The 72,089-nt window shown below is 34.6% G+C and overlaps 2 protein-coding genes across 3 annotated transcripts; one reads left to right on the top strand and one right to left on the bottom strand.

Annotated features, from left to right (window-relative positions):
• The first annotated feature begins 19,856 nt into the window (after positions 1–19,856).
• Positions 19,857–39,303, top strand: LOC120070618 (myosin-17-like). Its single transcript, XM_039022432.2, has 39 exons — positions 19,857–20,409; positions 22,776–22,904; positions 23,194–23,337; positions 23,439–23,584; positions 24,545–24,701; positions 24,830–24,888; positions 25,335–25,494; positions 25,606–25,755; positions 25,832–25,968; positions 26,053–26,199; positions 26,418–26,519; positions 26,593–26,650; positions 26,731–26,832; positions 27,028–27,065; positions 27,173–27,299; positions 27,391–27,561; positions 27,676–27,807; positions 27,938–28,047; positions 28,187–28,247; positions 28,781–28,958; positions 30,047–30,252; positions 30,419–30,538; positions 30,657–30,755; positions 30,874–31,095; positions 31,575–31,714; positions 32,137–32,254; positions 32,343–32,393; positions 32,481–32,561; positions 32,690–32,860; positions 32,995–33,150; positions 33,239–33,445; positions 33,633–33,770; positions 33,855–33,925; positions 34,042–34,141; positions 34,217–34,273; positions 34,353–34,409; positions 34,510–34,590; positions 34,708–34,787; positions 38,589–39,303. Exons 1-39 carry the CDS (start codon positions 20,407–20,409, stop codon positions 38,710–38,712), a joined length of 4,590 nt encoding a protein of 1,529 aa, XP_038878360.2. The 5' UTR covers positions 19,857–20,406; the 3' UTR covers positions 38,713–39,303.
• Positions 39,304–41,653: 2,350 nt separating this feature from the next.
• LOC120072258 (glycerophosphocholine acyltransferase 1) lies at positions 41,654–45,324 on the bottom strand. 2 transcript variants are annotated; one of them, XM_039024685.2, is made up of 9 exons: positions 45,244–45,324; positions 44,786–44,874; positions 44,571–44,690; positions 44,353–44,410; positions 44,163–44,263; positions 43,480–43,575; positions 43,306–43,399; positions 42,428–42,665; positions 41,654–42,331 (listed from the first exon to the last, which is right to left on the bottom strand). In XM_039024685.2, the coding sequence occupies exons 2-9, from the start codon at positions 44,867–44,869 to the stop codon at positions 41,968–41,970; spliced, it is 1,155 nt and encodes a 384-aa protein (XP_038880613.1). In that variant the 5' UTR covers positions 44,870–44,874; positions 45,244–45,324; the 3' UTR covers positions 41,654–41,967. The 2 variants fall into 2 exon arrangements, with proteins under 2 accessions (XP_038880613.1, XP_038880612.1); XM_039024684.2 differs by having other exon boundaries at positions 44,786–45,244.
• Positions 45,325–72,089: the final 26,765 nt, after the last annotated feature.

Genomic DNA, 72,089 nt, shown 5'->3' with positions numbered 1-72,089 from the left:
AAAGTTCTCTCTCGAGCTCAAGTTTTTCCGCTCCTTGATCGGCGATGGTGGTCGTTCTCTTCCATCTTGTGGGATTTTTTCTACTTATAGGCGTCGATCTTCTCTAACTTGATGATGGGCAGTATTAAATTCCATACCCTGGTCAGCCGCTATCACTCAGATGCTTTTCAAATGTCGTCCGCTGTAGATGCCCATGCTTGCAAGTGGTGATTTAACATAAACAGCCTCAATCAATGAATCTTCCCTGCATTGAATCCCTCCGACGCATGCCCCATGCATTAGACTTTGCCTACGACACTTAGAATATTTGTTGAGATCCTGCAATGTCATGTGTTAGTGCTATAGTATCTTAGCAATAAATATTCTTTTGCATGAGTTTGATAATGTTCAAGTAATTCCATGCGTTTTCTCTAAAACTGATGAGATTTTATCAATAAAGACCCTAATTGTTCCAACTTTTGAGCCACAATAACTTGTATTTCTACAAGTTATCACCAACCCTAGCAGAAACCAATTTCCAGCAACTAAAAAATGAAGAACTTTTTATCAACTCACTACATGTAAGCATTGATGGACCTTCTGAATGCTGGCACTAAAGTTGATTATTCGAGTGGATAGGTGGTATGATTAGGAGGAAACAACTTCTCCAAAGTGATTTTGTGGGAAAATCCCACTAGACCATTCATTTCCAATGTTGTTTTTTCAAAATCAAAATTTAATCAATTCCAAAATTAACTAAAATTTAATTTGATTAATTCACAATTAATATTTAAAACAACAAAATTCAATTTCTCAAATTGAAATGAAATTGAAAATTAATTTGATTTTTAATTAATTAAACATATTTAATTAATTAAATAACAATTTAATATCAAATATTAAATTAATCACACACCTAATTTTAAACATGAATCCTATTCATGTAATTAATATTTAAATCAATGTTTAAATATTAAAAACTCTCCAATTTCGTTTAATTTCAATAAATTCAACATTAATTAATTATATCGAATATAATTGTACAAATCCTAATTTGAATTTTGAACTATTCAAATTCAAATCCTAATTTTAATTTTAACATTTTCAAACTGAAATTCAATTTGAACAATTCAAATTGATATCATTCCAAATTCACTCAATTTATTAATTCAAGGTGTTCATGTTTTACGAGCTAGTAGATGGAACTTATGGACCTACAAATCAGTTAGGAACTTTCTGAGCCATACTTCTTCTTTTGTTGCTTCACTTGTAAGCACATACTCAGTTTCCATTGTGGAGTCATCAATACAACTTTGCTTGATACTCCTCCATACTATTGCTCTTCCATTCAGAGTGAATACTAACCCCAAAGTTGATTTTCTTAAATCAATATCGGTCTGAAAGTCAAAATCAGTGTATTCAGTAAGGATCAAATCCTTAGCACCATACACGAGCATATAATTCCTCGTTCTCCGAAGATACTTGAGGATGTTCTTAATGACAATCCAATGATTATATCCTAGATTGGACTAAAATTTGCTGACTATTTCAACTGCATAGCATATGTCGGGGCGAGTACACAACATGGCATACATTAAGCTCCCTACTGCTAATGCATATAGAATTCGATTCATTATCTCATCATTTTGAGGTGTCTTGGGACTTTGTTCTTTAGACAGATGAATTCCATGTCTGAAAGGCAACATTCCTTTCTTGGAATTTTACATTTGATATCTAGACAACATTTTGTCTATATAAGATGTATGAGATAATGTTAAAGTTCTATTTTTTCGGTTCCGAACTATTTGGATCCCAAGAACATACTACGTTTCACCCAAATATTTCATTTGGAATTGCGTAGTAAGCCATCTCTTGACGTCAACTCGAAATTCTACTTCATTTTCTATTAGTAGACTATCATCAACATATGGAACCAGAAAAGTGATAGTTTTGTTTACGATTTTCTTGTAAACACAAGGTTCGTCAACATTTTGTTCAAAGCCATAAGATTTGATCACAGTATCAAATCTCATATTCCAGGATCGAGACACTTGTTTCAATCTATGGATCGATTAAGCTTGCAAACTTTTTGCTCCTGATCCTGTTTTATAAACCCTTTTGGTTGAGACATGTAGATACTCTCTTCAAGATAGTCATTTAGGAAGGTTATCTTGACATCCATTTGCCATATTTCATAATCATAAAATGCAGTTATGGACAAGAATATTCTAATTGACTTTATCGTGGCAACCAGAAAGAAGGTTTCTTCATAGTCCACCCTTTCTCTTTGGGTAAATCCTTTTGCCAAAAGCCTAGCTTTGTAGGTCTATACCTTTCCAGATTGGTCTCGTTTTCTCTAGTACATCCACGTATAACCAATGGGTTTTATCCCTTCTAGTTGATCTATAAGGTCCCAGACTGAATTGAAGTACATTAACTTCATTTCAAGATCCATGCCTTTAACCCACTATTCTTTGTCCACATCATCCATTGCTTGTTTGAAAGTTAATGGATCCTTTGAGTCATCATCAAGTATGATGACTTGAGTTTCAATTAGACCCATGTACCGGTTAGGCTTTTGCACAACCCTTCCACTATTAGGATTGGTGTCCTAATTCTCCCGGAGTCTCGTTATTTTGTAAAGATACACATTGTTTGATTAATAAAATAAGTGTTATTTAATTCTGGCATTTACTCATATCTAATAAACAAAGGTCCTTGGTTATCTTATGTGAACTTAAGCATATATATGTGATATACAAATGGATCATGCCTTAAGTAATAACCTAAATAGGTCTGTAGTATAAGGACTAAGGTGGGATACCTGATCCTGGTGACACTACGGATACGACCCGCTTTGTAGAGATTTGCAAGTGTTATAAACTACTAAGATGGTAGATCTTAACCATTCATGTGAAGACGTGCGAGCGGGGGTGTCCTATTCAAAGAGTTTATATAAGACCTGGACCATGAAATGACGAGACTCTATATATAACGCCATTGATACTAGAGACTTGCATCTCACATAAACGACCATAGGTGACACGACCTCAATCTTGAGTGTTTTTGGAACTCCTGCCTTTCAGGGCGGTCCTTTGATTAGTATGAGTGAGAGTGGTCATATTGCTAACTCAACATGCCTACCTTTTTGGGGACTTGTCTGATCTGGGAGCTGGGAACTCAATCCACAAGATGGAATTCACTCATTTTCCGAAGCAGGGATAAGTAGAGAGATTGCTCCCTTAAAGACTGATTCTGAGGCTTGAACATAGTGGCCACAACTTCTCATGTTCATTAAAGGGATCAGTGGTACTTAAGAAGTTAGATGTAACTATAGAGGCATAACGGTTATTGGCCTAGCTGTACTTACGAGCGATCTGTGAAGGGTTGTCGCTCTTCTGATTGGTTAAGATGGACACATAATATATCTGTGATAAGGAGAGTTCAACTGTCGATCTTTAGTGGAGTGCCGATAGTTAATGAATGGTGGATCCCGTGACTAAAGAGTTTAGTCAGTTATTCACGTACCCTTGGAGCTTCGAGCTACAGGTCCATAAGGTCCCCTTGGTAGCTCAATGGATTCAGTTGAGGATCAGTTCTTGGTGTTGATTTGAAGTGTTCAAATTGACAAGAGGTATTTTGATTATATATGATATAATCGGTATGATGTATGAGATACATCTAGTAGAGGATTAATGTAAATGAAATTTACATTAAGTACCATGAAAGAGAAAAAGAACTATGGTTTATATGTTTCATGAGATTAAATATTAAAACTATAGGTTATAAATATAGTATGATAAGTTGGTTATCATTTATATTTATAATAATATTAATTATTGGATAATTAATTGTTTTTCTCTAACAACCAATTTAGTGGGAAGTTATTGGTTGTTCATGGTAACCATGAGATAAAAGGAAAATTGAAAAAAGTTGTCAAATTGCTTTGATATTTTCTCTCTCGCAAAAAGAAACTCACGGAACGGAAGCTTGTCAAGTAAATATAGATTTACTAAACGACAGCTTGAGTGAGGTAAACGATCGTGTAGTGTTTTATAGGCAACAGACACTGAGCTAAACGATCAGTTAGCTTTTGCTAGACGATCGCTTAGCTTCAGCTAAATGATTGGGCATCGACCTATGCGATAGGTTTATGTCTTCTCCCACTTGCCCAATCGTGTACACAATTGTTCATTCCTCCTTCATATTCCTCATTCCATATCCGAACAGAGCCCACCCTTTGGATTCTCACACCGAGAATACCAAGGTAACCTTCTTCGTGGTGTCTTACTCAACTCAACACCATCGAGGTTCTATAGAGGTCGTTCGTGTTGCTAGGGAGTTTGTGACCAAAGCGATCGCAGAGTTCGAGTGTGAAGTGTCATGCAGTGTTGCAGTCGTGTTGTTCGAGCGTTCGATGTTGCTGTGTTCGAGCGTTCGTGATCAAGGAGCGTGGAGACGAGTAGACAAAAGTTCGTAGTTGTTCTCCTTGTTTATTTTATTGTTCATGCTATAATTTTTGTATTGATTGCATAATTGTATGTTTTGTATACGACCGTAATTTGTAATGTTCATTCATGATTGTAATTTGGAATGATCTATTTTCCGTTGCTCATGGAAATCTCGAATTTGATTTCCTTCAATTGGTTTCACCCACTGCATCGAGACACTCTCAACTCTTGAGAAGGACGTGGAGTATCAATTTCATCAACAACTCTTATTGATGGACCTACGCAATCTGTTTCTCTTGTCATTTCATCTATTACTAGCCTACTGCAAGGTTGGTGATTCTTGATGTGGTCTTCCTCTAAGAAAGTTACATTTATCGAAACAAATACTTTATCTTCCCGAGGATCATAAAAATAACCACCTTTTGTCTCTTTAGGGTAGCCTATAAATAGGTATACTTTTGAACGACGTTCTAGATTTTTAGGATTTTGCACCAACACGTGTGCTGGGCATCCCCATATCCTGAAGTGATGTAAACTACCTTTATATCCTCTCCAAAGCTCGTAAGGTGTTTCAGAAACACTTTTCGAGGGAACCATGTTCAAAATATACACTGTAGTCTCAACTGTGTGTCCCCAAAAAGAATTTGGCAACTGAGCATAACTCATCATAGAACGAACCATGTCTAACAAGATTCTATTTCTCCTTTCTGCCATATCATTTTGTTGAGGTGTGGCAGGGGCTGTGAGTTGGGACTGAATTCCATGCTCTATCAAATAATCTTAGAATTCCAAGTCCATATACTCACCACCTCTATTTGATCAAAGTGTTTTAAGTTTTTTACCTAACTGGTTTTCAACCTTTGCCTTATATTCCTTGAACTTTTCAAGTGTATCGAACTTATGATGAGGTAAATATGCCCATATCTAGAATAATCATCAATAAAACTGATGAAATATTCATAACTTCCTCTAGCTTTAATATTCATTGGACCACAGAGGTCTGTATGTACCAGCGTTAAGGGTTCTTTGGCTCTTAGACCTTTTCCAGAAAAGGATCTTTTAGTCATTTTACCCTCAAGACAAGATTCACACGGTAGTATTGAACTGTCTTCTAACTGATTTAGATAACCATTCTTCACCAATCTCTCAATCCTTTTGAGATTTATGTGACCAAGTCTCAAGTGCCAAAGATAGGCATTTGGACAACTTTCCTTTTCTTATTTTGAGTTTGACTTGTTTTAAACATATCTATGTTCAAAACAAATTTTACCTCGGTCAGTTTTAATATGTACAAGTTATTTTCTAATTTTGCAAAACGAATATTATTATCTTTTGAAGTAATGAACACTTCATTATTTTCAAAAGAAACTTTGTAATTTCGTTCTAGCAAACACGAGACAAATATTAAATTCCTTTTCATAGAAGGAATATAATAAAAATTTTCAAGTAAAATGTATCTATCTCCTATAAATAACTTCACATCTCCCACTACTTTAGCTGAAACAACCTCCCCGGTCCCTACTTTAAGGGTTGTTTCATCTTCTGTAAGTTGTCTCCAGGAACTAGTTTCCTGAGAGAAAATACAGATATGTATGATTAGTAGCACCTGAATTTATTATCCAGGTCTTTTTTTATTGTTTTCCACTAAGCATATTTCGATGACTAGTAAATCATTTTTACTCTGTCGTTTGGAAACCTTAGATGAGTTGGGACATAGGAAAATCCTTTGTTAAAACTTGTTTTGAATCATCATCTGCTAGTAATTTGCATGTTGATTTGTTATTACCGTTAACTAAAGCGGAAGTGAGTATTTTAGAAGAATTTAACATGCTGAAATTTTAAATATATTCTTATTAGTAAATTGCAACTAAATCCAAATCAAATTTTGGCCCAAAAAAAAATAATAATGTACCCATAATCACTATTTAGTTGCATCGATACTATAGTGAGTCAGAATAAATGCTACCGAGGGGCAGTCAAACATTCATTCATTAAAGCAAGACAATCTTGACGAAATACGATATCCAGAATGACTTATATTCCGACAGCCATTTAGCTACCATTTTTTGTTAGAACTTACTAACACTTTAGTAATTTTGTAAGTGTAACCTTTCATTTCCAGACCTCAGAGGTCGGCCCCAACGATGCTATCGAATTGGAAAGTCAAGGTTGGAAAACGACCTAAGAAATCCTATCCCTTTCTGGAGTTTGAATTGTTCAGAATCCTATATTACAACCCTTCGAGGGAATAGCCATCGTTAAACGACTAGCAAGACCGACTTAAAGACGACAAGCAGGTGCAACACAGAAATTTCATGGTCTAAACAAATGAAAGAGACTGTGTGACATGTTGACACATATCCTTCACCACTTACTTGAAAGAACTCTTAACGAAGAGCATCCATGAACGCGTTCGGGTCTTTTCGATTTCATTGTGACCAGAATTACCACATGCACATTCTATCAAACAATTATTCAATTCACACTAATTGATGCCATGATTTGATAAATAAAATACAAGAGATTAAGTTCACATACTAGTTAAAGACTCTCTTCAATTTCAAACTCAACGCAATGGAAACAACCTCTACGTTCTCTATCGCCCAGTAAAGCAGTCAGGTACGGAAGCACGATCGTTTACACGAATGATAACAACACGAACAAGCATGAGCAAGCAGGAGCGAGGACGACACCACCACTTAGATCCCTTGGTATGCTTGGAGTGAAAATCCAAAGCGTGGTCTTTGTTGAATTTGGTACAGGTCAGAGAAACCGGCTGATCGTGTAGACGATAAGCAAGTGGGAGAGAAGCTATCGTATAACGGATGCTTATCGTTTGGAGAAAGCTACACGATTGTGTAGGTTTTACTAAACGACCATCTAGTAATAGGTAAACGATTGTTTATAAAACATGTCACGCTAGGCAATCGTTTAGTCAAGCCAAGCGATCATTTAGAGAAAAGCGCGTAATCATTAAGACGTGGGTGTGCGATCGTTAAGCGATGAAGCTCTATCGTATAGGCTCTTAGCTAAGCGATCAAGACGTTTTCACACTATTTGCGAATTTTACGAACTCTTTGCAAAATGAAACAAATTTTCATTTTATTCTTCAGTTACAATAACCGAATACTGAATTTCCTACTAACGCATGATCGAGGAGAATATTTCGACCAATTATTACATGATTAACCAATTTAATTAATAAATGAATATAATCATATTATATTCTTATCCTATAGTTTGATATCACATATCTACTACAGTAATTTCTCCTCCACTTGATATAAATCATATTTATATCGAATTTCCTCCAAAATAATGTATCTCATACATTTACCCGATTGTATCATATATAATTAACCAATTCATTACCTCTTGTCAATTTGAACATTTCAAACTGACCCAAAAACTTATTATCGACTTTATCCAAGCTACTTAGAGGATCTTATGGACCTGTGGCTCAAAGCTCCAATGGTACGTGAATAGCTGACTAAACTCTTTAGCCACGAGATCCATCATCTGTTAACTGTCAGGCATTCCACTAAAGACCAACAGCTGAACTCTTCTTACTACAGATATATTTGTGTGTCCATCGAATATAACCAATCATGAGTACGATGAGCTTTCAAAGATATTGTAAGTACAGTTGAGCCAATTTACTGTTTTACCCCTGTAGTTACATCTCACTCCTTAAGTACCACTGATTTCTCTAATGAACAATACAACATAGTCCAACTATATGTGAACATCTCTCGGGCCAAGAGAAGGTGTGTGGTGCCACATCGTTCAGGCCCTAGAATCAGCCCTTAAATGAGCTATCTATCTACTTGCCCTTATTTCAGGGAATAAGTGAATTCCATCTTGTGTATCTGAGTTCCCAGCTCCCAAATCAGACGAATCCCTAAAATGGTAGGTTTAAATCGGCGACCTGGCCACTTACACCCATACAAATCAAAGGACCGCCCTTAATGGCAGGAGTTCCCAACTCATTCAGGATTGAGGTCATGTTACCTATGGTCATCCTAGTGAAGTGAAGTCTCTGTCATGAACGGTGTTATATAACAAGACGTTAACACTTCGTGGTCAGGTCTTATACAAACTCTTTGTATAAGATGCCCCCACTCGCATGTCTCCTACACGAATGATTAGAATCAGACCATCTGTAACAAGTCACAACACTTGTGACCATTCCACAAAGCGGGCCGCATCTGTAGCGTTACCAGGATAAGGTTTCCCTCCAATATCTATATACTACAAACCATTTTGGTTATCACTTAAGACATGATCCACTTGTATGTCACCACATACATGCTTAAGTTACATACTGATAACTAGGGATTTTATGTTTATTGGTTTATGGTAAAGCAAATAAAACATACAACTGAGCAAAACCAAGATGTGAAGTAAATATCATATATTATACAACACAAGTGTTCGTACAAACTGTTTACAAACTATAGGACACGAGACTTTAGGGAATCAACCCCAACATTACTATGAATTACTTCCCTTATTCACCTTGATCTTGACCCATACAAACACTTCCTGAATGAAGGTCACTCCCAGGGTGACACAAAACGTCATATGAATCTCATGATGTGAACTTCCTAGGGATGTGAGTGTTGAATTCATTATATCATAAATTTGATTTTACATTGAACGACTTTCCCCCATTCACCTTGATCCTGACTCATGTAAAGATTTTCTGAATGGAGGTCACTCCCAGGGTGACATGAAGCGTCATATGAATCTCACGGTGTGAACTTCCTAGGGACGTGAGTGTTGAAATCAATATATCTTATATTTGATTTTACATTGAACGACTTCCCCTCATTCACCTTGATCTTGACTTATGCAAACACTTTCCGAATGGAGGTCACTTCCAGGGTGATAGAAGCATCATATGAATCTTGATCGTGAACTCTTAGGGACATGAGAGCTAAAAATAACATATCATATATGTTATTAATCTCCCACTAAAGCATTCTTAAATTCTCACTGAAGCGTTCTAATAACATATCATATATGTTATTAAACTCCCACTTAAGTATCCTATTGTTTATTTGGGTATATTTTTACTCAGGTTTGTTTCGACTAATTCAAACAACCCAAGTTTAGGTGTTTATCCAAGTATAACATTTATATTTGGATTTAACCTACGATGTCGAGGTAATAAACTAGTTTTAAAACCTTACATCTCTCACGTATTGCTCATAAAATTGGTTAACAATGCTTAATTATTCAGTCATAATAACCAGATAGGAGGTGTTTCATAGACTATCAACTTAAGTACCCCTGGTCTTAGACAGGATTATATATCGGTTGAGTTTGTAACCAAATTTTACAAGATGTCGATCTATTTTAACTATTAAAACAAGTGGTTAACCTATGTGAGCTTGCAACTTATCTTTGTTATGGATTTTAAATGTCTAATCTAATTTTATAACAACTTACAAAATTTTAGTCAAACTAAGCATCTACAACATACATCAAAGGTATTCAATATTCAATATAACATTTATTTAAAACATTTGAAACCTTATACGTGCATACTATATATTATAACACTTTATAACATACTTTCAATGCATGTAACATGCTTTCTATGGTGTGATTTTAAATCCACATGTCATACTTTATGCACATACAAGATTTATTTAATTATAACATACATAATTAAACATAGACTAATATGGTTTTAGTTTTGCATCATCAAGCAAACAAAGGCCTAATTATTACAAAATTCAACAAAGATCAGCTTCAAAAAGCTTCTGGATTGCTCGAACCGCCTTGAACCGGACCCGAACCTCTCAAATCGGACCTCCATTGCTCAAAATGGGCAAAACGGGGCAAAAATCATCAAGTACCATCAAGCATTGAGTATGCCCTCAAGCATCAAGTATTTCACTAAATACCATCGAGTTGCTCATCAAGTACCATTGAGTATGGTATCATGCCTCGAGTATTTCACAAAATACCATCGAGTTGCATCGAGTATTTCATAAAATACCATCGAGTATGGCATCGTGCATTGAGTTATTTCATGAAATATCATTGAGTTGGCCATCGATATTCCATCGAGCATCAAGTATAAGGCAATGGTTGCAAAATCCAATTCATGTTGTTCAACCTTCTTCACTTCTTTCTTCAATTACATCCTAATTGCAACTCTAATGACTCCAATCGAATTACAGACACTTAAATGCACGTCAAGGCCCATCAAACAAGAACCAATTACAAGAATTACAACATAATTGAAGAGCAAAATAATGCCAAAACTCAGAAAAGCCATATCAGTTCATCATTTTCATACAATTTATGAAGAACACCCACCAAAACTCAAATTAACGCTAATTGAGTGCTTAAATCACGCTCTAATACCAATTGATAGGATATATTAGCCTGCAACAGAAGCAACTCTAATTACATTTAATTTGAGTTCTAAAAGCATGCTTAAATAGAAACTTCAGAAGAGGGTTTATAAACTACATACCTTTGATGAATTCTTCCAAATCCAAGCTGCTTTTCACGTGATTTTAGCTCCAATTCAACAGTGAACCACCAAGAGCTCTTCTCTACTATTCTCAACCTTGAATTTGAGTGGTAGAACTCAAATTGGAGTGAATTTGTGAAGAGAAGTGGATGAGTTTTCAGGTGAAGATGATAGTTGCAGCAAAAACCAATTTCCAGCAACTAAAAATTGGAGAGCATTTTATCAACTCACTACATGTAAGCATCGATGGACCTTCTGAATGCCAACACTAAAGTTGATTCTACAAGTGGATAGGTAGTGTGATTAGGAGGAAACAACTTCTCCAAAGTGATTTTGTGGGAAAATCCCACTAAACCATTCATTTTCAATGTTGTTTCTTCAAAATCAAATTTTAATAAATTTCAAAATTAACTAAAATTTAATTTAATTAATTCACAATTAATATTTAAAACAACAAAATTCAATTTCTTAAATTGAACTGAAATTGAAAATTAATTTGATTTTTAATTAATTAAATAACAATTTAATATCAAATATTAAATTAATCACACATTTAATTTTAAACATGAATCTTATTTATGTAATTAATATTTAAATCAATATTTAAATATTATAAACTCTCTAATTTTGTTTTATTTCAATAGTTTAAACATTAATTAATTATATCAAATATAATTGTACAAACCCTAATTTGAATTTTGAACTATTCAAATTCAAACCCTAATTTCAATTCAAATTGATATAATTCCAAATTCACTCAATTTATTAATTCAAGGTGTTCATGTTTTACAAGCTAATAGAGGGACCCTATGGACCTACAGATCGTGAGCTCCAACGATTTAAGATTAATTGGCTAAAACTCTTTAGACCAAATTAATCAGTATTCGTTAACTATCAAGGCACACCATTATAGTTTGATAATTGCACTCTCCTCACTGTAGATATATTTGTATCCACCTGATTTAACCATAATCAGTAAGTCGATCCTTCACAGATTGTTCGTAATAACGGTTGGGTCTATTTGTTGTTTTACCCCCGTTATTATATCTTGTTCTTTAAGTTCTATTGATCCTCTAATGAATAATTGGTTTGTGATTCAATCACTAAACTAGATCCCTCTCAAACCAATGAAAGGGTGGGGTCCCTTGTTCAAGACCTAGATTCAGTACTTAAGATAATAACCTTTCTTCTATCCCTAAATCGGGTAGACGTGAATTCCTTATTGTACTCTATGTCCCCAGCTATCTACCCGGTCTTACCCCTAAAATTGGAGACTTATTGAGCCGACGCTATTGAGCTAGCTCTCACCTATGCAAATCTAAGGATAATCCCGAATAAATAGGAGTTCATTGTCAGCTCAGGATTAAGATCAAATTACTTAGGTCATCTAAGCGAAATAGTCAGTCTTAGACAGTAAACAACGTTATAAAGTAAGAGTGACTTATTTCTTGGTCCGATCTTATGTAAACTCATTGCATAGGACGCCCCCACTCCTAATGTCAATAGATGAACGAATCAGGATTACTTCGTTTGTAGAACCTTTTTAACAACTTGTAACAACTACAGAGTGGGTCACATTGGATAGATTACCAGAATAAGGCACCCAACCTTATTCGTATACTATATACCATTTTGACCATTTACTCGAACTTGAGCCACTTTTATGTCTCCACATAAAGTTCAAGTATTCATATAATAGCCATGGATCTTAGTTTATTAGATTTATACTTTATAAGTGCAATTTATGAATTCAATAACAACTTTATTGAAGTAATGTCAAATAACATCTTTGTTGATAATAATATATGTTTAACTTTAAAACTGCGAGTTTTAGGACATATAACCTAACAATGTGCTTATTATTAAGTCAAAATATTGAATTTGCAAGATTACTTGCTTAAATAATTAAGTTAAGAGCACAATTTCCTGATCATACAATTAATTCGTCTTGATAATACTGGTAAATTTACATCCAAGCTTTTGATAATTATTGCACGTTAATTGGGATAAGTGTTGAACATCCTGTAGCTCATGTTCATACACAAAATGGTTTAGCAGAGTCATTTATAAAACATTTGCAATTAATTGCAAGACCGTTACTTATGAGAGCTAAGCTTCCTTCATCCATATGGGGACATGCTATTTTGCATGCAACGTCACTTGTATACATTGGGCCAGTAGCTTATCATAAGTACTCGTCATTACAATTAGCTCATGGTCATGAGCCAAATATTTTCCTTTTGAAAATTTTTGGATGTGCAGTACACGTTCCAATTGCTCCACCACACCACATTAAGATGAGTCCTAAAAGGAGGTTAGGGATATATATTGAATATGTTTCCCCATCAATGATCAAATATCTTGAACCCCTGACGGGTGATGTATTTACTGCACGATTTGTTGATTGTCATTTTAATGAGACAAATTTTCCAACATTAGGGGGAGGAATTAAAAAGTTGGATAAAAAAATTACATAGAATAGATCGTTATTGTCTCATTTAGATCCCCATATAGATCAATGTGAACTTGAAGCTCCAAAAATAATTCGTTTACAAAATATAGCCAATCAATTATCAAATGCATTTATAGATGCACAGAAAGTAACTAAGTCACATATACCAGTTGCAAATGATCCATAAAAAATGATATCCCAATAGAACAAATTGTCACTGATGAGTCTAGAACACGCCAGAAGCATGGTAGACCAATGGGTTTCAAAGATAAAAAACCTCGAAAAAGAAAAACAATAAATGGTCAATAAGACTTGGTTGATGATGTAAATACCCATGAAAAAGTCCTCGCCATGACTAGTGAGAAAGAAGAAATACCTAAAGATAATAATGAGATTTCAATAAACTATGTCGTGACAGAAAAAAGATGGAATCGAGCTAATGTAGTTATTGACAACACATTTGCATATAATGTTGCTCTTAATATTATATCTGAAAATAAGGATTCTGAACCAAAATCTGTTGAAGAATGTTGACAGAGAAAAAATTGGCTTCAGCGGAAAGAAACAATCGTGGCAAAATTAAACTCACTTTCAAAACGTTAGAATTTTTTTACCAGAATTCCGAACATCAAAAGGTGTCAAACCTATGGGATAAAAATGGGTATTTGTGAGAAAAATAAATAAAAATAATGTGGACACAAGATATAAAGCAAGACTAGTTGCATAAGGTTTTTCACAAATACCTGGTATTGATTATGAGAAGACATATTCTCCGGTGGTGAACACAATTATATTAAGATATTTAATTGGTTTGATTATGTATGAAAATCTAGAAATGCATCTCATGAATGTAGTCACAACATATTTATATGGATCTCTTGATGATGATATTTATACGAGAATCCCAGAAAGATTTAAGATACCTGAAACATATAAATCAAATTCACATGAATTGTATTCAATAAAGTTATAGAAATCATTATATGGATTGAAATAATCAGGACGAATGTGGTACAATCGGCTGAATGGATATTTGTTGAAAAAAAGGATATCAAAATAATCTAATATGTCTATGTGTTTTTATAAAGGAATTACGTTTCGGATTTGCTATTATAACTGTATATGTTGATGATTTAAATACAATTGGAACACCTGAAGAGGTTCCAAAGACAATAGATTATCTCGAGAAATAATTTGAGATGAAAGATCTCAAGAAAATAAAATTTTGTCTTGGCTTGCAAATTGAGAATTTAGCAGATGAGATATTTGTTCATCAGTCAACTCATACAAAAAAATTTTTTGAAAAGATTTTATTTGGAAAAAGCACATCCATTGAACATTCCAATGGAAGTTTGTTCACTAGATGTGAAGAAAGATATATTTCGACCTCGAGATAATAATAAAGAACTTCTTGGTCTTGAAGTACAGTATCTTAGTGCAATTGGTGCACTTATATATCTTGCTAATAATACAAGACCAGATATTACATTTTCAGTAAATTTATTAGTAAGATATAGTTCTTCTCAAACAAAAAGACATTGAAATGGAATTAAGCATATACTCTGTTATCTCCAAAGAACAATTGATATGAGTATGTTTTATTCAAATAAATCAAATTTTGAGCTAATTAATTTTGCAGATTCTGAATATTTATCTGATCCACATATAACTAAATCTCAAACATGTTATCTATTCACATGTAGAGGCTGTTGTATTGTGGCGGTCAATGAAACAAACCATAACGACTATTTCCTCAAGTCATGCTGAAATTATTGCAATTCACGAGACTAGTCGATAATGTGTATGACTAAGATCAATGACTCAACATATTCGTGAAACATGTGGTTTGTCTTATAATAAAAGTCTTTCAATAATATTATACGAAGACAACACAACATGCATATCCCAAATCAAATAAGGATGTATTAAAGGAGATAGAACAAAACATATTTCATCAAAGTTTTTCTACACTCGTGATCTTGAAGAAAATGATGACATCACTGTACAACATATTTGTTCGAAAGATAACCTAGCAGACTTATTTACAAAATCAATATCAACTGCAACCTTTGAAAAATTGGTGCACAATATTGGAATGCGGCAGTTCAGAGATCTCAAGTGATTTTTTATGAGGGGGAGCAAACATCTTTTATTCTTTTAGGACTATAAATTATACGATGATGTTTTTCCAATTGGATTTTTTTCTAGTAAGGTTTAACAAGACATATTTCATATATATGATGGAAATCTAAGGGGGAGTGTTATAAATATTATAATAGATGGTAGATAGATGCACATGCTTGATGTCCAAATGTCACGTGTCTTGTAAATACATTTCATTAGTGTATAAGTCATTCCACATCCTACTTACTAAGACTCCTATAAATAGTGGTCATTTGTGGGTTTTGTTGGTTTGAAAGTATTGGTGAGAAATCCTAACTTTTTGGAGAGAAATTAAAGGAAATTTCATAATTCACTATTTTCTTTATTTCTTTATTTTATTTAAGTTATTTATTATATATATATATATATATATTCTTTTATTATTTATTTATTATATATACTATATTTTATTGACATCAGTGTTCCGTTATACTCCTCAAATTCACAACAACTTCAACAAATTGACATGACCAATGTGAAAGTTAAAAAGAATAACAAAGTAAAAGGGAAAAATAAAAAATAAAAGGCCTATTTTATGAATGAACACATCTTTGTAAAAAATATAACAATTGCACTATGTTTGTGTATCATAATATTTCATAAGAATCTCAAAGTTGAGCTAGCTAGCCATGGGTGAAACATTGGCTTATGATGATTGTAGTAGCTAGTTTGAAATATCAAACTAATTAATGTCAATTTACATTATCTAAATAACTTTTGCTATAATGCTTACCCATGTTATGGTGCACTATATGTTACAATATAATTCATTTTATGTATATCTACTTTTAGTAGAAGTACCAAATAATTAATATTATGCTCTTTTTGAGCTTGTCAGTACATCAATGGAATGTAAAAATGACAATAAATAAATCAAACGCATTAGTAAAATTCACAAATTTAGTAACATGACTCTAATTAATGGGTCTCTATCACGTGTCAATACTATTATAAATTTGATTTTTATTGATGTTTTTTAAATGTCGACTATTAAAAATATGAATAAAATGGTATTCGTCGATGACCAAACAATGTCAATTATAAATCTTTGTTGATGCTTTTTTATCGTCAATAAATACAATGTTTGTTCAAGCCCGTATATAAAATATTCAACAACTATAAACATCTGAAATCACATATATAAAATTAGGTAGCACCTACTATCTCACCCATGTTTATTCAAACCCATGTAGTTCTTGTATATTTATATTGTAATGGCCTACATTGTTAGACCAACGACTTAAAAAAAACTCTACTTTAAAATCATTAATGTATTTGTGTGGATTAATACTACTTTTCACACTTTGCTTGCAATTTTGAAAATGTAAAATATTCAAACAACTCAAGCAAATTCAATTTAAATAATGCATGGTTATATTTAATTTAGTTTAAAACTCAACTACGTAACTATCCCTTCAATATATAAATAAAATTATATTTGCCACCACCAAATTAATTTGTCAATTTGAGCATAGGTCAACTAGTAAATACATATACATTCTTAATTAAGAGATCGAATGTTTGAATTTTCTCTCACACACATTGTTGAACTACAAAAAATCACCAAACCGAGTTTCCTTTTTTTTTCCAACTCAATCTAGCTCATGACACGAATTTAATTGAGAATCTCAGGACTTGTTTGGCAGAGACAGACAAACTGAATACATAAATTTGAACATAAAGAATTAAATAATAAATAGAGTTACATTTTGTTGTAGATATATAAATTGGATTATAATTTAAACAATTGTTCGAATGTGTTTCATAATATATATATGTAATAAAACCAGTTGTACTCACCCACAAAATACTAGTTTAATTTAAGTATAATCCATCTTCATAATCTTGTATAAACATATAATTTACAATACATATTTTATTTTTTAAAAAAATGCATTGAGCTTATAACCTAACAACTATATCAATTGAAGTTTTATTTTTTAAATATAATTTTACAATTAAAAAAATTCAAATTCAAAATGTAAACACATTGAAAATTAAAAAATATATATATTTTTAAAATTTACAAGGTATGAATCATATAATTTAAAAATAAAATTCAGATCGTTGATAGAAAACACATTTGCTGGATTATAAACTCAAAGACATAAAACAGAATCTATCGAACACGTCTTTAATAATATATTATTTTAAACCAAAAAAAGACGACCTAATTTTTACATTAAAGAATATTGGGAGGAGAATGTTTATTTGTAATAGGGGAGAAAAAAAAAACATTTTAGAGAAAAATGTGTGACGCATAAGTTGTAGCGTGTGACTAAATTATTACCAACAATATCTTCTTCTTACCGCTCCGAGTATCAAGGTGCCAACCAATAATTAGCGGGCACCGGGTTGGAGTGACGTCAAAATATTCTCTTCCCAATTTACTTCAATTTTAAATTGGCAAAATTGCGGTTTTCAAATATAACAAAATAAACAAAAAATATTTACGTGATATAATAAAATTTCACCATTTATCTGTGATAGACCACGATAGATTACTGTCTGTATAGTAGATACATATAATAGTCTACTATTGTGGTTTATCGTACTCTATCGCATATAAACTGTGATATTTTGTTATATTTGTAAATATTTTAAGTAATTTTTTCATTTTAAATATTTTTTCATGATTTAATTTACCTAAATGTTAAATTACACATTTGATTATTATACATCAGACAAAGTTAGAATTAGTCCTATGGTTTATAATTAGGATTTAGTCCTTATGATTTGATAAGTAACCTTATAAATAATTCCTACAAGTAGTGTTTGTTTAGAGAAATTTATCAAATTATAAATACTATTTACAAGGTTTTATCAAATTATAAATACTAAATTCCAACCTTTAAAATAATCAAAGGGACCAAATTTGTAGTTTAACCTTTATATCATTGCAATAACGAGAGATTAAATAATCGCGGTTTAAAATAATAATAAAAAGTTTATTTATTGAGCTATACTCAAGTGAACAATTAGTAAATAAAAATGTGTATTTATATATATAAGTTTGAATACACATATTGATGCCATATTTTATAGGTAGTATATTCGATTTCTTTTAAGTCAAACAATGTAAGTGTGAAAAATTCATATCTATTTCAATACATAGTTCGCGATTACTCCCAAAAGTCAATGATTTGATCCCTTACTTCTATACTATTTGGACAAAAAAAAAAAAAAAGAAAAAAAAAAGTGAAGATTTCAACATTTGAATTTAAAAAAAATGCATATGCTCAGATTGACTATTATACCATCTGATTTGTAATATAGTACGTTTAAAATATATTATAGATCCCATACACCATCACTGTCGTCTCTCAAGATGAAATGCTAAAAAGTTTATGTCTTACCATATGGTTAGTACTTTCAACCTAACCGCTTTGAATACATGCATTATAACATGTTGTCACAGGGCATGTATTGGAGCCATTTGAATTACTAAGTACATTAAATGAATGTACAATACCACAAAACTCGTAAATTAAATACGCACTATTGTTCATTCAAAGTTTCAGATTCCACTAATCTATATGGGATGATTTAACATTGTGTTTCAAATGAATCGAGTCATTCAAACATTTCACAACGACAAAAGGAGTTATTCACTTATAACCATGTAAAAATTATAAAACAAAATATATCTAGATGACTCTGCTTCACTTCTCACACAAAAGGAAACCATTCTATAATGTTAGTTGATATAATATTAAATTTACTTTCATCCATTAGTTTGAGTTTTTGGGTTAATTAGCGATTTAAAAGGATATCAGAGCAAGTGATCAAAGAAGTCCTGTGTTCAAATCCTTGCAATGATATTTCTTCTCCAATTAATATTGATTTTCGCTCGTTGGGCCTTCAATGTATTTCAAGTTCATACGTGAAGGAGAGTATTAGCTGATATAATATTAAATTTACCTTCACCCATTAACTTAAATTTTTGGGTCAATCAATCTCACTTAAATAATCGTGATTTTCTCTGCGAAAAATTCTATTTATTTATCCTTATCATCTAATCAATAATAAAATTTGATGGCATTCCCAACATTTCCATCCTCGCATCAAAATTGCTATATATATAAAGTTATCGGTATGGATTGAAAATTTAATTAGAGAAGTAATTATGGAGATAAGGAATTAAGCTGATTGGTAATTTGAAAAGGTAAAACGGCCAATAATGGGGCAGTAAAAAAAAAAAAAAAAACTGCGATGGCAAATGACGTAAATAAAAGGAAAAAGATAGGCAAAGACCGTAGGGTCCTTGATTAGCTCTCTAATGTCGGTTTAAGAGCATAATTATGAGTAATTGAGACATACAGTATGTGGAGGCCACGAATGTTGAACCAGCGCCAGCTGAGCTCTCACCATTTCACAAACCCAACAAAAATTATACCCAAAAATCATAAAGAACAAAATTTTTTAACTTTTAGAGAGAGAAAACTTAGAGAGAGAGAGACCCTCTTCACCAGAGAAGCTGCTTCAACCTTTTTTGCCTTCGTTTATAAACAATCTCGTCTTACTTTTCTACAGAGAGAAAGGAAGGAGAAGAAGCTTTGAAGAAGCTTTGTCAATATTTGGTCTTCTTCTTTCTTACCCATCAACGGTTTCAATCCGATCTAGCTCTTCCGAGTTCGGTTCCGTTTCTCTCGGACGAGTTTGCGGCTGAGGAAGATCTTTTGAGGGGTTTTTGTTGATACCCTTTTGTGAACTTCAGCTCTGGTGGCTTTGTGTTTGGCTATTTCAGCTGTTGAAGCTTTGTGGGTACTTGTTTGTTTGCTCCGATCTGGCTCGCCGAGTCTTTGGTTCCTTTTGACTCTTTTCTTTATTGGATGAGTTAACGCGGAAGATCTCTGTTTACAATCACCATGGTAACTTCAATGGAATTCTTGATATTTGTTTTGTTTACATTGTAATTTGATGGATTTATTCGGTTCTATGACCATTTTGACTTCATTTCTTTGTATATGAGGTGGATAGCTTGCTATTTTCAGCTGTTCCGAGAATTAAGTTGAATTTGGAATTTGAATTTGTACTATGATTGGGTAGAATTTTCAATCGAATGTGGTTTGAACGCCATTTTTTTTTTTTTTAATTTGAGCTCAAACTATATTGCCAATGCATGCCGGTCTCATTTCTCTTCCTCCAAAGTATGGATAGGAATATTTGTAATTATATGTTCAACTTATTAAATTAAATAGAATGAATTGGAATATGGAATACCTCTGGAAATAAACTGAACTGGAGAATGAAAGCAAGCCCAACCTGTTTGTTAGCCAATTCGACCATTTTTTTTTTTGGTTCAGTGCATATTTCGATATTGTACTTCACATTGGGCTGTAGTTTCCCCTCATGATTTTATGTACAAATGGAGTTTCCCTATCTAGGCATTTGTTGGTGGATAACAAGTACAAGGGACTATGTATTTTGCCATTTAGTTTTTATGAGAAGGTGCATGTGCTCAAATATAGTCATTTTGAAGTTAATAAGATACCAGTGGACAAGTATGATTGCACAGATGCTTATGAGGGGGAAAGTTGTAAAAACTGGTGTAGTTCTAGCATGGAGATTTTTTATCATGTCAGTGAATCAAATGGTAGTTGGTGTTTTTGTTGACTTGTGACAATCATTTAGTCTTCTCCTCTTTGAAGCATTTTCATGTCAAATGATGGAATATCCTTCTGGGGTACTGAGTGATTGCTTTAGAGTTAAGTTCTTGGGGCATGCATTGATTCTTATCAGCTGCAGGAATTTTGAGTGATGTTGGTATAATACTCTGTTAGTGGTCACAAATTGTCTTGAAACTCTAACCTGTGTTGTATAACCTATTAATTTTGTTAAGTTGGAATGTGATCAAATTCCATAATATCATTTACCATCCAACTACAATTGCTGTTAGAGTTCTTCCCGGTGATGTTGCCATTCATTGTTATAATCCTCATCTGTATGCCCTGATCTATCATTAATCTTATGATTAGACATTGAGAGGGGTTTCTGCGGACTTGTTTTTTTATATGACCTTGTATTCTTTCATTTTTTTCTCAATGAAAGCAATTGTTTCTAAAAAGAAAATAATTCCTTAGACATTACTCCTTATGTCTTATGTAGTGTGATTGCATGTGTGTGTATTCATAAGAAGCATTGAAAAAATGAAAAGTTGAAAAGAAGAGAAAATAGCCAAGAGAGCCTTAAAAAAAGCCCTTCAATTGGTATATATCAAAGAAGCATTATAGTTACAAATAGAGAACTTTAAATGGTAGTGGGCAAATGAACAATATCCCACAATTCTAACCAATCTCTCGCCCAATTCAAAAAAAATTCTTGAGTTCCCCTCTCCAGATTTCTCACAGAGATAGACTACCGAAGACCATTAAATTCCAACTTTAGACTTGATGAACATGGTGTAAAGTAGCTAGTCAACAAACTCCTTGAATAACCTCATCCTTAACCTTTCTGAGTACACGACCTTACTTGAATAGGACATGTTCTATAGGTTATACAATTATGTCATCGAGTTCTAAAGTACACTGTCAAAAAAGAAATAGATTTCTTCTATTTCCTAAATACCCCCATTTTGATATGGAACATGAAGAACTTTCATCAAACAACCAAAGGAAGCAGCCAAAAGTCTGAGGATATGAGAAGTTCCCTTGCTATCTTCAAAATCCTTGTTAGAATCTGAGGAAGGAGTGTCCTTGCCATCTTTTAAATCCTTAGCATAAATATGGCACTGCATGCAGATAACTTTAAATCTGGGAATCTGTTTTCAAATCAGTTAGGGGCGTTTCAGCTACTCCTATCAAGAATCTAGATAGGAACCCAACTTTTGCTTAGATATTTCAGTCTTCCATATAGCTCCAAACCATTGGTTTGCCAAGAAGGCCTTGGACTTCTATGCATTTATATTCCAATTCTCCTGCCCATCATTCCTATTTTTTTTTTTTTTTTTTTTTTTTTTTTTAAATTTAATCAACAAAGATCTGAGTTCTAAGTCATACTTGAAAATGAAAGTCTTCTACAATCAAGTGCAGTTTTTAATATTAAGTATCCTTTTATGTGTATTCTTTTTGTGAAATCCATCTTATTTCAGATTCACTCTCCATACAATTCTGTTGATTTATATTAGGATGAAGTTAAAAGTTCTGTTTAATAGTTTTTTCAATTGCATATGTTTATTGAATTGCATGTTACTACTGTTGGAACACTAACACCTCTTTTACTGATTTTCTGTAAATAGAGTGGACCAGTTAACATCATTGTAGGTTCTCATGTCTGGATTGAAGACCCAAAACTAGCTTGGATTGACGGTGAAGTTTTCCGCATCAATGGCGAGGAAGTTCATGTCCGGGCTACCAATGGGAAAACAGTGAGTCAAGCACTCAGCATATGAATTAATATCCATGCCAGCATGTCTTTTCAGATGATGCATGCCATAAATCAAAATTTTAGTTTCAATACTTCTAACGAATAATAGTTATTCTCATTTTCGGCATCTTAGGTGAAGTGTGAATAGATGACCATTTGCTTATGTGCATTTGATTTCTTCTCCATTACTTTTCCTCGAAATGATGATATCCTGGATAAAACAATAAATGATTTTGTGGCATCATAGTCACGCTGGTACCATTGAACTGATACTTGACTATTAATTGCAGGTTGTTACCAATATATCAAAGATATTCCCCAAGGATACTGAAGCACCTGCTGCAGGTGTAGATGACATGACAAAGCTGTCATACTTGCATGAACCTGGAGTTCTGAGCAACTTGGCGACCAGATATGAACTCAACGAAATCTATGTAGGAAACTGTTATTTTTTCTTCCTGGGCATGCAATAAGAATATATCCAGATAACAGATATTTAAATTAATTGCATATCATACCTCTAACATCCGTGCAGACATACACTGGAAATATACTTATTGCAATAAATCCATTCCAAAGATTACCTCATCTTTATGATACTCACATGATGGAACAATACAAAGGAACTGGATTTGGAGAACTAAGTCCTCATGTCTTTGCAGTTGCTGAAGTGGCATACAGGTATCTTTGGAGGGGAGAGGGAGGTGGGATAACAGACAGACATTATTTATTTATTTATTTAATATTTTTAAAGTAGCTTAAGTAACAATTCAATACATTTGGTATCCTTTAGTTGTCGCACAGCCTATGATTTCTTGGTCCAGTTGTATTCTTAAATTACTTTAGTGGGCAGACTAATGCTGCTGTTAGGTATCTGATTCCTGCACTCAGTAAACCCAACAACAACTAGAACAAGAACAGAGCACAAGCTCTGATATAGTTGTATTGATATGAAAAAAAGGACAGTAAGACTGATACAATCAAGAAATAGAAAAGAACAATAACAAGCTCCTCACAGTTATTCGAGGAGTGAAAAGAAGAAATGAAAGAAAAATAACTGATACCCAAAGCTATTTGAGCTTTTCCTCAAAATAGGTCTCTCCTTCTGCCTTCTTCCTCTTTTGGTTTTATAGGACCCCAGTAGTCCCTCCCTCTTCCCATACGGTTATTTCCCCTTTTCTCTTTCCATGATTATTCCCTTTCACGGTTATTCCCTCTCTCATTTAAGATCCTTGGTGTAATTCCCCTTCCACCCCTTCTTTTATATGTATTAATAATTGGGGGTCTAACAGCTGCCTTGTAGTCATTTCACACTGTCATTCTTTAATCTTTATAAAGCATGGCACTACTTTAAGATTGATTGAAAAAATGACCAGAAGAATGAATTTTGACAAAAACTTTTCTTCATTTGTAAAGCTATTATTAATAAATACACATCTTATGTTCTTTTTTATTTCCTAAACGTCATCATATTCATAGAATGTAATTCTTGGTATAAGTTAGCAAGGTCTTTTAAGTTACATATTTGATTGTTTCGTCAGAGTTTGGATGTCAGGATAATTTTGATTTAGGGGCTAAATGCTGTTAGCCATTTGTTTTCTCTGCGATTTTGGGTTTACTAGCTTCTTCTGTCCATTACAGGGCAATGATTAATGAAGGAAAAAGCAATTCAATTCTAGTTAGTGGAGAAAGTGGTGCTGGTAAGACCGAGACCACGAAGATGCTCATGCGGTATCTTGCATACCTTGGAGGTCGATCTGGAGTGGAAGGGCGAACTGTTGAACAACAAGTCCTAGAAGTATGATAAGGATCTTTTTATTATCATTTTAAGTATGCGAAAGTTTATATTTACTATGTATTATAGAGAACTACTTGCATTCCCATAACTGAAGCCTGTGATGATCATTCCTTTTCATTTCCTCCCAGTCCAATCCTGTTCTTGAAGCATTTGGAAATGCAAAAACTGTTAGGAACAATAATTCAAGGTGAGTGGTTCTACATGGAAGAATATGTTTGAATTATCTACTATTGAGTTGAATGTAAAGTTAAGATGTGGTCATGCTGAGAAAACAAATAGAAATATCACGAGAAATAGTTATCTTCACAGACGATAGACAAATAAATTTTGGGACATCTATGAAATCATTCATTTTTCTGTTCTTACATATGGTTTGTAGCATGGTCTATGATATATGAAATTATATTTGTCTACTTCTCACATGTCTAACGATCTGTGAGAATTCAGAATTATAATCATTTCTGTGATCAATGATTATTGGTGGTTGGTTTTATCCAATCCTTGAAACTCAATGTCTTCACTGCTTCATTGTCATTGAATGTTCTTGTGCAAGGGACAGAACGTTCTTAAATGCTAACTACTTACTTGCTCAAAAAGTTTATGAAGAGTTGGTAATTGTGATTTGAAATGCAGTCGCTTTGGTAAATTTGTTGAGATCCAATTTGATAAGAGTGGGAGAATATCTGGGGCAGCTGTTCGAACTTATTTGCTTGAAAGGTCTCGAGTATGTCAGATCTCGGATCCTGAAAGAAATTATCATTGCTTTTACCTTCTCTGTGCAGCTCCTCCTGAGGTAAAATTCTCAACTTTAAAATTGTAAATGATTCACATATAGTGGACTGAGTTGTTAGTAGTGATGCGAGCTTATAGACCTGATTCTAATCAATGCATTGACAAAATCCAGGAAAGGGAGAAGTATAAATTAGCAGACCCTAAATCCTTCCACTACTTAAATCAATCTAACTGCTTTGAGTTGGATGGAGTGAACGATGCCCATGAATATCTTGCAACCAGAAGGGCTATGGATGTAGTTGGAATCAGCGAGGAGGAGCAGGTTAATTTTCAGTAATTTTTTGTGGTGTTGTGGTGCTTCATGTTGCATCAAAATTTTGATAATGAATCCATTTCAGGAGGCAATTTTTAGGGTTGTAGCTGCAATTTTGCATCTTGGAAATATTGAATTTGCAAAGGGAGAGGAAATTGATTCTTCAGTCATTAAGGATGAAAAATCCAGATTCCATCTTAATACCACTGCCGAACTGGTTAAGTATGTTTTCTGAAACTTCTACGTAAGTTGTTTTAGTCATTATTAATACTTCAAGAGCTATCATTTTCTAAATGTTTAATTTAGGTGTGATGCAAAGAGTTTGGAAGAAGCACTGATTCAACGTGTTATGGTAACTCCAGAAGAGGTTATAACTCGAACTCTTGATCCTGTGGCTGCTTTGGGTAGTAGGGATGCCTTGGCTAAAACGATTTATTCACGACTCTTTGATTGGTAATCTCTCTAGTCCCGAGGTTGGGTTTGGATCTCTAGGTCCTTCCTTCCTCTTACACATTTGCTTTTCTGTGAACCCTCATTTCTTCATCTCTGTCTATTTTTCAATCCATAAAGATGGTTTATCAACCTAGAAGGATATTTCAGAAGTCTGCATGTGAATGCATTAAATGCTTCTTGATTCCGTTCTTCATTCTTTTTTGAAACCTTTCCTGTAGGCTCGTGGAGAAGATTAACAATTCAATTGGGCAAGACCCAAATTCTAAGTCATTGATTGGAGTTCTGGATATTTATGGATTTGAGAGTTTTAAATTCAACAGGTAATTGTCACTGGTGAATTCTTGAGTAATCTTATATGTTACTAGCAATTGATTAATGTTTTTGTTTAAATAGCTTTGAACAGTTCTGCATCAATTTTACAAATGAAAAACTGCAGCAACATTTCAATCAGGTTGGTTGACTTGGATCTGTAAACTAGACACTTTTTAAGTACTAGCTTGATTGAAGTTCTGGTTGATTGTGTATATGCAGCACGTTTTCAAAATGGAGCAGGAGGAATATACCAAAGAGCAAATCAATTGGAGTTATATCGAGTTTGTTGATAACCAGGATGTCTTGGATCTGATTGAAAAGGTGTTGAACTCTTCTTCCCCCACCTGCCCCACTATTATTTATCATTTTGCAGATATTTTAATCATGCATGTCAGATCTTAATATTTATGCAAACTCATGTTTTGATGTGAACGAGGGATTTTTAATAAAGCACTCATTTCTTTTATTTTCTAAGTACAAGATTTAAGTAATTAAAATACAGTTCTTCATTCACAGAAACCAGGAGGAATTATCGCACTTCTGGATGAGGCCTGGTATGCCAGCTAATATTTAATCAGTATTAACTTCTGTCTACTCCCTCAAAATATTTTTGATTCTTCCTTCCATTCTCATGTTTCATTCTCTTTTTTGCTCCATTCAGCATGTTTCCCAAATCTACACACGAAACATTTGCTCAGAAGTTATACCAGACTTTCAAGAACAACAAGCGCTTCATTAAGCCTAAGCTATCTCGTACTAGTTTTACAATATCTCATTATGCTGGAGAGGTGAGATATATTCAGCTGGTTTCTTAGTTTCTTATGCTCCAGGCTTAAATGCATCCCCTCTCAAAAAAAAAAAAAAAAAAAAAATCTTCAGGTGACTTATTTGGCAGATCTATTTTTGGACAAAAACAAAGACTATGTGGTAGCAGAACATCAGGCCCTCTTGACAACTTCAAAATGCTCGTTTGCGAGAGCTTTGTTTCCTCCGCAACCAGAGGAAACAGCAAAATCCTCAAAATTTTCTTCCATTGGTTCACGTTTTAAAGTACGCTTTCTGTATTTATTCGAATTTTGCTGTTTAACTTGAAATTCATGTTATGTTGTGGGATTGGTATGGTTTGACAAAAATAATGATGCTTTCACATTCTTAATTATGCAGTTACAACTTCAATCTTTAATGGAGACCTTAAATTCAACAGAACCTCACTACATCAGATGTGTAAAGCCAAATAATGCGCTCAAGCCTGCTATTTTTGAGAACTCAAATGTTATCCAACAATTACGTTGTGGTGTGAGTATACAATGTCACATTGGCTTTGTTGTGCACATATACTTCATCTGGTTTTGTTATTTAAAAAAAATATCAATAGTTTGTCATAGCCCTTTTTGTTAATTTTATGTGGTGATTTTATACAATTTAGGGTGTCCTTGAAGCAATTAGGATCAGCTGTGCTGGATATCCTACCAGAAGAACATTTTACGAGTTCCTCCTACGTTTTGGGGTACTTGCACCAGAAGTTTTGGATGGAAAGTAAGTTAATTTACCACCCTATTGCAACATAGTTCTCTCTTAACAAAATTAAAGAAAAATGAGGGGTTGAAATAAGAGAGGAGAAATAACTCAGTATTCTTTGCGCACTGACAGTCTTATATTACTGCCATATGTGCAGCTATGATGACAAGTTAGCATGCCAGATGATCCTGGATAAAATGGGTTTGAAAGGTTATCAGGTGATTTCAATATTGCTGTAAACTTGTATTTTTTTCGAAGGTCCTTGGCCATTTCTTTGGTTGGATTTGAAGCTCATGTTTCCAACACCCTGATACCTTTTATGAGATTAATTTCTTGAAATCCAATGGGATCGATAGATTGAAGCAGTTGGTTCGAATGATGTTTTGATAACTACAAACACTCACATTTTCTTTTGCTTATTCAAATCATTGCTTCATTAATCAATCCCTCTTGCTGATAATTTCAGCTGTGATGAGTTTTGGTTCGGTGACTGCAGAGCAGGGATTGTTTATGTTCAGTACAGAGAACCTCATCCTCGTATTGTGTTTAACCATACATACTTTTACTGAAACTTTGAGTCTAGTGTCTAAGGTCCTATGTGCCTTCATGGGGTTGGATATCCAAGTAACTCTTTTGACAGTAATGCTTGTTTGAGACTCGAAATTTCACTTGAAAATTTCTGAGCGCTTTCCAGTTTCTTAAGGTTTTGAGTATCTCCAAGATTAATTTATCTGTTCTCTGTGTTGGGCAGATTGGTAAGACAAAAATCTTCCTGAGGGCTGGGCAGATGGCGTCTCTGGATGCAAAGAGAACAGAGGTGCTTAGCAACGCTGCCAGAACAATTCAGATGCAAATTAGAACATTTATTGCACGCAAGGAGTTTGTTGCGTTACGGAAAGCTGCTATACATGTGCAATCATTTACTCGAGGTACTTTCTTGGACTGTCTCAGAATACCGCATACTCATTTCTTTTCGGTCTTTTTTGAATTTTAAAATATTCTTTAGCATAGCAAGAACATGAAATTGTTGTGAGTTCTTAGAGACAGAAGAAACTTAAGTGGCTTACACCAATGACAGTCTTGGAATCCCATATTTTCATTTATATAAATTGTTTAACCACTTGTTACTTGTGTTCCTGGAAGTATGTGCATTGTGGTTGTCTGGAGTCTTAAAGATGTTTATGGTGGGATGTAATTGGTTTGTCTGGAGTCTTAAAGATGTTTATGGTGGGATGTAATTGGTTCTTTTTTGGGTGAACAACGAGAGTCCAAATCATTTGTTGGTTAATTGCTCTTCTTCAGGAAGTTCTTGGGAGAAAATCTGGCTGATCTTTGAGCTTAGTTCATGATGCCTTCCTTTTCTGTCAAGTTCTTTCAGATTAACCTCACTTTCTCCATAAAGAACTGTTATTCTTTGGTGGCCAAGTTTTTGCACGGCGGTAGGGGAATGTTGAAGATGTTTGTGAGAAGGGGTTGATTTGATGCTTCTTGACGGGATGCTAACAATAAGATTTAATGAAATAATCTTGCTTCATATTTTCTTCCCATTTGATAGCTGTGACTTGCTGGAAGGAGATGGTCCAAAAATCTCTAACCCCCTTTCAAGAGCAGGGTACATAGTCATTTTTTTTCCGGGATAGCAAACGGTAACCATTCATTGATATGTTGAAATGGGATACAAAAGAAGATCATATCAAGAGACAATTACAAAAAACGCCTCCATTGACTAGTAAGGGTGTTAAGTTTATAATTAAGAAAAGTAGGTGATAACTTGCTCCAAGTGATGGCTAGTAGAAGCGTAGATTCAATAAAGAAGTTGTTCCATTAGGCATTAAGATTATGGTCATGCATACTTGTTTGTTTCCTACACCAAAAAGAAGTTGCCTTCTTCAATCTGAAAAAGTTGTTTTTTCCTCAATGTAAAATCATTTATTAATTCCCTCAACTCATGGTCTGAGATATATGAAGTTCAATTTTTCCTATTAAAGTTCTAATGTCTGTTTCAATTTACAATCAGGTGTTTTGGCTCGAAAATTATTTGAGCAGTTGCGACGGGAAGCAGCAGCTTTAAAGATCCAGAAGTGTTTCAAGCGATATATTGCCAGGAAATCATACTTAGATTTGCTCTCATCTGCAATCACATTGCAAACAGGGTTAAGGGCAATGAAGGCTCGTGATGAATTCAGATTCAGAAAGCGTACCAAGGCAGCAATTATCATTCAGGTGCTGTTTCTTGTTTGTTTTAGAGTGGTTATATGAAAATATGAAATTTAAAACTTCGAAGATCTGTTATTGAGAACTATTTTCATTTGACAACATTTTGTTTATCAAATTAGTTTGTAGTACCTAGATGTTGATCGGATTCTGATTCCTAATGGGTGACTTACAGGCACATTTGCGTTGTCACATGGCGTATTCTTACTATACGAGACTCCAAAAGGCTGCATTGTACACGCAGTGTGGTTGGAGGCGAAGGGTTGCACGAAAGGAGCTAAGAAAACTGAAAATGGTTCAAACACACCACTTATTTTGACTCTGTTTATTTTATATTTAGGATAATTGTTGATTGAAAGAAAATTGTGGGAGGAATAAATTAAGGCACTCATTTTTGTTTTCTATGCATGAAGGCTGCAAGGGAAACTGGTGCTCTCAAAGAAGCAAAAGACAAATTAGAAAAACGTGTCGAAGAACTTACATGGCGCTTGCAACTTGAGAAGCGGCTGAGGGTAATTTCTCGATTACTTTCTTTCGTTTAATGTGACGTGTGGATCTGGGTTGGGGAACAAAATGCTTTACATTGTTCAGCGGCAATTCATACATTTGTTTTTCTCCACTGAATTGTAGACTGATCTGGAAGAGGAGAAAGCCCAAGAAATTGCCAAATTACAAGATGCTTTACACAGTATGCAATTACAAGTTGAAGAAGCAAATGCTCAAGTTATCAAAGAGCGAGAGGCTGCTCGGAAAGCTATTGAAGAAGCACCTCCAGTTGTCAAGGAAACTCCAGTTTTTGTTGAGGATACTGAAAAAATCAATTCATTAATGGCTGAGGTGGAGAGTTTGAAGGTAGGTTTCAACCATTTTGCCAATTGTACTATTTGTTTGGGAACAATTCATCACTATATACATATTAGGCGAGTTGCAAGTCTATATAATGCATGTTGACAGGAATAATAAGACCAAAATATTGGAGAATAATCTGTATGAAATACCTTTTCATTCCCTTCTAAGTATGGTGGCCACCCACAATTCCACAAAATAGCTCTAACTATTCTTGATCGCTAGAGGAAAATCGAAATGAATTTGAGTTGTGAAATTGGCCACTCTAATAGATTTGAAGCCAACAAGTAATGATTGTCCTGGTTTAGAAAATTTATTTATTGGTGATAAGAGGGGATCAGAGGGTCTAGGGTTGGTTATTGGTCGTTGGTGAATTTCTCTGTATTTGTCACAGTTCTTTATGATCGCTAATTCTTTTTCAATGGTAAAGCTTTTAACATTTTTTTCTCAAATCTTGAGGATAATCTAACCCCAGAGATTTACAGGCTTCGCTGCTGGCAGAAAAATCGTCAGCTGAAGAAGCTAGAAAAGCTTGTACAGAAGCTGAAGCCAAAAATGTGGAGCTGACTAAAAGACTTCAAGATGCAGACCAGAAGGTGGATCAACTTCAGGAGTCGGTGCAGAGGTTCGTAAGAGTGATCAAATCTTTTCGTCTATTGTTTGTTTTTCATCAAATTGAATTTCTACAAGGTATTGTGCTACTTTAATATGTTTGGCTCGACCTATTCCTTTCGCCGGTAGTGTCAAGTTCAGTTTTGTGATTTCTTCTCTTGAATTTATTTGATCTTCTGACAAGTTTTTATCACACCGTTCAAAATTATACCAATCTTTAGTAATTTTGGTTCAGGCTTCTTTTCTTTTCTTTTTTTTTTTTCCCGCAATGATTCCCTCGTGTCTAATTGTTTCCCAAACAATTATCTTTTCCTTCCATTTTCTTTCATGCATGTCAATTGTTCGAAAAATGCTAGTTCCTTGCTCGTTTGAAAGTTCTCTAAGACTGGTTACATGCTTTAATGTCGATAAACGAAACTTTATTCTCTGCATTAGGCTTGAAGAGAAGCTTTCAAATTCAGAATCAGAGAACCAGGTACTTCGTCAACAAGCCTTGACGATGTCACCAACAGGAAAAGCTTTATCTGCAAGACCGAAGTCAATGATTATTCAGGTATAGTGTCATATTCATATGATGCTCTGGTCTTTTAAATAAAATATTACTTCTAAGAAACGCCACCAATCTTTGGTTGAAATTTCAGAGGACACCAGAGAATGGAAATATTCCACATGGAGAGGCCAAAGTATCATCGGTAAGGAAAATTAATTTGTATGGGAACAAAAGAACAATTTTGGTATATAGAAATTGTATTTCTTAAATTATACACTCTATGTATCAGGATACAACTCTTGCATTATTGAATGTACGTGAGGCCGAATCAGAGGAAAAACCACAGAAATCACTTAATGAGAAGCAGCAGGTAAGACAGGCATCTTAGCATCACTAAAAAGGAAGAAAAAATAGAAACTGGGAGGTTTATGCAAACTTGATTCTCCTTTGTGTTTGAGAGTAATTTGTTTGTTTCTTGTGATGTATTATGATGTTCAGGAGAACCAGGATCTGCTAGTGAAGTGCATATCTCAAGATTTGGGATTTTCTGGAGGCAAACCCATTGCTGCTTGTGTCATATATAAATGTCTTCTTCACTGGAGGTCGTTTGAAGTTGAAAGAACCAGCATATTCGATCGAATCATTCAAACAATAGCTTCATCCATAGAGGTGAGATGCAGTGTTTGCTTCTGGAACACTGGCTATATTGAGTTGCCAGTTTTCATTAGTATTTCTTTCTGGTGATGTAAATAAATGATGTCATCTACATATTATTGACACTTGTGGCTTTAACTCTACTGAAGGTCCAGGATAACAATGATGTATTAACTTATTGGTTATCTAATACATCCACGTTGTTGTTGCTTCTCCAACATACTCTCAAAGCTAGTGGAGCTGCTAGCTTGACTCCTCAAAGGAGGAGAACTAGTTCAGCTTCTCTTTTTGGAAGGATGTCTCAAGTATGACACTAACTATATTCTTTCAGGCCTTCATATTTTATTGTTATTTCTTCTTAATCACCTTTCTTTTCCTCACTGCACATTATAGGGATTAAGGGCATCTCCACAAAGTGCTGGACTATCATTTCTTAATGGTCGGGGGCTTGGTAGATTGGATGATTTTCGGCAGGTTGAGGCGAAGTATCCAGCACTGTTGTTTAAGCAGCAGCTTACAGCGTTTTTGGAGAAAATATATGGAATGATAAGAGACAACCTAAAGAAAGAGATTTCGCCCTTACTTGGATTATGCATTCAGGTAGTTGTCAAATCTTTTCATCCTTCTAACTGTTTATAGAAAGATAAAGAAATTACTGTCATAACATTATGTTAACAAGCAGAGCTTCATTTATTATCATTGTTTTTCAATGTGATGTTATGCTTCAATGATGAGACTTTCTTCCTAAAGTAGTGAGAACTAATCAGCTACACTTTATTCAATGTAGGCTCCTAGGACATCCCGGGCGAGCTTAGTGAAAGGACGCTCCCAAGCAAATGCTATGGCTCAGCAAGCCTTAATTGCACATTGGCAAAGCATTGTGAAAAGCTTAAATAATTATTTGAAGATCATGAAAGCAAACTATGTGAGTTCTGAGTTATCATATTATACAAACAATTCATCATCTTTATAGCGAGTAGAATCGTGATCTTATGCCCGGTTTTGGCAGGTACCTCCATTCTTGGTCCGCAAAGTTTACACTCAGATATTCTCATTTATTAATGTTCAACTATTTAACAGGTAATGTAATCAAGCTCAACATTTTGTAATTGCAATGTATATCTTGCAGGCCAGTTGTCAAATTTTCCCGTTTCACTTTGAAAAGTCTTAAGTTGTCAATTTAATTTGTTTTGCAGCCTTCTTTTGCGGCGCGAGTGTTGTTCGTTCAGCAATGGAGAGTATGTGAAAGCTGGCTTGTCTGAATTAGAACAATGGTGCTCTGCAGCAACTGAGGAGGTAAGTAATCGGAAAGCGAAGTCGATTCCATTGAGATAATTTAAGTGCCCTTTCTAACGAACTTCTCATGTACAGTATGCCGGGTCTGCCTGGGATGAACTAAAGCACATTAGGCAGGCTGTTGGATTCCTTGTAAGATTATTTAAATAAAGCTCAATTCTTCAATTATCTATGATTTTGCCTAATTTATTTGGACTCTTTTCCTTCTCAGGTTATACATCAAAAACCCAAAAAGACATTGAATGAGATAACAAAAGACCTATGTCCTGTTAGTGCTTTGCTTCCTTTGCCTCTTGTTTTGCAAATAATTTCAGCCTTTACTTTAGTGTCATTACATGTTTTTCATATTTTTATCAACTGCTTCTCAGGTGCTTAGCATTCAACAGTTATATAGGATCAGTACAATGTACTGGGATGACAAATATGGCACGCATAGCGTCTCTTCGGAAGTACGTTAATTAGATAGAATCGTCAGTTCTCTCTTAGCTTTTGAATTACTGTTCTGGTATTCTCAGATTGTTGTACTGCAAACTCTCCTTATTTTGATAACCATCTTTGTAATGCAGGTTATTTCAAGTATGCGAATTCTGATGACTGAAGACTCCAACAATGCTATTAGCTCATTCCTGTTGGATGATGACTCTAGGTACAACGTTCATTCAAATTGCTACACATTCAATTTGTAATGCCCCAGGCCCAGGATTCGGAATCCGGATTCAGCACCTGATGGCCCCGACATACCCCTGCATCTCTCGCGACCTGGCTATGTCGTCCTTACGTGTCTTGAATGCTTCTAGAAGTGAAAGTTTTCCTCACAAACTACACAAGTCCTTTTAGCATTCTTTATCCTCATTCACATGCATCCTAGGAATTCCTAGGTCACCCAACATAGGATTGCTCCAAGCTAAGCATGCTTAACTTTGGAGTTCCTATGATTAAGCCACCGAAAAAGAAGGTACACTTTGTTGGTATAGGTAGTAACTATCAATTCTTTTAAACCTTTCTTAACCATACTTTCATGTCCTTAGGATCCCTTTCATTTGGATGTGATATCGATTCATTCATGTACCCCTCTCGAACACGGGTCGTTACACACCAACCAACTTCCAGTTGGTTCGTCCCTGAACCACATCTTACTGGGGGAGGTTCCTCTCTAATACCATCTTTCTTTTTCACAAATAACATTGGTTCACCTCACAATGACAGAGTCGGACGCATGAAACCCTTATCCAACAACTCTTGCAATTGAATCTTAAACTCTTTCAATTTTGTTATAGCCATTTTGTATGGAGCTTTCGAGATAGGAGCTGTGTCTGACTCCAACTCGATAGCAAAATCTATCTCTATGTGGTGGTAAACCTGGGAAAACATTTGTGTAATCTCTTACTACTGGCTCTGAAGACAAGGAGACCTCAACCTCTCTAGTGTCAACAACATTAGTCAAGATACTCCAGACACCTTGGTTAAGCAACTTACTGGCTTTTGTAGCTGAAATTACTTTGGGCAGGACCACGGTTCCAGCCCCTTTAAACTTAAAGTTGACTTCCGTAGGAGGGTTAAAAATCACCTCCTTGTGGGAGCAGTCTATACTGACATGATTACCGCTAGCCAATCCGTGCCCAATATCACATCAAAATCACGCATGTTTAGAACTATCAAGGTCATATTTAACGTATGATTTGCTATTTCTACCTGACATGCCTTTTAACTTTTCTTTAACTAACATGCTTTCTCCTGACAGAGTAGAAATTGATAGAACATAGGGTTCTAATTCTAACATGACATGTTTTACAAATGCTAATGATATGAACGAGTGAGATGAACCTGAGTCAAACGAAACCAATGCATGGTGTCCCATGATTGGGAGCGTACTTGTCACAACGACGTCGGACTTCTCAGCCTCCTGTCGAGTGGTGGAATACACTCTACCCTGCTGCTGCTGATGGCTCGAACCACCCTAATTCGAGCTTGTAGGTTGGCTCCTATTATCAGATGCATTCCTCTTGGGGCACTTCTCCGACACGTACCCTCTTTGGCCACATCGAAAACAAACCCAGTATTGGCTAGACATCGTCCCCAATGACGTCTACCACATGTTGAACAGACCGACTTATCCTCTTTAACAACTACAGATTGGGAGCCTTGTTGCCCCCATTGCCGTGGAGATCTGTCTGTGTTCTGACTCTTTTGTGGAGGCTCTGGAGGCCTCTGATTTGCCATCCTCTTCCGACCTGAAGACAATCTTGCTTATTTTGATCTCACGTTTCCCCCTCCTGTAGTGGAATCTATTTTGGCTGTTATATGTAACACCGTTGCATAAATGGTGGGTTTATGGGTTAATACATGACCTTTTAGCTCATCCTTCAGACCTTTGATGAATCTTTCTATCTTATCCTCCTCTGTGGCCACCAACGTGGGAGCAAAACGAGACAGCTTGGTGAATTCTCGTTTGTACTTTGCCACAGACAAGACTCCTTGCTTCAGATTCATGAACTCCGCCTACTTATTATACCTAGTGTCGATAGAAAAATACTACTCGTAGAACTGTTCCTTAAACTGGTTCCATGTAACCGACCCTCCACTGGTGTCAATAAAATTCTCGGTCTACTGCCACCAAATTTCAACATCATCAGTCAACATAAATACTGCACACTAAAGCTTCTAGTCCTCCAGACATTTCATACAGTGGAAAATGGTCTCATACAGTGGAAAATGGTCTCAATGGAGGACATCCACATCTTTACCTTTGTAGGGTCTGTTAGCGACCCATCAAAGGTATGGGGACTACTTCTTGAAATCCCTCAAGTGCTTAGCTTCAAGAGACAAGTCTTGCACGTTCTGATTCTGTGATTGAGTCGGTTGCACCTGTACCAGTGGTATCGGTTCCTGCTGAGTCTGATTTTGAGCTACTTGCTTTGCCACTGCGTTGCAGATAAATTCTTGCATCCTCTCCATCAAGGATGATGTAACAGCTTCCCCAATTCGTGTTGCCATTGCCTCCTCGTCAACTTGAGCCCCAGGTGGATTTGGAACTATCGGAATATTTTGACTTTCATCGGCTCCATCCTTCTGTACTCCCGACACGGAAGGGTCCTGGACTTGTGGATCCTGCACTTGGGGGTCTTGAACCCTGCCTCTAACCTTTCTTTTTACCCTGAGTTTAGGTGCCATGACCTGAAATGTACCTAAAGATCAGCTCTCACTAGATCCCTTGACAAAAAAAACACGTCTACTAAGGCATTACATCAAATTAAATCTCATGCATATCATATTGAAATCTCTTACTTGTAAGACATACTTGGCGATGACGAAGAATCCGTTACTGGGCCACAGGGACTATCTAGGCTTACATAGTAAGTCAGTCTTCAGAACCCAAAACATGGACTCTGATACCAATTGTAAGGCCCCAAGTCTAGGATTCAGACCAGGACTTGGACCAGGATTCGGAATTCGGATTTGGCACCTGATGACCCCGACATTCCTCTGCATCCCCTGCAACCTGGCTATGTCGTCCTTACGTGTCTTGAATGCTTCTAGAAGTGAAAGTTGTCCTCATAAACCGACACAAGTCCTTTCAGCATACTTTGTCCTCATTTACATGCATTCTAGGAAAATTCCCAGGAGGTCACCAAACATAGGATTGCTCCAGGCTAAGCATGCTTAACTTTGGAGTTCCTGTGATCGAGCCACTAGGATAAGTCATGCTTCCGCTCATGTTTCCAGGATTTTATGTTTTAAAATTTCTAGTCTTGATGTTTGAACTCGAAGTTTTGATATTTGTATTTAAAACTTTTTCAAAAACAATTTTCGAGTTTTGTTTTATGGGTTTAAAGAGTACCATGCTAAATGAATTTCAGTTATTTAGCCTTAATAAATTTAATTATTTTATGCTATTTATTTGGTTTTACTAAGTCATCAAGAGACGTCAATTTGAATTGTATGCATGTATGTCTATAGTAACGGCCTAGTTTAAGTCCTAGTGAGCCAGGTCGTTACATAATCTGTATGGTCTGATAAATTCCATTATTATCATTGTTTTAAAAAGCCCAAAAAGCTCATCCATGCGCACACCTAGGCACACGTCTGACATCAAGGGCAGGCGCACATTAGGTCACTAGGTGTGCGCATTATGTGAAGCCCTGGCCCTGCTGGCTTTTGAATATTTCGAAGAAAACAAAAATAAGTGTTTTCCTTACCAACTAAAAAACATAAAAGCTACTGAATGCAAAATTTCTGATATTTGGTTTTTTTTTTTTTCTTTTTCATTTTTTTCCTTCATATCTCTATTTCAACTATGCTTTCTGTATTTTATGCAGTACTGTCTTAGAAAAAGGCTTGCACATTTTTTTTTGCGCCTTGCGCTTAAGCTCTAGAAGACTATTGCACTTAAATGTGCCATCAGCTTTAATAAACACGGATTCTTATGTTCTTTTTCTTGTTAATGCAGTATACCATTTTCTGTGGATGATATTTCCAAAACAATGAAACAAGTAGATGTAACAGACATAGATCCTCCATCGCTGATACGAGAGAACTCCGGGTTCGGGTTTTTGCTTCAACGTGCAGAGTAATGCCCTATGCTGATCATGGTTTATCAGGGTGAGAATCTTGTCTGCTTTAGCACGACAAACTGCGCGTCAACTCTGTGCATGTACATTGTTTGTCACCATTCCATGTGTATAGTTATATTAAATTCTGTCGACCTAGCGACCGAGTTCGAATGGTTGTCTTGGTTGAATTTATTTTGCCTCGTGTTATATCGACATCGAGAGGGTATTTGTTGTCCAGAAGCCATGTCACCGAGCGTGATCATGTGCTACCATGGAAGCAAACACGAGTCTAGAAAACCCAGAAAATGATCACCATTACAGTGGTCTTTCTTATATTCATTTGGTTTTTTTTCTAAGGTCCTTAGTCCTTGGGTGTAATGGCTGTTTTTTAGGCCTCTTTTTTGGGTTAGATTGTGGAAGCAATTTGTATTTAGTGTGATGTAATTTTTCATTTTTTCCGGAAGAAGTAGGAACAAGAACGATAGCATCTCTTCATTGTACTTTTTTTTCTTTTTTGGGTTTTTAGTACAGTATTTTGTGATTTTGTTGCTCATATGTCTTAGTACTTTTAAGGCACCAAGAATAAAAAGGCTGGCAATTATTACATATTAATCACTTGCACATTATGATTCAGATTATTTAGGCCAAGATCTTCAGGTGTTTGGCTGAATAAAAATTTGTTTCCATTTAACAAACATTTTTTGTATGGTTGTGCTAATTACAAGACAATTTTAGTGGAGTGATTAAGGTGCATCAATCCAACAATTCGATTGCTCTAATTACCTTTTGGTGAATTGTAAGGAATCTAAACATAATTTTTACACATTCTACCATTTTCTTGGACCTCTACCCCCTCAGTTTGAACTTCATCTTCATTATATGACTATCTTCATACATAGTCTAAGATCCCTCAGACATATCAACTTCAGTCGTGCTTTCGTTCTTTCTCCAACTCTTACCATAGATTGTAGAGTGAGATTATTATTATTTTAATAAACAAAAAAGAATATATTATTCGTTATTAAGATTTTATATAATTAAGGATTTTGTTTAATTTCTCTCTCTAACTCTCCATTCCACTCTTGCTTACGCTTGATCTTGTTTTTTCTCTCCATCTTGCTTTTGTTCATGCTCGCTCTGGCTCGACCCTTACTATGTAGCCAAAATCATTTTAAATACTTCTCGCTCTTGTTTTAGATTGAGAGCAAGATTATTATTATTTTAAAACGAAAAAAATATTATTCATTATTTAGATTTTTAAATTTGAATTAGATTAACGAAATTAAAAATAGTTACTATTCCTTTTTAAAAATCCTACCTTTTTTTATTTAAATATTAAATTTTATTAAATATAAATTGTAATTACTAAATAAAAAAATGAATAAGCATAAAAAGAATGAATTATGAATATAACATCATAAAACTAATCAGAAATATAAAAACATATTCTGGTAATCATTCAAATTTCATTTCTATTTCACAAAAAAGTAAATATAATCAATGTATTTCTTATTCCCATTTAATGTTGGTAAACACCATGAAAGGTAATCTTATTATCATTGCAGCCTATTCTTTTTACAACGTAATCTAATTATGGTTGCACTTTGATTCCCAAACGAATAGGTTAACCTAAATTAAATATATGCATGACTTAATTAACTGTTTCTAAATTTCTTATGATTTTTAGAGAAATTAAAATGAAGTTAAAATACTCCTATGATTCATCTATTTTTTTATTTTGATTCATTTTGATACTTATGCTTTGAAAATGTTCATTTTAGTCTTAATATCTTCAACTTCAGTTAATTTTGGTCCTTATACTTTCAAAATTCAAAATGTTCATTTGGTATTTATACTTTTAATAAGTGACCATTTTTATTCCTTCATTTTCATTTCCCATTTCATTTTTAAGAGATCAAAATAATCACTTTTTGAAAGTTCATATACCAAAATGAACAAAAGTTGAAAATACAGAGATCAAAACGAATATTTTGTAAGTTTAAAGGAAAAAATGAACTAAAGTAAAAAATATAGGGATAAAAGTAGTATTTTTAAAGTAATTTTTGAAAAAATTGAAAAATTGTAGATACGTCCATTGATCTTTGGGTTTTGTTACAATCATACCCTTAAACTTTTTAGTTTGATCAATCACCTCCTCAGCTTCATAATTTGTTACGATTATACCTTTGAATTTTTAATTTAATAAGTTAATCCTTAATCTATTAATTGTTGAAATAAATCCCTATAGTTGATTCAAATTTTATATTTACCCTTGTTCATGAGTTGTATATATACATAACTTTTTTTCTATGAATTGGTTGAGACAATTTTACAAATGGCACATGAAGCTGTTTACAAGTATTATCGTAACAAATTACATAATTTTAGAGCGATTCATGAAATGAAAAGTACTTGAATTGGATTTAAATAAATGAAAATTTTACAGGTTGGGTTAGTTTATGGATTAACCTAATATAACCCAAATCAATATGAACCAACCCAAATTTATTATTAACTTTAAAATATATTTTTTAATTACTTATAACACAATTATTTATATATATATATTGATTTTAATTTTATTTAATTCGAATATTTTTTGAATAATTTATTCTTCAACAACTCTTAAAAATAATTTCTTTGCACTTTAGATAAATGACCTGATTAACCCAATCTAACTCAACCTAAATATTTCATGGTTGAGTTAGATTGAATTTATTTTTTAATAAGGATTATTTGAATTTAAAAAAATTTATAACTCAAACAATTGGATAAGACTCCTAATAAAAAGTTTAGGAATATAACTGTATCAAAGCGGTTTGCTCAATTTTCCTTAAAAAGAAGGTTAAGTTTGCAGTATTAAATAAATAAAAAAAAAGGTTGAATTCTCAAATATCATCGAGCCATGAAAAGGAAAATTAGAACTATGACCCAAACACAAAATGAAGTAAAGATATTCTCATCAATGAAAAGGTATTGACATACACAAACCTTACCAAAGTCTGTGATGCGTATGGATTAAACAAGTGAAGTGAATTGAATGGACAAAAATCTTAAAATGTTTAAAGTTATCTATTTTCACAGCCATTTCCAATGTCTATGAGATGGAAAAACACAAATGAAAAACAACTACTCGATCTCTCTCCTAGAAACAGCAGTTGATTATGAAAGCTGTAATACAATACTTACAACAGTCATGGATCAAAATCGATATATATTTATATATAATTAGAGCCAACTAACATGGAGAGAGACTCAAAACCCGTATAACGGCTCCTAAGACTGCAACGGCTCACTCGAATTGATATCGGTCACCGTTTCGTCTGCGGGAACTGGGAGATGATTTTGATCGTCTTGAAGTGGCTGTGTCTCTGTTTTCTTCTTCTCCTTCAGAATCACCTGCCTTGGCATGACCTCTAACAAAAAGCTCCCTCCATTCCATACGGCAGCCGAAACCTTTAGCAGCTGGAAAACCACATGCAACCTATAGGACAAGAAGATCGGAACAGCCAATGCCATCGTCAACACTGTAAATATGCCTTGGAATAAAATGTACATGAACAGACGATTCTGATCTCCAAGCAAACCACTTAATCTCCACCATACATTGTTTGTTTTCTGTGCTCTTTTAGACAGTTCCCTGAGAAACCACAAAAAGATAGTGTTTGTTTGAGTCAACAGAAACACAAAAGCTTATGCTCCCATTGCAATTGATTTTTAGTCACATAGGGAAAACCTGTAGGAAGTCATGACTTCGGGATCTCGTAAGAACCTCTGACGACGCAACACGTTGACAATCAGAAAGTAAAGAATCTGCCAGAGAGTGTAAGCAACCAAGGGAACTAGAAAAAGCCAGGTCCATAAGTATGACTTGTCCTCTACATAGGGCCATGAAGCCCTGCGGGAAGTTCCTTCGGGATGCATGGCTTCAAATGTGGCCTCGTTCCACCATCGAATGGTGAAGAAAACCAAACCTGGAAGAGCAACATCGAGCATATCATTAAGTTGTAGCATAAGGCAATAGAAATGTTAACGTGCCAGTTCATGGGTCAAGTACAGCATCTTAATTCAACCAAAAACAGAAATGTTATCTAACAAGGGCCAAATTATTAAATGGTTAATGGAACTACAAACAGAGCATAATCTCTGTTAGCCGAGACGATGATTTTGATATTGAAACATTCATGCTATAAGTGGATCCTTCTCAGCATTGGAAACATAACTTCTATATCGAGTACCTAGGCCTAGTAGGCTCAATTATTGCATAACTTGTGAAGATATGTTTCAAATATCTGGAAATAATTCTCTCGCAAGATGAAGGATTGCCACAAATTGAAGTTCAAGAAATTAATCATGAACGTATATTACATTTGGTCTCATCAATTGAGAAATAAAATTTCCAAATGCTGAGAGAAGCAGGGGCATATGTCAGAGTGAGTAAAAAGATAGACGACTCAGACGGGAGAGAGCTTTGAAGACCGACATAATTATTTTCATTGGATCTGTGGAATTTCACAAGGAATTTCTTCAGTTATCAAAAGGATCCCTTTAATTAGTTTTTCTTTACAGACGACTTTTACTGGAAATGTTAATATAAAAGAAGAACATACTCACCAGGAATTAGATGTATAAGAACACTAACTATTTTGTCAAAAGAACTAAAAACCAAGCTACAACGCCAAACTATGATCGCCCATGCTAATGGTCCCTACAGCAATAGTTAGAATGTCAAAATGGAGGTCAGTGAAATAAATTTCCAGTCAGATTACGGAACAGTGCAATACTAACCTCTGCAAATGAGAAGCAAATCATGAAAAGTTTTTCATTTTTTGGATACAGAAGAAGGTCAACGATGAAAATCGTGTTCGCATAATAGCAAAAATCCTGAGTCAGGAATGTAAATATGTAAGCTCCTTAGCATGAAAAGCTTCTTGATGAAATACAATAAAAATGATAGCAGCAAGCATATGTACTTTAGGTAAGTTGAAAACTTATCAAAAGGGGTGTGATCAAAAGAAACCTCCCATCAGAAGCAAAAAGCCAAAGGAAGAGTTCCAATTGATATATATCTATTAGCAAACAGTATAAACTAGAGATTTGAACTTGACCAACTCCAATTCACAGACCCAACCACAGAGGCCTACTTCCTCATATATCCACCAAACCTGCTGCTGAAGCCTAGAATTAGTTTACCCGAATCACATTTGAACTTTCTAATGTACCAAAATTTTAAATATCTCCTTCCATCCTTACACGTTTCAAGTCGATATTTTCTGGATGGATGTTATAACTGTCTGAATCAGGCACATGTACGAAAGCCAACGAAATGATTCACCTCTTTCAATTTTGCTGGGAACCCAAGGTTCTTAAAATTATCTGAAGTCTCAACTAGAGCACGATTTCATATTGTATGAAAAGAACGTTTGCAACTGCAAGGGAAATGAAAAAACAACAAAAGATGCAACGCTTACCAAGAGGTAGTAGTGCCATTTCTTGAACCGATAGTATATCCACCGAAGAGGAACAAAGGTGACATAAAATAAACAATATACATATGGAATATCCTGAGGTCCTGATCAGAAAAACAGCCAAAAAAGAAAAATCAATTCATTGCAAGAGGTAAAAGCATCGCAATCCATTGATTCAGATCATTTAACTCACTCGCTCCTAAGAGGAAGCAGAATCCTCCGAAACCAAGAACACCGAGCAGGTGCGTAACCTAAATAAGTGGAAAAAAACGCGTCGCAAACTCAGATTCTAAATACAACAAAATCGAAACGATAAGACATGAATCATTCTCGCGATGGCGGTAAAGCGAAATTCAACAACATCAAATCAGTCCTATCGACTCGATTCGGCACTACAGTGAAGAGGCAAACCTTGTTAATGAATCTTTCGTGTTCTTCGGCCTGCTTAGCGATCTTAACCGCCTGTTTTGATAGAATCTCCTTCGTCTGAACGGCTTGTTTCGATAACATCTCTTTCGTTTGCGCCATTTTCTGCGAATCGGATCAACAGCATCAACAAATTGCAAAAACTAGAGGCAAAGACAAAAGGATGAAATCAAAACAAAACAAAACAAAACAAAACACACCTTAGTTCGGTCCCTCAGCGTTTGCTTGACCTGTTGATACGAGTCTCCATCAATATCCTCCACGTAATCTTCATTCTGCGCCATTTTTGCTACCATACAACACGGATTTCAGAAAGAAAGAATCGAAAATATGAATTTACAGAACGGAATTTTGAAGGAATGCAAAGAGGAAGAAGGTCGGCTCTCGATTGCCGTCGAAACTATTTTGCTTTCAGATTTCAAATGATGCAAAAACCAATAGGAAAAACTACTTTGACAAAGATTTGTTCTTCGTGTAATTTTCTTAAAAACTAAGATCGTTGAAGTTTAAAAGATTATGTATACATTGCGTTACAGAATCAAAGAACTCGTGAATTTCTTTTTCCACATTTCTAGAAGATACGAATTAATTTGGAAGCATGAAAATTAAAATCAAAAGCATGGGACTCCAAGATGGTTCTACACAAAATTTATCCTACCATCATGAACTTCTGTCTTCCGACATTTGCTAAAATCCGAAAATTTAGTTGGTGTTTTGTTATCACCGTTTCGTTTTTTAATTTTTAAAAACTAAGCATATTTTTTTATTTTTTATAATGATCTATATCTTTTCTTTTACTACGATGATTAAATTCTTAATCAAATTATAAAAATAAAAATAAAATTTTGAAAACTATTTCTTTTAATTTTCAAAATTTGAGTAGCTTTCGAAATTTGGCTTATTAATTTTTTAAACCATTAGTAAAACATAGATTATAAAGGAAGAAACTTAGAGATAGAAGTAATGTCTATAGATTTAATGTTCAAAAACAAAAACCAAAATCAGGATCTTGTTTGATAATAATTTTATTTTTGAAAATTAAGTTTATGAACACTACTTGCACCTCTAATTTTTTTCATTTGTTATCTACTTTTCACCAATAGTTTAAAAAATAACCAAATTTTGAGAATTACAAAAAATAGTTTTCAAAAGGTTGTTTTTGTTTTTGAAATTTAGTTAACAATTCAATCATTGTACTTAAGAAAGATGCAAATCATTCTAAAAAATGTGAATGAAATAGACTCAATTTTTAAAAACAAAAACATAAAACTAAATGGTTAAACGGAGCCCAAATGATTACAAACGAGGCCAATATATTTTGTTTTTGTTTTTTGGAAATTAAGCCTATAAACACTACTTCCTCCAAATTTCTTCTTTTGTTATCTATTTTTTACCAATGATTTAAAAAATCAAGCCATATATTAAAAATTTAAAAAAAAACTTTTAAAATTGTGTTTGTTTTTGGAATTTAGCTTAAAAATTTAACCATCACTTGAGAAAGCCGCAAATTATCGTTAGAGATGAGGAGGAAATAAGCATAATTTTTAAAAACTCCAAACAAAAAACGAAATAGTTACCAAATAGGACATTAACCTGTATTTTTAATAAATATTAAATCGAGTCCTAAGACTAATCCCCCGTTTAGATTGAGAAAGTTTAAGAAATGATTTAAAATTTTTAAATTTAAAATTCAAAAATTGGTTTTAAATAAATTATTTTATTTGAAATGAGAAAGATCTGAAATGAATATATTTATTTTTTTTATAGGATGACTAAAAAATAAAATAAAATTAAGATTTTACTAATATAGTCTCTCAAGTATGACATATTAGTTGAAAATTAAAGTACGACAAGGTTAAATTAAAAATTTACCACTTTAACATAATACATTTCTTCTTTCTTCTTCATTTTGAAGCGGCTTGATTTGCAAAAAAAAAGAAAAAAAAAAGTACTTTTTATGCGTTCCCTTATTTCTCTTCTGCATTCTTATTCTTCCGCTTCTTCTTCTTCTCCTGTTTCTTGTTGGTTCTGCATGTCGTCTTTTCTTCTTCTTTTTCTTTGTTGTCGTCTATTACTGACATTGACATTTTGGTATATTTATAAATAAGTTAGCTTATTTTTCTATTTAAAAAAATAACTAATTATTTTAAATTAACTAATAGACATTAATATCAAAATTTGAAATAAGTATTTAATGAAAAATCAAAAGTATAGATTAAGATGGAATTGAAGCAAAATTCAAATCTCAATCTTTAAAAATTTAGGGATTAAATCGAGATTAAAATCAACACTTTAAAAAAAATCTAACAATTTAAAACAAATTTGATCCAAAATTTAAGATTTTTTTTCTTATTTTTTTATTTTTAATTTTTTGGTCTCCAACAAAATATTTAAGAACAAAAGTAACATAATTTTGATGTTATGTTTCACAGAATGAGCACTAAGTGCAGCACATGCCTCCTGATTCGTTAATAATTGTGCGTTGTGTATACGTGTCAGTTTTAGATACAAATGTCGTTTTGCAATTTTTCGTGCACTGATTTCCTGCCACGTATTTCCTACGTGGCTGTACATGAAATAGTGTCGTTTAGTTTTTTTAACCTCTGCTTCATTTTCTTTTACCGAGGTAAATGATTTTATTTCCTTTGTAGACTGTGGTGTGACTCTTTGATCCGTTTGTTTCATATATATTATCGGTTAGTTTAATTAGTTAAATAATATTTAATGATAAGAAATCTACTTTTCTTTATCAATAATTTTGGTGTTTTGAAGTATTTATTGCGTAGAGTTAAGAACAATAATTTCAACGAAATTTGAAACACTCAAATTGGAGCTCAAATGAAGAATATATAGTCAAAACAAACTTAACCATAAAATTTCGAGTTGATGACGACATAGATTCTATTCGTCAAAGTAGACCAATTAAAAGTGACACTTGGAGCAATAGAGGAATGACACATGTTAACTTTTGATTTTTGGATTGGTTTTTAAAAAAATGAATTTAATATTATTTTATGTTTGTATTTAAGGACGGTGAACATTTACTTTTTGTTGGGTTTTAAAAGAAATGATTTTAAAAGATGTATATTGGTATATTAATTTCTTTTGTTTGTGTCTAACGGCTAGTTGAGTTTAAATCTGCAATGACCCAAATTGAATTTAGTTTTCACGTACTTCCCTCTTTATTTAAACTCATATTCTTCTCCAAATTTTCAACAACAATTTCACATCTTTTTATAAACCCATGATTCATTAGGCCTCCATTGTTGCTTTCTCAAAGTTTCAATTTTCTTCTTTTTCATCTTATTCTTAAAAGAGATTTATGTATGGTGGGGATTGATTTGTTATGAGCTTAAAATTTGTAAATCCGATCTTTTAAAGAGCTTCTCAAGTGTGCTTTAATTTTTTCAAACATTTGGTAAGGATTACTGTTGATCCCAAATAAGAGCGGTTGTAACGGTTTGATCCTAATCCGTGGAAAGGATTGAGTTTGCTCTTAAACTCACAAAAAAATGGTGTAGCGGTTGGGTTCTAATATGTTGGAAGAGTCAGTGAGATCCTTATTCAAAATCCCAAGAATCGCTTAGGAAAGTGGATGTAGGTCGAATTTGACCAAACCACTATAAAAATCTCTAGTGTTAATTTCTCTAACCCTATACCACTTTAATTTTACAATTAATTTGTTGTTATAGTTTATTGTATGAAGTTAATTGTAATATTTGTTTCTTACATTAATTACTTAATGTTTATTATGTTGGTTGAATTGATATTTACATATCTCATACCAATCATTTTGTTAAAAATTAGGTGTTTAAAAGTGTTAGTTTTAATTACTAGCTATTTGGGGTTGTATTTATTTGTATGAGTTTATTGTTTAAATTACTTGTTAGCAAAAAGATTTTTAATTTGTTTAATTGAGCTCACATTAGTAAAAGGTTTTCATTAGTTGAAATTAACCCTATTCACCCCTTTAGCATTGCCACACCGATCCTACATTGGTATAAGAGCAAGGAGCTTCTACGTGAATTATTTTTCAAGTATTATTTTGATATTTAAAATATCTTATTAATATTTTGAAAAATTATTTGAAAGCTTAATTCTAGAGTTATATGGTAACCTTAGAAGGTCAATGTATTGATACATCTCCTTTCTTTAATGGTAAAAATTTTGATATTTGGAAAAAGAAAACGAAAACATTTTTTCTTACTATCAATTTTAAGATCTTGTACGTTAGTGAACATAATTTGTCAAAATTAAAATTGAATGATAAAATGCTCTCTTTTAATGCTCATGCCATAAATATCATATGTAGTGTTTTGGATAGTCAAATATGTGATAAAATTACACAATTTAATTATGTATATGATATTTAGAATTTTCTTAACACTATGTATAACATAGAAAATTCTCTTTGTACTACTACAATTTACTTGATGTGAAGGAAATACGTTATTTTCAAAATCAACAAAATTTCTATGAAGTGGAAAAAGAAAAACGTGATGGATCCTCTTTATGCATAATGGTTCATTCAGATAAAGATTTCGGTGATTAGAGTGATGAAAATGAGGTAATCCACAAAACTCTTTCTTATGGTAAATTATATGTTGCATCGGAAAGTATACAATGTGATCTTGAAAAGCTTGACTCTAAATATTTAAAATTATCAAAGAAGTTTAAAGCATTGTCTATCGAGAATAAATCTTTGATTGATGAAAATTCTTGTTTAAAGAATAGGGCTAATATCACATTGTTACACGATTCTTCTTGTGATGAGAAAATGACTTAAATGATAGAATTAAATTTCTTGTAATTGAAAATGGTGAACTTAAATATTTATCATGTGAAATAAAAATTGATTTGAATGATTTGATAAATGAAAATGAGAAATTTAGATCTTGTTCTTTAGATTTAAAAGATGAAATTGCTAGTTTGAAGAATAGAATTAATGAATTGGAAACTAGCAATACTTCCTTAGAAAAAGAGAAAGTTTCTTTTATGGATAAGATAAAATTTCTTCAGCATAATGTCTTTGATAGAAATGAATTGGATAAAGCTCTAAGAGAAAAAAGAGTCAAACCTTGTATAATGAGCTTGAATGTGCTAAAGAAAGTATAAGGAAATTGACTATTGGTACACAAAATTTGGATAAGACTAACGACATTGGTAAATCTTGTAACAACAAAAGGGGGATTAGCCTATGTGCATATGTTGGGTTGTATGTCCTAAGACTCATAATTTGTAAACAGTAAACATGTATGAAGTTTATTCAGACAAATGTTGTTGAATGAAAATGAATTGATAACTTTAAATCCAAATAAACTATGAACCCTTGGCTATTGTAATGAATACTTGGACTTTATGTGGAGACATAAACTGGATCAAGTTCGAGTAAAATAGCCTAAATAGTCTATAGTACTTGGATTAGGTTGGGTACCTATTTCTGGAGATCCTATTGAATACGACCTGCTTTATGATTGCTACAATTGTTGTAAAGTGTCATAAACGATGTGATTAATTCGTTAATGTAGAGACATGTGGGCGGGGGTGTTTTACACGATGAGATTGTGTAAGACTGACCACGAAATAATCACTGTTACATATTAACATTGTTTAATGTTAACATTGACTAATCTCACTTCTTGATGACCTAGATAACTTGATTTGAATCCTGAGCTGTTTATGAACTCTTGTTTATTTGGGATTGTCCCTTGATCTGCATAGGTGAGGGTAAGCTCAACAACACTGCTCAATATGCCTCCCATTTCGGGAATAAGACCGGGTAGATAACTAGGGACATAGAATTTGCAAGATGGAATTTACCCCTACCCATTCTAGGGATAGTAGAAAGATTTTTCCCTTAGGGGCTGATCCCGGGTCTTGAACAAGGGGCCTCAGCCTCTTGTTGGCTTGAGAGGGAATGGATTTAGTGATTAAGATCACAAATCAATTGTTCATTAGAGGGACAATGGTACTTAAGGAGAAAAAATGTAACTCAGGGGTAAAACGGTAATTGATCTAATTGAGGTTATGAAAAACATGTGAAGGATCAACTTATCGATGACGATTATATCAAATAGACACATAATATATCTACAGTGAAGGGAGTGCAACTATATGCTATAATGGACAGTCGTGTTAGTTAACAAATGTTGATTAACTAGGTTAAGAGTTTGACCGGTTAGTCTTGGATCGTTGGAGCCCATGATCTGTAGGTCCATCGGGTCTCGTTGTTAGCTCACTACGGACAAAATTGAAGAACTAGATGAAGTGAGAATTTGAAATGTTCAAATTTGGTCTTTAGGAAAAATTGTATTTTATATAAGATATAATTTACAATTAATTAATTATTTTTGGAGAGTATGTTTCAAATAAAATATTAGCATGAAAGTGTTTGAAATTTGATTAATGTGATTAATCAAAATTAGGTGTCAAAGTAAATTTAATATGTGATATTAAATTTGTTTATTTTATTTAATTAAATTTTTTCTAAAATATGAAAATAGTATTTCATATTTTGTAAAAAAATGTGTTTTGTTATAAATTTATTTTAATAAAAAATTAGTTAGTGGAGAAATCCAATTGTTGGATTTTACCACTAAGTGGGTTTTGAAGTGACTTATGTTAAGCTTGACACCTACATTATTCATGCTAATGAAGTTTGAGGAGAAGTCATGCAAGAAGGGTTTTTGCATGTGTTTTGTTTATAAATAGGTTTTAATTTTCAAAAATTAAAAATTAATTATTCCTTAACTTTTGAAATTAATCTTTCTCAAATTCTTTTTGACTCTCCAAATTAATTAGTGAAATTTCCTATTTTCACTAAAGTTCCAGTCCCACAACGTGTTCTTCAACCAGAGAATAGCGAGGATTTATCGTTGGTGGTGTCGATTGCTCGTAGAAACTACAAAAGTTGTATCTCTAACTCTCTTTGCATGTTTAATCCTTAGTTAATTATTGTAATTAGAGCATTATGATCCGATACTTCCACTGTGCATGCTTCTTATTTTCCAACAGAATAAAAATTGTTCATCTACTTCTAAGAGTATTACTTTTGTTAAGGCCACCTCCTCTATATCTCAAAATGTCTTATCCAATGTGCCAAAGCATGAAAAAGTTACACATATCCTGGAACTTCAAAATTTGTGCATAATGTGAATTTTGTGAATAGGCATGAAAAAGCTAGGCCTTTCCATGAAAAATCAAAGTTTGTACCTCATCATTCCCATGTCAAAACTAATTATATGCATAGTGGTAAATTTGTGTCTAAACATTTCCATGTCAAAACTACTTGCATGAATAATGCTATATGTGTGCATAATCATGGTAATGCTGAGATGTACATGTGAAATCAAAATTTGTGCCGACGTGTCATTTTTGTAGAGTTAAAGGTCATATTGGACCAAATTGTTTCAAATTGAAAAATGCTCCCAGGAAGAATTTTTTTGAATAGAAATAAGGTATAAAATGAATTTGTGAAAAATAAAATTTTGACTAATGTTGTATGTTATTCTTGTGGGAAAATTGGTCATAAAGTTAATACTTGATATTTGTCAAAAATCAATACGAGTAGTGTTTGAACTAATTTGAAATGGGTTCCAAATCCTTGCTCACTAACAATGAAGGACCTAAGAAATTGGTACCAAAATCTTTTGGTTGAGCTTGTAGGTGTGATTTCAAGAAGCAATTGGTTACTTGGACTTCAATTGTAAAATAATTCAAATTTGAGAAACTAAAAGGCTTCCTTAGATCCAACAAACGAAATTATGTATTTGGTAACTTTTTTTTTTTTTAATTATTGAGATAAATATTTCTATTAGTATCTTTTATGAAAATTATATCTCTTGAATGGTTTTGAATGACCTGAATTTGATTTCTTGACTTCTATTATTTATTGTATTTAATGGCATGAGAAATCTTTGAATATCTATCTATTTGACATTTGTTTATGTTACTTATTATTTGGCTTTTTGGCCAATTAGATGCCTACTCTATCATTGTATTTTGCTCTAAAATTTTTTAACAAAAGAATATTGAGTATTGCAAGAGATTGTCATTGTTTTGATGATTAATATATGTTGCTTATTACCCTTGGATGAAATAGATTAAATTTTCTATTAAATGTTCTTTTAAGCATGATTTATGCCTATTTTATGGCTTACATTATTGAATTAAACTTATTTTGGCATATGTTGTTTGTCTTATGTTGAAAAGATATGTGATTTGCAATGTTGTTTGGAAAAATTGTTATATTCCGTTTCATAGGGGGAGTATTTATAAAATTAATTTACTTTATTGATTCCTTTTAGCATGTTTGCTCAAAATTGGTTATGTTGATACCATGCTTATATTTATTTACTAATGTGCTTTGCTATTATTTGATATCATTATTTGTTATTCAACAATTGATGTTTATTTTCTAATATTTGTATCATTATTTCAGTCATGGATGAAACTCCATGGAGTTCGAGACGCTATCAAGTGTCGGAAATTTTCGTTTATTCTTGCAAGTCATGCTAGAAAGTGGTTCAGAAAATTGAAGAGGAGATCAATAGCCTCATTTTGAGAGTTGGTGAGAGCGTTTATTACCCAGTTCCCAGGAGATCGAGATTAGAGAATACCTCCCATTCATCTGCTCACCATAAAGTAGGGAAGGAATGAAACACTAAGGGAGGAAGTTGCAAGATTCAATAGTGAAACTTTGCCGATCAAAGGTTATACTATCGATGTTGCTCTGAAAAATATTATAGTCAAGCTTAAGGACGAGAAGTTCCTTTGGTCCTTAGATAAGAAAGCTGCTACGCCCTATGTCGAACTCCCTTTTAGGGCACAAAAGTACAGGAGCATCGGGGAGCTCTTTCGCTCGAGAGGTGGTCAGGAAGAGAAAACCACCCATCCAAACCACCAGAGATCAAAAGATCGAGAAGATTAAGATCGTCACAAGAACAAGAAGAGAAGGACAGAAAGAACAAAAAGAGAAGGACAGTAGAATGGTCTGTGACACCGGAGAAGGCAGCCCAAAAAGGCTTGCTACCTAGCAAGTTTGAATGGTACAGTTCCACGGTGGTCCTTGTGGAGCAGATCTTGATGGAGATCCAAGACAAGGAAATGTTGAAGTGGCCAACCAAACTGAAGGCCGGTTCATAACAAAGAAATAGAGTCAAATATTGTCTCTTCCATCGGGACCATGACCTTACCACCACAGGATGTTTTCACCTTAAGAAGGCTATAAAAACTTTAACTCAACGAGGTCAGCTGAAGGAATACATGGGAGAAGGCAGTGACCAAAATGGTAACCAAAGCAAAACAACTCGAAGTAGGAGAGATTGTACGCTGAATCTACCTAGAAAAATTAAGACAATCATAGGTGGTCTAATTGGAAGCGATTTTGGAAGAAAGCGAAAAGACAAAGCATGTGAGGCCAGACTCTCTCCAAGGGTCTAAGAGGTATGTTCACTACTGTAGTAAATCAAGTTATCAATTTCTCTGAGGAAGATGTAGTAACTATACATCAACCTCACGATGATGCTTTAGTTGTGTCTTTGACCATAGCGAATATCAAGGTGCATCGAATTCTAGTAAATGAAGGTAGCTCGACCGTGATTCCAACTTCTTGGGATTTTCCTCAAGCACATGTGTTGGGCAACCCCATATGTGGAAGTGATGTAAACTAGCTTTAGACCGTTCCACAATTCTAGAGGTGTTCTTGCAACACTCTTGGAAGGAACATAGTTGAGTATGTAAATTGCAGTCTCCATTGCGAAACCCCAAAACGAGTCCGGTAAGGAAGTGTAATTCATCATCGAACGAACCATGTCCAAAAAGGTTATGTTTCTCCTCTTCACTACACCATTTTGCTGAGGTGTACCCGACACTGAGAGTTGGGAAATGATTCCATGTCCTATCAAATAGTCCTGGAACTCAGAATCCAAAGACTCTCCACCTCGATCTGATCAAAGTGTTTTAATATGTCTATCCAAAGCATTCTCAACTTCTGCCTTGAATACTTTGAACTTTTTAAAAGATTCAGACTTTCGTGCATCAAATAAACATACCCATATCTAGAGTAATCATCAGTAAAACTGATAAAGTACTTACAGCCTCCTCGAGCTTGCACATTCATAGGATCGCAAAGGTCAGAATGTACTAATTCTAGAGGCTCTTTGGCTCGATAACCTTTTCCAGTAAAAGGTCTTTAGTCATCATACCCTCAAGGCAAGATTTGCACACTGGTAAAGTATTTTCTTTTAACTCGCTTAGAAGGCTATTCTTCACCAATCTCTTAATTCTATTGAGATTGATGTGCCCTAATCGAAGGTGCCAAAGTTGAGCATTTTCTTTTGGAGAAACTCGTTGACGTTTAGATTGAGTTACGACAGGTTTTAACATCTCTATGTTATGGAGGGAACTTAAAGCTAACGGTCTTAGCCCATACAAGTTATTTTCCAGTTTAGCGGTATAAATATCAACACCATCCTTATGAAAAACACTTTATTAAATTTAAAAGAAAGAATGTACTTCCATTATAACAGATAGTTTAAAGAAATAAGTTCCTTTTTAATTCAGGAACTACAAAGATATCTTTAATACATGAAACCTATTCTGTAAAGTTAACTGGATGCCTCCCACTGCCACAACTTAGACGATGTGCCCGGTGCCTCTCGCAACGTCATCTCACCAGCCTCCAGCTATCGCTAGGATCTAGTCCCCTGAAAAGAAGAACAAACATGATTAGTGACGCCGGAATCAATTATCAGGCAGAATCATCATTCTCCACTAAACAAGTTTCTAACACAAGTAAATCACATTTACCTTTGTCTGCCTTGGCCTTAACCTTGGCTGTCTTCCTTTCCTTTAGATAGTGAGGACAATTCCTCTTCCAGTGTCCATCCTAGTTGCAGTGGAAACATGTTCCTTTTTCAACCGGCCATTGACGCGTCTTCTGGGCGACAAGTGGTGGGTTAGCAGCCGCTTTCCCTTTCCCTTTACCACCCTTCTTCTTCTTCGCCTTTCAAGAGTTAGAAGTTGAAGGTGCAGACTTCATTCCTGAGGTCAAACCTCGATGGAACCTTAGACGAGACAACATTTGCCTCACCTCCCTTTTTCTCCTGAATTTTCAGTAAGGATTGGTAAGTCTGTAACTCGTTGAGGAAAGTAGTAAGGGAATGGTTCACTTTGTTAAGAATCGTATTGCTAACAAAGTGGAGGAAACTCTCCGACAATGAATGCAGGATAATGCTAACCTAACTGCCCTAATCGATTTTAGACCTATTCATCTCTGCCACGTTAAATTGGACCATCATATTCAACACGTGTTCACGAACAGTGGAGCCTTCCTCCATTTTGGAGCTAAAGATGTGTTTTAGAGCCTCATGTTTGAGCTGTCCAGATGGTTGTTCGAACATTCCCCATAGGGACTCTATGATCTCACGTGCTGAGACCATAGGCTCATGGTTCTTGGCTGACATGTCACTAAGACTAGCTAAGATATAGGCTCGGGCCTTCTCGTTTGCATGTGTTCAATGCTCGTATGCCCCCCGAACATTTCGAATAGCATCCTAAGGTGGAATAGAAGAACAGTCCTCCGTAAAGAAAAACTTCAGATCCTTGATGATGAGTATCGTCGTGAGCATATGTTTCCACCTCGAATAGTTTTGGCCATTTAGTTTTTTGGCGCTAAGTAAACTGATAGTGGTTGTAGCCATTTAAAACTATTGCTGAAAAACGAATAAAATTTTATCATACTTTGCAAAACCACAGTTTTAACCAATTAGTTTTAGCAAAACAGTTTCCAAGTACCCTAAGTCATAAGATTTCTATTTTGCAATGATGCCCCAGCGATGCAGGACAAACGTCACCGGTGGGGTGATCAGATATCCCTTCACTGGGATGAGACATTCTCAACCATTAGGTAGAACCAACTCTTGGAACTGAACCTAACAACCACCATTTGTTCGGTCCAGAATTGTTAACCCTTAACAATTTCGCGTAAGCGTAACCCCTCCCTTTCGGCCCCAGAGTCTCGCCCTAATGCGTCCACCCTATGGAAAAAACAGATTAGGACAAGAGACTAAGTAACCTTATCCTCTTATAGGAGATCAAATAAAGAAACGTGTAAAACAACCATCCTATAGGGGGACACTTCTAGGGTGCCTTGAGGCGATGTGTAGAAACTTTATTTAATCCAACGAGAGAGACCGTGGGATATGTTGTCGCACTTCCCGCTCCCACTTACTATGAACATTCTCTCCATCCACCTTGATATTGACCTACCCAAACACCATCCTTTAGGGGGACACTCCCAGGGTGTCATGAGGCCGAGGATAGATCTCACGTTGTGGACAATATGGGAGAAACACGAAAGGTTTAAATGAAGCATCATATGCACCAAGTACCTCCCACTGAATGTTCTACCTAGGGGTTTATTAACCTAGACAATCCGGCTACTGATTATAATTTAAGTCTGCTAAAAAAAAATTTTGTCTTTGAAAAATAAAACAAGTTCATGTAGTCACATTAAAATCTTTAATGGACTGTCCTTAACTTGCATGCATGCATCAAATGTATCTAATTTACCTTTCCAGGTAGGTTCCCGGGTAGGGGCGTTCCATTGCCGTCACTTTAAATATCCCAGCCTAGACAGAACCTGCCTTAGAAAAAGGTCCCTTATAGATAGATTTGCTACACTTTAAAATTTTATTATTGATTTTAATTCTAATTTCATTTTATAACCTTTATAAAAGAAACAACTAAAACATATATTGCCACACAGAGGTATTTATAACGCTTAATGAATAATGCATACAAAAATATAACCCTTATATTATATGATGCATGAGCATGCATTTACATAATTTAAATCATGGTTCTCTAAATCATAACACTTATAATAAAGAGAATATGCATGACCAATGCATAACCTAAGGTGGGATTTTTCTTTATGTGCATACCATATGACATAAAAAAAGCACACATCGCATGTATAAAACCATGGATTAATGGATTGGGATGAACCAACACAAAACCGGAATGAAAATTCTATCTATTACATTTTTCCATCGAGCAAGCTGGTTCATAAGTGAATCGGGTCTTGAACTGCTGGGCGAAACTCCCATAGTTTAGTAAATGCCTCTAGGTAAACGATCGTGTAGCACATACTAGACGATAGCGCGAAAGCTAAACGATCACATAGACGACAACCAGGCCGCAAAGCTTGATCGTCTAGACGATCACTTAACACACGAAAGGTAAACAATTTACCACGTATTTACTCCACGATCGTATAGTCAGTAACTAAGCGATGAGGCTTACTAAGCTATACGATCGTCTAGTGTGCGCACGCATTAAATGACAGTCGAGCATCCGATACTCAGCGATCGTCTACCTCATCGTCTACACGACTCAACCAACGCTTGATCGTCTTCTTTCTCGAAGAACAATAAACCTTGCTCTGAACTTCTTCACAAATGATTCAAGACTCAAACTAACTTTGAAATAACAGACTCGATAGCAATTAATTGTGCCAAAAAACGCAGCCAATTAACTGGAGAATTTAACAAATCAAGGTTATATCCCAGAAAACTCCATTAATCCACACATCCACAAACGACTTAACAATTAAAACAGAGAGTAGACATGCTGCACCCATCGAGAATGTAAATGCAATTATTTTGCAACAATGAGTTGGAATATCAGAAACCTGGCTCTAATACCAATTGAAGGAACTCTTATATAAGAGTACCTATGAGCGAAAGCGAATCTTTCCAATTCATTGTGACAGAGTTTCCACATATACATTAAAACATACAAATATACATTCACAACACTAAATTACTGGCATGCTTAGAGAATCAATAAATAAGAGACCGAGAGACCATACCATTTGAAGACTTTTTCTTCACAGCAAATCTCGTTTTCGCTGGAATGGCAAGCTATCGTTCAGTAAGACACAATCATCTACCACAAACAGTCTCCACACGAACAGAAGAAAACGGGGATGACACCACCACTCAGAGCCCTCAGTATTCTCGGAGTGAAAATCCAAAGGGTGAGCTTTGTTCGGATTTGGTAGAGGTGAGGAGGAAGAGAGATCGTATGCAATGATCAAACAAGTGGGAGAAAGGCTAGTCTATCATATAGACAAAATGCTTGATCATTTAGGTGAAGTATACGATCGTGTAGGAAAAGGTAAGCGACCGTCTATATGATTGTTTAGAAAAACTTAGGCGCTCAATGATCGTTTAGTAAATAGTGCGTAGGGGTGTAAGCGTTAAGTGATTGTTCAACAGTATCGTATAGGCTCTGATTTTACTAAGGATGACACACTTCAACACTATGTGCAATCCAATGCTTAAAACATCGTGAGCTATTTAAATGTTTCAAAGCGATTCTTTATCTTACTTATCCATTATGAAAACAGAAGAGACGCCGACCTATTATCCCATAACTATCTAATTAATAGATAATATATATAGTCATATTATATTCATAACCTATGGTTTAATATCATATATTAACCATAGTATTTTTCCTCCACTAGATATAAATCATATTTATATCCAATTTCCTCCAAATTAATGTATCTCATACCTAAAGTTAATTATATCACATATAATTAACTAGTTTAATTATATCATATATAATCGAACTTCCTCTTGTCAATTTGTACATTTCAAACTGACCCAAAAACTGATTCTCAACTTTTATCCAAGTTACCAAAGGGACTTTATGGACCTATGGCTCGAAGCTCCAACGGTACGTGAATAACTGGCTAAACTCTTTAGCCATGAAATCCACCATCCGTTAACTATCAGACATTCTACTAAAGACCGATAACTGAACTCTTCTTGCCATAGATATATTTCTATGTCCATTGGATATAGCCAATCATCAGTACGATGACCCTTCACAGATGCTTGTAAGTACAGTTAGGTCAATTTACAGTTTTGCCCCTGTAGTTACATCTTACTCCTTAAGTACCACCGATTCCTCTAATGAACAATACAACATAGTCCTACTATATGTGAACACCTCTCGGGCCATGAGAAGGTGTGTGGTGCTACATCATTCAAGCCCCGGGATCAGCCCTTAAGGGAACAATCTATCTACTTACTTCTTCTTCGGGGAAGGAGTGAACTCCATCTTGTGAAGTTGAGTTTATAGCTTCTAAATCAGACGAATCCCCAAAGTGGTAGGTTTGAGTCGGCACTCTGGCCACTCACACCCATGCAAATCAAAGGACCGCTCTCAATAGCAGAAGTTCCCAAATCACTCAGGACTGAGGTCATGTTACCTATGGTCTTCCTAGTGAAATGAAGTATTTGTCATGAATGGAGTTATATGACGAGACGTTAACACTTCGTGGTCAAGTCTTATACAAACTCTTTGTATAGGACGACACCGCTCGCATGTCCTCTACACAAATGATCAGGATCAGACCATTTGTGACAAGTCACAACTATGCCACAAAGCGGGCCGCATCCGTAGTGTTACTAGGATAAGGTTTCCCTCCTATATCCATATACTACAGACCATTTTGGTTATCACTTAAGACATGATCCACTTTTATGTCACTACATACATGCTTAAGTTACATAAAGACAACCAGGGATTTTAAGTTTGTTGGTTTGTGGTAAAGCAAATAAAACATCTAAATGTGTAAAGTCAAGAAGTGAAGTAAATATCATATATGACACGAGACTTTTGGGCATCAATCCTAACAAGCGTTCGTACCCTAACAAGGAGTACAAAATGTGTTTACAAACTACAGGACACGAGACTTTAGGACATCAACCCTAACAAAGAGTCCATCGGCCAAAGGATGCTAAGGGAAGTGTAGGCAAGTGCTCAATGTATAGATGTGAGGGGCATGTCTTAGCACTTAAGTGCGCATTGTGAACTCAATGGCACCTATCAGCTAAGTGCAAGGTAATTTTTGTCTAAGTGTAGGTGATGCGTTGAGATAAGCTATGCGATGTTGACTTTTGAGAGATGTCTTAGTTCAATGTTTAACTAAATGTTAAGTTAAGCTCGAAACTAGTGGCATTAACTTTAGGTATTAATTGATGTTACAGGGCAAAGAAAATCGGGGAAGCCTACCATCCCTTGAAGAAGTAGCCTAAGGCAGTGAGTGACTAAAGTTTATGAATGTTTTCTCTTAAGAGGTTTCAATGCATGATTTAAAATTAAGTTTCTAAGTTCTAAAGATGCTGTTTTATAGAGTTCCACGTATGAGCTATTAGCCTTATGATGAGTTTTCCAATACGAAGCATGATTTCTCAAAGTGTTACTTTGTTGCATGCTTAGGTTTGAGGATTGATGTGTGGACGTTCACAGTACCCGGTCAATTTGTTGAGCAGAAAACGGGTGATGCTACTCTGGGCAGGCACATATCGCTACAAATGCAGCTTTCATCATTTTTATGGTCACCGACAATATGACGTTGTTCATTTCCCTGGCAGTTGTAGTTGTCCAAACATCTGTGGTTGTGGATGGTTTACAGAAACATGCAACGGAAGAAAACATGATCATTAAGCATTCTAATTCCTCAATTTTGACATCAAAATAAGTATGTTTATAGGGTATTAAGAGGGTTTCAACACATACCTTTGAAGATCCTCTTTCAAACATGAATTTGAGCTGCAATCTTCTCCAATTGAAGTCGTGGACCACCAAGAGATCTTCTCTACTATTCTTAGCCTTGAATTTGAGTGGTGGAACTCACATTTGAGCTGAATTTGTGAAGATTTTGGTGTGGGTTTGAAGAGAGGGAAAAATAGTTTCTGTAGAAACTAGTTTTCAGCAGCCTCCTCTCCCTTTCAATCTCAAAATTGAAGAGTTTTATCATTCCCTTTCAAGCAGGCACTCAAGAGACCAGCATGTCACTTCAAATGCATGGAATTAATGGGCAATGGGTGTGAATTGAAAGAATCCACCTCCTATTAAGAGAAGTTAGGATGTTTCCATTAACAACTTAATTTCCAATCTTAATTAATTCCAAAACTAACTAAAATCTAATTTAATTAATTCTAAATTAATTAAATTCAAAATTTCAAAATCCAATTTCTTTGAATCAATTTGATTTTAATTAATTAAACATATTTAAGTAACTAAATAATAATTTAATATCAAATATTCAATTAATCACAAACCTAATTTTAAATATGAATTATATTCATGTAATTAATATTTAAATCAACATTTAAATATTATAAACTCTCCAATTTCGTTTAATTTTGATAAATTAAATGTTAATTAATTATACAAGTATAATTCTACAAACCCTAGTTTGAATTTGAACTATTTAAATTCAAACTCTAAATTCAATTTGAACATTTCAAATTGAAATTTAATTTGAACACTTCAAATTGATATCATTCCAAATTCACTCAATTTACTAATTCAAGATGTTCATGTTTTACAAGCTAGTGGAGGGACCCTATGGACCTACAGATCAAGAGCTTTAACGATTTGATATTAATTGGTTAAAACTCTTTAGACCCATTAATCGATATCCGTTAACTATCGAGTCACACCACTATAACTCGATAGTTGCACTCTCCTCACTGTAGATATTGTGTCCACTTGATTTAACTATAATCAGTAAGTCGACCCTTCATAGGTTGTTCATAATAACGGCTGGTCAAATGCTATTTTACTCCCGAAATTATGTCTTGCTTCTTAAGTTTCATTGATCTTTTAATGAACAATTGGTTTGTGATCCAATCACTAAACAGGATCCCTCTCGGGCCAATGAGAGGATGGAGCCCCTTGTTCAAGACCTGGATTCAGTACTTAAGAGAATAACCTTCCTCTTATCCCTAAATCGGGTAGGTGTGAATTTCGTCTTACACTCTATGTCCCCAGCTATCTACCTGGTCTTATCCCTGAAATGGGAAGCTTATTGAGCCAACGCTGTTGAGCCAACTCTCACCTATACAAATATAAGAATAATCCCAAATAAACAGGAGTTCATAGTTATCTCAGGATTAAGGTCAAGTTACCTAAGTCATTGCTATGAAATAGTCAGTTTTAAACAGTAAACAACGTTATAAAGTAAGAATGACTTATTTCTTGGTCCGATCTTATGCAAACTCATTACACAGGACGCTTCCACTCCTCATGTCACCACTTAAACGAATCAAGATCACTTCATTTGTAACACTTTACAACTCCTTGTAACAACCACAGAGTGGGCCGCATCCGATAGTATCACTAGAATAAGGCACCCAACCTTATTCGTATAATCTAGATCATTTTGACTATTTACTCGAATCTGATCCACTTTTATGTCTCCACATAAAGTTCAAGTATTCATATAATAGGCATGAATCTTAGTTTATTGGATTTGGTTTTTACAAGTGCAATTAACAAATTCAATAACAACTTTTTGAAGAAATGTTGAATAACATCTTCATTGATAATAGAAAATGTTTAACTCTACAAACTGCGAGTTTTAGGACATCCAAACCCACCAAATAAGATTTTTCCACTCAACTTCAAAGCACCTTAATCACCATAATCGACTAATTCCACCAAGTAGGTAGTGTCTTCATGGGATGAAGACTCAATGGGTTGATGGTTTAAAATAAAAAAGACATTCAGTTGAAAAGAACATGCAATTGCTAAATTGCTTAGCTCTTGAAAGTTGAAGAAGTTGTTCTTCAACTAGCTGAACAACCAGAAAACATCTCCTCCAATTTTCCTAAATTCAAGCTTGTTTTGGGTCTCACAACTCAATCTAAGGCTCCTAGAAAATTTTAGTTGAATTTCGAGTTTGGAAAAGATCTTTAAAGGTATGTAATGAAACCCTCTTAATACCCTATGAACGTGCTTATTTTGATGTCAAAATTGAGGAATTAAAATGCTTAATGATTCTATTTTCTTCCGCTGCATGTTTCTGTAAATCAACAATTGCACAGACACATAGCCCAACTTTTTTCGTAACATAATGAGATTTATGAAATATATTTGAGCTTTGATGAATTCCAGAATGCGTTAGCATGGATTATGTTATTCTTTCATGATGTATGCTTATGGCACGTTTTTACTGGAATGCTTGATGTTTTAAAGTTGAGTTCTTTTCCAAATGAGGTATTATGATGATTTAATGAGAAAACCCAACACTAAAGATATGAAGGTATCCGAGCCCCCCGATACCTAAGGTATGACGGTACTCAGGATATTACTAGGTGCACGTAGGTACTGTACTATCGATCCTGATTGTATTGAGATCACTCTATATTAACTAAGGATTTGACGTTGAGAGATGGAACAAAAGGGCTCTCTCTCAACTAAGGCTGAATGACAATAATTTTCAAGGAGAATATTGATGATTGAGTTTTTAGGGTTTTAAATATATTCTACATGTTTTACATGCTTATGATTTCAAGTATTTCTAAACCCTGAATTTTAGAAATGTATGCCATTTCTGATCTTAATGTTCTACTTGATGCTTAATAAGAATGTTTTAGAAGAAAGTCACTCACTGGGCTAATAACTCACCTTTTCCAATGTTTTCTTATCTCCAGGTAGCAGTCAACTGCCTAGAAGATAGCTGTTATGCTACTCTACCACTTAGGGTGCAAGTTTGAGCTGAAGAGAAACTTAGGTTATTAAGTTGTTTGGTTTAATAGTTTCCACTGTGTACATATTGGGGGTTATGGATAGATGGAGATGTGACCACTGGTTTGTATATGTGTGCATGTTCTATTATGTAAATATATGTTTTATATCCATTTTAATAGTTTTGGATTGGAAATGTTTGAGGAAGTGAATGTTTACAATTGCTTACCAGGGGCGTAAGAATATGTATAACAGGTTATATGAGTTAGGATGGGCAGTAAGTGTCATAAGAAAGTTGACATCTGCTGCCTTCATATCTTCTCCTCAGTTAGGAAGGGTTTTTGAGAGGTGTGATAAGTTGGTATCAGAGCATAAGGTTTTGAGAATAGACTCATGAATTAGATTATAACATGCAAATAATGTAATGCCCCTAATATCTATATATTATCTTAGGAAGGATGTCGAGAAGAAGTGGCAGACTGAGTAAGCAGATAGTGGACGGGGATTGTAACCCTACCAGAGATCCTGAAGTTCGAAGGGATCAAGACCCCATTGGAAACCTTGAGAAGGGTAGAGATCATAATATTAACAAAGATCCAGTAGTGTATGATACTACATTTGAGGGTGAGTTTAGTACCTTTCAAGATAGAACTAATCCTCATATGGAGAAAAAATTGTTTGATAAGATCGCCTAGAGACTGGCGGCAAGTGTGGGATTCGTACAGACCGATCCAGAGAAGAAATATGGGATTGAGAGGTTAAAGGCATTGGGCTTTATGACGTTTGAGGGGGTGACAGACCCAACAGATGCTGAGGTTTGGCTCGATTTAATAGAGAAATGCTTCAATGTGATGAGATGTTCTGATGATTGGAAGGCCGGATTAGCTGTGCTTTTGCTTCAGAAAGAAGTTGAGGAATGATGGAAAGTTTTAGATTCCAGGCGAAGCAGATATGAATCCATGACTTGGGAAGAGTTCATAAAAGTCTTTGAGGAAAAGTATTACCCTAGCTTATTTAGAGAGGTGAAAAGAGATAAGTTTCTGAAGCTAGTTCAGGGATCGATGACGGTCATTGAGTATGAGTAGAAATTTACTGAGTTATCTCAGTATGCCTTCCCGATTATTGTAGAAGAGAAAGATAGGTGTAGGAGATTTGAGAATGGTTTGAGGAAAGAGATTCCTACATCAGTAACTCTATAGCTAACTGGACAGATTTCTCACAGTTAGTTGAGATAATCATTAGAGTTGAGAGAAGTTTAGCATATGAAGAGCAGATTCAGAAGGATAAGGAGAAACGACGGAGATTTACTTCTGGAGAATCTGGAAGTAGGGATTTCAAGCCCCGCTTTAGTGGACAGTTGACCACAAAAGACAAAAGAGCTGGGAGTCAACAACAGTTGAGCAAGAAGAGATCAAGGTAGCCAACTGTTTCAGCTGAAGGATTCAGGCCAGGATGTGTTAGTGAGTCTGATGCTAGTACGATCAGAAAGCTCCCATGTTCGAGCTGTGGTAAGAACCACTTGGGACCATGTTACAGTGGGAGGAATGTTTGTTATCAGTGTAGTCAGATAGATCATTTTAAGAAGGGAATGCCCTTAGTTAGTACAGAAGACTCAGGCTAAGCAGAGAATGACATCTCAGATGGTGGATCAACCTAGAGCATTGGGGCTAGATGTGAGGGTTCTAGTGGAGCCAAACAAAAGGGAGTAGCTGGACGATCACAACAACGAGGTAGAGTTTACGCTGTGACCCACTAGGAAGCTGAGAAGGCGCCAATTGTTGTGATTGGTAGAGTAACCTTTTGTAGTCGCTCTGCATATGTATTGTTAGATCCTAATGCTACCTATTCATTTGTTTCTATTATGTTTGCATTGCATATTAATAGGGTACTAGAGAACATGCCTGATGAGTTATTTATTTCTACTCTTGTTGGAGAGATATTGGTAGTAATTTTTTTTTTTATAGAGATTGTGGTTATTGAGGGACAAAGCATGTTGATTAACTTAATCCCTTTAGAATTACTCGAGTTTGATGTTATATTAGGCATGGACTTCCTGAGTAAATATTATGCCTCACTTAATTGTCATAAGAAGGTGGTAGTGTTTAAAAGACTTGAAGAGGTAGAGATAGTTTTCACAAGGAGCAGGAGAGTTCTTCCTAGTAGCCCAATTTCAACAGTCAAGGCTAGGAAGCTATTGAATAAGGGATGTACAACCTATTTGGCCCATATAATGGTTTCGCAGGATAGGAAGTTGGGATCAGGAGATGTTCCAATGGTTCAGGAATCTATTGATGTATTCCTTGAGGAGCTGTCAGGTTCGTCACTTGACAGAGACATAAAGTTTACAATTGATCTGATTCCAAGTACGACCCTTACTTCCTAAGCATAATGAGAATGACACTAGATGAATTAAAAGAATTGAAGGTTCGGTTACAGGAATTGGTAGATAAGGGCTATGTTAGGCCTAGTGTGTCACTCTGGGGAGCGCTAGTTTTGTTTGTGAGGAAGAAGGATGGTACTATCAGGTTATGCATCGACTACAAGCAATTGAAAAAGGTAACAATACTGAATAAGTATCCACTGCCCATTATCAATGACCTCTTTAATCAGTTGAAGGGAGCTACAGTGTTCTTTAAAATAGATTTAAGGTCAGGATACCACGAACTGAAGGTTAGAGAAGCGGATGTGCCTAAGACTACTTTCAGAACCAGGTATGGGCATTATGAGTTTTTAGTCATGCCATTCGATTTGACAAACGCCCATGTTGTGTTTATGGATCTTATGAATAGGATATTCCATCCTTACTTGGACAAGTTTGTGATTGTTTTTATTGATGATATCCTGGTTTATTCAGTAGACAGGGAAAAACATATAGAACACTTGAGGATTGTACTACAGATACTATGAGAAAAGAAGTTGTATGCTAAATTTAGTAAATTTGAGTTCTAGCTTGACCAAGTTTGTTGAGGATGATGCCCTAAAGTCTCGTGTTCGTAGTTTGTACGAATGCTTATGATGTAAAATATATGATATTTTCTTCAATACTTGACTTTGCACATTGGATATTTTATTTGCTTTACTACAAACCAATAAACTAAAATACCTGATTGTTATTATGTAACTTAAGCATATATGTGGTGACATACAAGTGGATCATGTCTTAAGTGATAACCAAAATGGTCTGTAGTATATGGATATAGGAGGAAAACCTTGTCCTGGTAACATTACGGATGCGACCCGCTTTGTAGAATAGTTACAAGTGTTGTGACTTTCTATAGATGGTCTAATCTTGATTATTCTTGTGAGGACATGCAAGCGGGGGCGTCCTATACAAAGAGTCTGTATAAGACCTAACCACGAAGTGTTAACGTCTTATTATATAATGTTGTTCATGACAGAGATTTCACTTCACTAGGATGACCATAGATAACATGACCTCAATCCTAAGTGAGTTGGGAACTCTGCCATTGAGTCCTTTGATTTGCATGGGTGCGAGTGGCCAGGTCACCGACTCAAACCTACCACTTTGAGTATTCGTCTGATTTGGGTGCTGGGAACTCATACACAAAATGGAATCCGCTCCTTCCCTAAAGCAGGGGTAAGTAGATAGATTGCTCCCTTAAGGGCTAATCCCCGGGCTTGAACGATGTGGCGCCACATACCTTCTCATGGCCCGAGAGGTGTTCACACGTAGTAGGACTATGTTGTATTGTTCATTAGAGGGATAAGTGGTACTTAAGGAATAAGATGTAACTACAGGGGCAAAACAATAAATTGGCCCAGCTGTACATACGAGCATCTGTGAAGGGTTATCATACTGATGATTGGTTATATCCGATGGACACATAAAAATATCTGTGGTAAGAAGAGTTCAGTTGTCGGTCTTTAGTGGAATGCCTAGCAGTTAATGGATGGTGGATCTCGTGGCTAAAGAGTTTAGTCAGCTATTCACGAACCGTTGGAGCTTCGAGCCATAGGTCCATAAGTTCCCCTTAGTAGCTTGAATTCAAGTTGAGAATAAGTTTTTGGGTCAGTTTGAAATGTTCAAATTGACAAGAGGGAGTTCGATTATATATGATATCATTGAACTGATTTATTATATATGATATGATTGTCTTTATGTATGAGATACATTAATTGGAGGAAATTGGATATAAATATGATTTATATCTAGTAGAGGAGAAAACACTATGGTTGATATATGATATTAAACTATAGGTTAATGAATACAATATGATTATATTTATTATTTATTACTTGGACAATTATGGGATAATTGGCCGCCATTTTCTCCGTAACCATGCATTAGTGGAAGTTCCATTCGATTTTCGTAACTAAAGAATAAAATGAAAATTGTTTTTATTTTTGCAAGCAACACAGTTAATTGCTCATGGTGTGTTTAGCTTTCTATCGCTTAGTAGATCAGAGCCTATAGTATAACTTGTGTTTACTAAATGATCGCTTACACGCACACACGCTTCTACTAGACAATCGCCTACCACAATCGCCTACCATTTCCTAAATGATCGCTTAGCGCCCAAGCTTTACTAAATGATCATATAGATGATTGAGTATTGCTGAATGATAGCCTGTCGTTCTAGTGAGAGCGAGAGCTTTCGTTTGTGGAGAGAGCGAGATTTACCATGAAGAAAGTCTTCAACTGGTAAGTTCCTTGTTCTCTTATTTAATTTTTCTTAAAGCATGCCGGTAATTTTGTATTTTGATGCATATCTGTATGTGTGAATGTAAATGTGGTAATTCTGTCACAATGTTTTTGGAAAGATTTTCTTCCGCTCAGAGGTAGTCTTGTATAAGTTGTGTTCTTAGGTCACGTAGTATCAGCTGCTGGGGTGAGCGTAGATCGTCAGAAAACAGAAATGATAGTGATATGGGAATAATTTGTCACGGTGTTAGAGGTACGCAATTTTTTCGGGTTGGCAAGTTATTACAGAAGGTTTGTGGAAGGATTTTTGAAGATAGCACTTCTGTTAACCAGTTTAAACAGGAAGGATTTTAGAGTTGAATGGTCAGAATAGTGTGAGCAAAGCTTCCAGAAGCTGAAGCGAAGATTAGTGTCTGCACCAATTCTAACTCTTCCTACACCAGGGAAAGAGTTTGAGATCTACTGTGATGCATCCAGATAGGGTTTAGAATGTGTTTTGGTGAAAGAAGGAAGGGTTGTAGCCTATGCTTCTAGACAGTTAAAGAAGCATGCATGTAATTATCCTACCCACGATATGGAATTGGCAGCTGTAGAGTTGGCCCTGAAGATTTAGAGACATTATTTGTTCAGCTAGCGATGCCATATATTTACTAATCACAAGAGCTTGAAGTATATTTTTTTTATCAGAAGGAGTTAAACTTGAGACAAAGAAGGTGGTTGGAGTTGATTAAAGACTATGATTGTACTATTGATTACCACTCAGGAAAAGCAAATGTAGTACTTGATGCACTGAGCAGGAAGTCTAGATCTGTAAAAACCATTCTTGTACAATTTGAGGGATGTTGATGCAGGAGCTGAAGAGTGCTGACGCCACCTTGGCAGTTGGCCTGGCAGGGAGTTTGGTAGGCCATTTGCAGTTAGACCTACTCTGGTAGATGATATTCTCCAAGGACAATTAGAATATTTCAGTCTTCGGAAGTTAGAGGAGGAAATAAGTGAGAACCAAAGATCAAATGGAGCCTTACTTAAAGAAGGAAGATTATATGTGCCTAATGTTATGACACTAAAGAATGCTATTCTAGAGGAAGCTCACAGTTCAGCCCATGCCATACATTTAAGAAGTACTAAAATGTATAGAACTTTGAGGAAATCTTATTGGTGGTTTGGGATGAAGCGAGAAATAACAGAGTTCGTAAACAGGTGTTTGGTATGTCAGCAGGTTAAGCCTGAGCGTCAGCGGCCTGCAGGACTACTTAATCCACTTCCAGTGTCGGAGTGAAAATGGGAGCATGTCACGATGGATTTATGGATTGCCTAGAATACCTAGTGGCTTTGATGTCATATGGGTAGTTGTTGACAGGCTAACAAAGACAGCTAAGTTTCTACTTATTAAAGTCACATTTAGATTGGACAGGTTTGCTAAGTTATACATTGAGAAGGTAGTATGCTAGTATGGAGTTCCTCTGTTTATAGTTTCGGACAGAGATCCGAGATTTACTTCAAAGTTCTAGCCCAGTCAATAGAAAGATTTTGGTACTAAGCTACACTTTAGTAAAGCATTTCATCCACAAATGGATGGTCTGTTGGAGTTAATGTCCTAAATGAGTGTATTTTGTAGTTTGTAAAGACAAATTATATATGTAATAAAATAAAAGGTATTTTATTAATGTTAGATTGCATTAATTCAATCTAACAATCTAAGATTTAAGGTTATGTTATGAAACTTAAACATGTATGTAGAGACATACAAGTGGATCATGTTCAAGTAATAATCTAAATGGTCTGTAGCAGATGGATAAGGCTGAGTACTTTATCCTGGTGAGACTACAAATACGACTTGCTTTGTAGATGTTACAATTGTTATAAAGTACTATAAATGATATAATCCTGATTGTTCATGTGGAGACGCGCGAATGTGGGTATTCTATACAAAGAGTTTATATAAGAGTGGACTGCGAATAAATAGTCTCTCTATATAACACTGTTACTAGAAGAGACTTACATTTCACTAGGATAACCATAGGTGATTTAACCTTAATCCTGAGTGAGTTTTGAACGCTTGTCTATGAGTGCAACCCTTTAATTTGGGTGAGAGCGGCCTTGTTAGCCGACTCATTAAGCCTATCATTTTTGGGACTTGTCCGAGTAGGGAGCTGGGAACACAACTACATAAGATGGAATTCACTCCTTTCTCGACCTTAGAGAAAGTAGATAAATTGCTCCCTTAATAGCTGATTCCGGGTCTTGAACATTGAGACCTTAATCTCTCACTGGCTCGAAAGGTGTTAGTTTATAGTTGGACTATAAATCGTTTGTTCATTAGAGGGATCAATGGTATTTAAGGAGTTAGATATAAATACAGGGATAAAACGGTATTTTGAGCCAACTATAGTTATGAGAAATTTGTAAAGAATCGATTTACCGTTGATTGATTATATCTTTGGAGTAGAAATAAATCTATAGTACGAAGAATGTAGCTATTTGTCTTTAGTGGAGTGATTGGTAGTTAATAAAAAATGATTGATTTAATTAAAGAGTTTAATTAATTAATCTTATATCATTGGAGCTTCTAATCAGTGGGTCTATAAGGTCCTCTTGTTAGATCACTAAAGGATATATAAGAAGAATGATTTAAATTGTTCAAATCAATTGCATATTAATGAGATTAATATAATATGGTTAATTATAGATGTGATTTATAATTAAGAGAGAAAGATATTTGAATGAAATTAAAATATTAAAGAGATGTATATATATAAATATATCATAATCATATGTTGATTAATTCTATATTAAATATGATTTAATATAGTCGTTTAATTGATTAATTAATGGTTAATTAATTAATTAATTAATTTTTTAGAAGTAGAGATAAATAAGCATGTAATGTTTATTAATTAATTAATTAATTATATATATTAAATTGGATTTAATATATATGGTTATTTAATTATTTGACTAATTAATTAAATAAAAATTATTTAATTAAATTAGAACTAGAACAGGAATAGGAAAGACTGGGAGAAAGGGGTCACCCCTGCTCACTATAAATAGGTATTTTAATTAGAACTAGAGTATTTTGTTTATGTAAAATCGAAAACAAAATTGCAAGGCAATCACACGCTTTTGCTTGAGATTCGATCCCTTTAATTGGTATCAAAGATCGATTTGTGGAATTTTGATTTTCAGTTTTTTAGAAACAAAATCAGGATAGAATGGTGGGTTGCTTTAAAAATATATGCATGAGATGTATGTGTTGGGTTTTATATTCTAAAACTCGT

This window comes from Benincasa hispida, chromosome 2 (genome assembly GCF_027475165.1).
Source record: "Benincasa hispida cultivar pf3 chromosome 2, pf3_genome.v1.1, whole genome shotgun sequence".
Taxonomy (NCBI): Eukaryota; Viridiplantae; Streptophyta; class Magnoliopsida; order Cucurbitales; family Cucurbitaceae; genus Benincasa; species Benincasa hispida.
Note: the sequence above shows the minus strand (reverse complement) of the source record. Positions and strands in the feature narration are given on the sequence as shown.

Coding starts and splice junctions, on each gene's coding strand:
- LOC120070618 (XM_039022432.2), top strand. Junction 24,702..24,829: donor TTGAACAACAAGTCCTAGAA/GTATGATAAGGA, acceptor ATTTCCTCCCAG/TCCAATCCTGTTCTTGAAGC. Junction 34,142..34,216: donor GCTCTGCAGCAACTGAGGAG/GTAAGTAATCGG, acceptor TCTCATGTACAG/TATGCCGGGTCTGCCTGGGA.
- LOC120072258 (XM_039024684.2), bottom strand. CDS start 44,881: ATGGTAGCAAAAATGGCGCAGAATGAAGATTACGTGGAGGATATTGAT. Junction 44,411..44,570: donor ACGAAAGATTCATTAACAAG/GTTTGCCTCTTC, acceptor CCACTTATTTAG/GTTACGCACCTGCTCGGTGT. Junction 42,332..42,427: donor GAAGTCATGACTTCCTACAG/GTTTTCCCTATG, acceptor GTGGTTTCTCAG/GGAACTGTCTAAAAGAGCAC.